General features: G+C 41.1%; 1 protein-coding gene and 1 non-coding gene across 2 annotated transcripts; one reads left to right on the top strand and one right to left on the bottom strand.

The window, feature by feature from the left end:
* Positions 1-11,138: 11,138 nt before the first annotated feature.
* Positions 11,139-11,245, bottom strand: LOC125925005 (U6 spliceosomal RNA). Its single transcript, XR_007458661.1, has one exon. It is a non-coding gene; the product is annotated as a U6 spliceosomal RNA (small nuclear RNA).
* A 17,341-nt stretch (positions 11,246-28,586) lies between these two features.
* On the top strand, positions 28,587-57,683 carry TNFRSF11B (TNF receptor superfamily member 11b). The gene is made up of 5 exons (XM_049632977.1): positions 28,587-28,750; positions 47,462-47,831; positions 51,524-51,715; positions 54,285-54,509; positions 56,742-57,683. Exons 1-5 carry the CDS (start codon positions 28,721-28,723, stop codon positions 57,128-57,130), a joined length of 1,206 nt encoding a protein of 401 aa, XP_049488934.1. The 5' UTR covers positions 28,587-28,720; the 3' UTR covers positions 57,131-57,683.
* The last annotated feature ends 14,406 nt before the right edge of the window (positions 57,684-72,089 follow it).

The following is a 72,089-nucleotide window of genomic DNA, read 5'->3' on the forward strand; positions in this document are numbered from 1 at the left end:
TTAGCTTAAATGTGCCAAGTTTGAGATGTTTGTTAGACATTTCCAAGTAGATGTTAAATCTAGAGTCAAAGGGAAGGCCCAGGGGCGCCTGGGTGGCGCAGTCGGTTAAGTGTCCGACTTCAGCCAGGTCACAATCTCGCGGTCTGTGGGTTCGAGCCCCGCGTCGGGCTCTGGGCTGATGGCTCGGAGCCTGGAGCCTGTTTCCGATTCTGTGTCTCCCTCTCTCTCTGCCCCTCCCCCGTTCATGCTCTGTCTCTGTCCCAAAAATAAATTAAAAAAAAAATTGTTTAAAAAAAAAAGGGAAGGCCCAGGTTGGGTACACAAATTCAGAAGTTATGCAACTCATTCTCACATTCTCCTTGGGAAATAGTAAAGAAGGAAAACCCTGGAAAGTAAAGAAGAAAGTAAAGCATGAAAATAGCTTTTTACTTAATTCCCTGAGGGTCATGGATTGAGTAAAACCAGGAGAAGCTACAGAGAAGGGCTCAGAATCCATTACTGAAAGTCTCTGGTTTCTTCCAGTTCATGAGTGGGCTGGGTGGGAAATGAAGATAAACAAATAAATGAAAGGTAAAGTCAAAAATTTAGTTATAAGCCCAACATAATTCTTTCCATTCAAGAAAATATGGCCACAAAGTAATAAATTAAAAGTTTCAAGTCTCCAATCAGGTGCCATTTTGTGAGGAGGGGTTAGGAAACAGACACACAAATAGTATTAACAAAAGAAGTGTGGGGTGCCTGGGTGGCTCTGTCAGTTAAGCCTCCAACTCTTGGTTTCGTCCCAGGTGATGATTTCACAGTTGGAGTGTGAGCCTTGTGTGGGGTTCTGCACTGACAGCATGTAGCCTGCTTGGGATTTTCTTTCTGCCCCCTATCCCCATCTCTCTATCTCTATCTCAAAACAAATAAATGAACTTAAAAAAACAAAACAAAACAAAACAAAACAAAAACAGGTGGTATCTGAGTTGCTAAGTTTCAGTAGAAACTGTACTTTAAATTTTGAATTGGGATCATTGCCCATTCCCCGGAGGGTACGAGCCTCTCTTGTGATACTGGGCAGGGACAGCAGGGTGCAGCCCCCAGTCAGCCACCTCATCATGAGGGTAAATAACCCCTCCACTGACAACCTATCTGTACGCATACGACCATTCTGCTTTTCACCTTCAGTACAGTATTTAATCAATGACATAAGATATTCGACACTGTATTATAAAATAGGCTTTGTGTTAGATGATTTTGCCCAACTGTAAGCATTGTAATGTAATGTAAGTAGTAGGAGCACATTTAAGGTTGGCTAGGCTAAGCAAGCTATGGTGTTCAGCAGGTTAGGTGTATCAAGCGCATTTTCAAGGGGTGCCTGACCGGCTGAGTCGTTAGGGCATGTGCCTCTTGATTTCAGGCTTGTGAGTTCAAGCCCCATGTTGCGCACAGAGCTTACTTTAAAAAATAAAAAGAAAGAAAAAGCATTTTCGACTTAACAGTATTTTCAACTTACTATGGCCTTTTGGGGATGTAACCCCATCATAAGTCAAGGAAGATTCATTCATTTAATTTGACCAGTTCTTGAGCTAATAAGGGGATGAGCTGGGAGTGGGGGTGGGAGGCAGTAAAGTAGGAACTCATCCTAAGATAAGAGAGGCTGGAAGTCTGGTTTCAGACGGCAGTGTGAGACAGAAGTATCTGAAAGCTGGTGACCGTCCCCTCTAGGAGTTTTTATCCTAACATGTGGGTGATACTCTGACATTACTGAATAAGGCACCAACAGCTTCCCTGGAACGTGTTATATTTCTCTGGCAGAAGTCACTAGGAGGTGGGGAACCTGGGTGGCTCAGTCAGTTAAGCATCTGACTTCAGCTCAGGTCACGATCTCATGGTTCGTGGGTTCCAGCCCCGCATTGGGCTCTGTGCTGACAGCTCGGAGCCTGGGGCCTGCTTCGGATTCCGTGTCTCCCTCCCTCTCTGCCCCTCCCCTGCTCACGCTCTCTTTCTGTCTCTCAAAAAATGAGTAAACATTAAAAAAAAAAAGAAAGAAGTCACTAGGAGGTGAGGCAAGGACACATACATATGAAATCATTCCAGGACAATTTGTGAAATGTGCTTTCTGTTTTGCGAAACAATATTGCACAATAATTAGCATATTAACAAGGTGTCTACAGTTTCCATGTCACTTTAAAGGAATGCTGCCTGGTCCTCTATCACTCAGAGCATTTCAATGTTTTTGTTTACTTTCACCCGTATTCCTGAGGCACCTCACATACAAACAACTTCAGGAATATCTAATGGGCATATACTAGTTCATTTAATTCTTATAATAACTCCACTAAGCAAGATCTATTTTTTAATAGATGAAATTGAGGTACAAAGAGGTTAAGTAAACTGGGATTAAACAATTAGCAAGTGCTACTACTGAAACGTTCAACCGAGGAGATCTGACTCCATTGTTCTCACTACAATATTGCAATGGACTGAATGTTTGGGTCCTCCCAAATCCCCATGTTGAAGCCTTCACCCCAAATGTCACGGTATTAGGAGATAAAGCCTTTGGGAGCTAACTGGTCTTTGATGAGATCATGGAGGTGGAGCTTCTAGGATTAGTGTCCCTTATAAGAAGGGGAAGAGACCCCAGAGCTTGCTGTCTCTGCCATGAGAGGACACAGCAAGAAAGTGACATCTGCAAACCAGGAAGGGAGCCCTTAGCAGAACTCAACCCTGATGGCACCAGCTTGGACTCCCAGTTTCCAGAACTGGGAGAAATAAATTCTTGTTAAGCCACCCAGTCTATGGCATTTTGTTACAGCACCCAAGCAGATGAAACCAATTATATTCTACTACTTCTGAAGGTCAGCTGGGCAGTTGTTTGAAATTAAGTTCTATCAAAAATTATTGTGTCCACAGCACCAGCTCCCAACACTTTTTTGTATATAGGAAAAGCCAAATGAAAATTACTACTTAGGATAGTCTTAAAAGAGAAAAACCATCCTAAATGGATACAGTGCAATTGAGGACTTTGGTTTGGTAATGGGCAAAGAAACTGATATTGACGGTCCTTATCTATAGAAGGTATATTTTTCTTATACTATTTGGAACTATCTATTGTGTCACTCAAGGTCCTATCAAGAAATTAGGCTAAATTGAGGGAGGTATAGTAAAGCATCATTTACCCTAATGTGCAGCACCCTGATATTTTTACCAGTCCTAGGCCTCCTAAAATGAGGAGATGGCATGACTAATGGAACTCAGAAGAGAGTTAGACCTTGTGAGAAGCTGTGACTTTCAGTAGAGAAACCCAACCATCCAGAGGGGAACCTGCAAGGAGGGGTGTACTCCATGCTGATCAGCATCCCCAGGATGGGGTTGGGGTTTGCAGGTGAGGGATGGGTAGATAGCAGACACATCTTTTTTTCCCCTTTAGTTTGCCTGTCAGAGGCCCTACCAAGTTTAAAATGTGTGTCCCAGTCCTACAGAATAAAGGGGCTACACTCAACCTAATACGTACACAACTCCCCCTTTCCCAGTGAAGGTTCAACATGTCTAGAGTTGACTTTAGGTCAAGATATTTCTAATGGCAGTGGAAGTAGGAAAAGTAGCAGGCAGAGACAGTGCTAACCTGGCTTGATCTTTGGCCACTACAGATTTCAGGCTCCATGCAAACCATGCAAATGTCAAAGAAGTAGTAAGGACTATGAAGAGAGGGGGTTCTAGGTCCAATGACTTGAGTGCAAGCCATCCCTGTGACAAGTATTATCTTTGTGATCACTGGTCAAGTTGCTTAATCTCTTTGTCAGTTTCTTTACCTATAAAATGAGCATAATTTTAGTACTTACTTATAAAATTATTGGGAGAATGAAAAAATATGTATGTGAAACAACATATGCAGAGAGCCACAGTGCTTTCTGATAAGCTCCCAGAGACATAAGAACAAAAGAACTTAGTTAAACCTGAATTAGAATTCCAGAAAAAGGAGGGGCACCTGCGTGGCCCAATGGGTTAAGCACCTGGCTCTCAGTTTCAGCTCAGGTCATGATCTCATGGTTTAGAGATGATCTCGCAGTTTTGTGAGTTCGAGCTCTGCATTGAGCTCTGTGCTAACAGTGCAGTGTCTGCTTGGGATTCTCTCCCCCCCCCCCTTTCCCTTTCTCTCTGCCCTCCTTTGCTCATTTTGTCTTTGTCTCTCTCACTTGATCTTAGCCAAAAGGCCAAGAAGTAATGTCTTTTTCTGTCCCAAAATAAATAAATAAATTTAAAAGAAAGAAGGAAAGAGAAAAAGGCACAAACATATATTGAGAGTCCGCTATGCTTCAAACATTACTAAATGTTTAACATATACTATCTCACTCAATTCTTTGAACACCAGCTATCAAATAGATGTTGATATTACTATTTTACAGTAAGAAAACTGAGGCTCAGAGACATCAAACAATTTGCTCTAGATCACACATCATATAAGTAGGAAGGTCAGGATTTATACTAAAGCAATATGAATCTCAATCCAATGTATTTTGTTTGTCTCCCCCCACCCCCACCACATCACCAATCCTGCCTAGTGCTGCATCAGGAGTACAGAAAAATCGCGTCTCTCATTTCAGAGTTCTCCTGGGCATGAAGAAGACGGCCACCACCTGCCTCTGTGTCTCTGTGTGGTACCAAGAAAAAACCCTGGAAGCCCCAGAGCCCTCTGCTAGGTAGCAGCCAGGGCTGTGGCATCTCTGCCCAAGCTTCTCCCTGCTGGATTCAATATGAAAGGGTGTTCTGTCTCGAGTTTCAAAGTCCAACACCACCAATACTCCTTCTCATGTGGCAGCAAAAGTACAACAGGGATCTCTGCCTTCCCACCTCAGTGCAATGAAGCCCCACACCGCAAAGCTTAGGAACCCATGGGAAACCCGTCATCACCATGCTTCACCAAATGCCATTTGTTTCCAGACAGGAAACGAAGTAAACAGCCCTTTGATTTGTTGCTTCTCAACTTCTAAAGAAATCTAGCCTGAGAATCTAGTTCAGCTGGGTCTAACACACCCAGAGTGGATGGGTGGTAGATCAGGAGGGTAAACATTTGGTTTTATTTTGGTTTGGTGAATGTGAGTTCCTCCAGATGAATGAGGCATGAGTTCTATAAAGGAGGGCCATTTTGCTAAGTGCAATAGTGACATGTTGTGTTAGGGAACTCAGAGCAGAAGCATCAGTCAATAATGGTGCTATTGGCTAGGCAGGATGGCACCTTTAGGCATGCCCAGAACCAATATCGAACAGGTTACATCCTTATACGCGTCAGATCTTAGTCAGGCATAACTATTATTTGCCCTTACGTCCATGTATGAAGAGTTTTGGCCAGCCCATTTTCGTAGCTTTTCCTCTCCCACAGGGATGTGAAATTTTCTGATTGTTTTCCTCAGTTTTCGAATGGTAGTGAGTGGGCTCAGCAAAATCGAGAAGCTCATGGATATAAGGACTCTATCTGGCCCTCACCATGGAATTCATCACGTGTGGCATAAAGGATATAATCAGTAAACTTTTGTTAAATGAGTAAGCTAATCACCCCTGTGACCTCGCTTCTCATCCAAACTGACAGGTTACTAAGGGCTTTACATTTGGTTCCAGACTAGCTTGTGTGGTAGATATAAATAGTCCCCAAACATATCAATGATTTAAAACAACAAAGGCTTATTTCAGATGAGCTGGGGGCTCAGCACCATACTACCCTCACTTAAGGACCTCAGTGAATGGGGAGGCTACCATCTGGAATGCTGATGTTACTTGGAAGCAGACAATGAGACTCGCAATGGCTCTTTTTTTAATAGATTTTTATTTTTTTAATGTTTACTTATTTTTGAGAGACAGAGACAGAGCATGAGCAGGGGAGGGGCAGAGAGAGAGAAAGAGAGAGACAGAATCTGAAGCAGGCTCCAGGTTCTGAGCTGTCAGCCCAGAGCCCAATGCAGGGCTTGAACTCACCAGCCACGAGATCATGACCTGAGCCGAAGTCGGACGCTTAACTGACTGAGCCACCCAGGTGCCCCAACAATGGCTCTTAAAGACTTCTCCCAGAAGCAACAAATGCCAGTTATGCTCATATTTCATTGGCTAAAGTCAGTCACTTGCACTCTAAAAGAGATGAGAAAGTTCAGTCTTACCTACAAGGAGAAGAGAATGACAATATTTATAATGTCTCTATGACTGTCATCTGAGTGTTAGTTCACTTAAACCTTTTCAGCCAGAATGCAGACACTATTTTTGTCCCACTCTAAGGATCCCACTGAGGATCTTGAGGCTTAGCATGATCAACTGAGCTGATCAAGGAAATCAGACAGTGGAGCCTGAACTCAACTTCAATCATTTAACCAACCTGTTGAATGTTACTATTATCTGGCAAGTTCTATATGGAATGACAGTGAAGTCACAAGGGTGTGAGTCTAGGACAGAGTCTGTGCTTGAAATCACTATGCAAGCCTCATAGATCTGTGCCCATGCAGGCGGTGCCTCTGCTCTCTGATTTATCCTCTCTCTTTACTGGAAGAACTTACTATTCCTTGAGCAGGGTGATAGCTGCTTATTTAAGGCGTCACATGCCGGCCATCATCTCGTCCATGGCTATTTTTAAAAGCTAACCAACAACAGCAAATTTCCTTATTTGCCGATGGTAGATAATACTCATGGAAATTATTATGAAATTCATATTTACAACAAAACTATTATTTCCATAACAAATTCTAGTAGCTCAGACATCAGAAGATTGAAAATTCAATCTGTGGCTCACATTTTTCTTTCCACATAGACAAAGAAAAATATTTCCCAAATGCTGAGATTAGGCTGTGGACTTAGCTTGTTGAGGATAAAACGTCAGTTGGCTAGTGACCTACAGACAGTTTCTGTGAAATAAAATGAGCTCACTAAAAATAAATCATTGGTCTAAAGCACCATCACAAAACTTGGACATGATCAGAGGACACTATCAAGTGACTCTTTAGGTAATTTAGCAGAGTGGGCATAATGGCCATAAAAACACTCTTGCCAGCTTGCGTAAATAAAGGAATTTATCATAAGGACCTGAGTGGCTCAAAAAATCAAAAGAAAAGCAAATTACCATACCTCTGGAAGGAATGGAAACAGCACAGCTCTGGGGATCGGGTGAACCACCATCAGAATTCATCAGTTCAGGGGTGCCTGGGTGGCTCAGTTAGTTAAGGGTCTGACTCTTGGTTTCGGCCTGAACTCATGGTTCGTGGGTTCGAGCCCCACATTGGGCTCTGGGCTGGCAGTGCGGAGCCTACTTAGGATTCTCTCTCTCTCCCTCTCTCTCTGCTCCTACCCCACTTGCACTGTCTCTGTCCCTCTCAAAATAAATAAACAAACTTAAAAATTAAAAAAAAAAAAAAAAAAGAGTTCATCAGTTCAAACATCCTTCTCCTGAAGGGTAGTCTCTGTCCTGCACATTCTGATTCCCAGGGTCCCGAAGAAAGCTTCAGAAAGGCATAGCACGGGTTATATGCTTACTGTTAACAGTGTCTGGCAGATGTTAGCAGCTCAATAAATTGTTGTTGAGTGAGTGAATAAATGAATGACCAAGTTCTCTGGGCCTGCAAGAAATAACACCATCCTTTTAATTATTTTTTCCTTGTTATAATTTTTTTTTTCAACGTTTTTTAATTTTTTTTTTTTTATTTTTAGGACAGAGAGAGACAGAGCATGAACGGGGGAGGGACAGAGAGAGAGGGAGACACAGAATCGGAAGCAGGCTCCAGGCTCCGAGCCATCAGCCCAGAGCCTGACGCGGGGCTCGAACTCACGGACCGCGAGATCGTGACCTGGCTGAAGTCGGACGCTTAACCGACTGCGCCACCCAGGCGCCCCGACACCATCCTTAATTATCCAACCCAGTAATTTCTAGATGTCATTTTATGGTAGCTTAGGGTTTTATTAGTGCCATTAAAAGGGACTCTGGCATTCTCAATGCTAAGATAATTACTTAATTAAAATATGGCCCCGACATTTGTAATACCATGGTTCCCAAACAAAATCCCGCTTTGTATCTCAGGTTCTTAATGTTCTATCTATCAAACAAAACACCTTTACTTACAATCATTCATGTTTTTTCATTTTTTAAAATCAGACATACTATTTAACTTCAAGTCTGAGCCTCTGAGCAGCCTGAAATAATAGCTGGCACTGTTTGAACAAATACTTTATGCTAGTCTATCAGCAAATACTTTTTTTTTTTTAATTTTTTTTTCAACGTTTTTTATTTATTGTTGGGACAGAGAGAGACAGAGCATGAACGGGGGAGGGGCAGAGAGAGAGGGAGACACAGAATCGGAAACAGGCTCCAGGCTCCGAGCCATCAGCCCAGAGCCTGACGCGGGGCTCGAACTCACGGACCGCGAGATCGTGACCTGGCTGAAGTCGCACGCTTAACCGACTGCGCCACCCAGGCGCCCCTATCAGCAAATACTTTATCAGTTTTAGTCTTGTATGTAATATATGATTTAACCCCCAAATGACTGCAAGTATTATTGTTATATTCATTGTAAAATGAGTCAACTAAGGCATAGAGTGGCTACTTAATTTGATGCAGGTCACACAGCAGAGCAGAAATTTGAATCCAGGGAGTTGATCTCTTAGCCCTTATCCCATGCCAATTCCCAGGACTGCCACTCCGGTTAGGTGTCATGGGAGTCAGATGCAAGAAAGTGGCTATGCAAGTTTCGCTTTCCTTTCTATTTCTTTTCGTTTTTTTTTTTCTTTTGGTTTCTTTTGCTTTTTTTTTTTTTTCCTTTGAGGATAAATTCGATTTGAAGGGACTAATAATTCAAACCAGACCTGTACATCAGAATAATTCAAAGAAGTATTTCCAGGTATGTTCGCCAAGTCTAGCCCTAGAGATTCTGATTTGCTGTGCCAGGGCAAGTAGACACCTGTGTGTACGTAAAAGCTGCTTATGTAACTCGACACAGACTCCTGAGGAACAGCCACTGCACCAGGGTTCGTTAGATGCCCAAAGAAGTGCAGAAATGACATCGTTACCTCCAACGACCTGGAGGAATCTAGGAAATCTAAGTGATGTTAGAAAGTTGATAAACAGGGGCACCTGGGTGGCTTAGTCGGTTAAGTGTCTCTTGATTTCGGCTCAGCATGATCTCATGGTTCCTGGGATCGAGCCCCTCGGTGCTGTTGGGATTCTCTCTCTCCCTCTCTCTCTGCTCCTCCTCTCTCTCTCTCTCTCTCTCTCTCTCTCAAAGTAAATAAACTTAAAAAAAAGTTGACTAACAAAAAGCATACCACAACTCCAAAAACGATTGTGAATCCAGTCTAGGTGGGAAGAAAACTTTACAGCAGAAATGTGGTACAGCACACTATGGTATACAGCATACCGCTATGAAATTAGAAGCGTTTATAGAGGAGGCAACTGCCAATGGTCCTGTGTGGCCCCTTTTCCCGTGTTAGGGCATGCCTTTGTATTCATGAGAGGATAGGGTGGAGTGGAGCAAAATAATAAAACTCCAGATGAAAAAAACACTGAAAGTATATTGTGGTTAGAGTCAAATAGCCTCAGTCATTTAAAAATGGAGCCATCTCCTCCAAGAAAGAGCAGTGGGAAATAACTCCATACCTTTTATTCATTTCTAATGCTTTGCAGTCTCCAGGCAAGCTCTCGCTCTTCTGCAGAAGGGTTTAACGGACTTAAAAAGAAATGCGAGGAGTCATTTCAAAGGATCAGTGTGCTACAACGTGCTCATACTAATTTTGAAGTCTCTCTGCATTACTTCATATGAATTATTTAAAATAATCCACCCCCCTTTAACACGATGACTCATGTCTCTGTCAGTCTCTATGTGGTATTCTTTTTTGTTGTTGCTATAGTCAGAAGACAACTTTGTGGCTTTCTGCTTTGTTTGTACTTGTGAGAAAGGCAAAGGAAGTTTTTCAAACATGTTAATGGCTGCTTGTTTACATAGTCAATTTTTTCAAATAGACTAATTTCATGCCCTCTTCCTTGTTGTGAGTTTCCATGTGTAATCAACAGACACTAAGTACTTTATTAGGATGTACCGAATTTTTTCCATAGCCCTGGGGCCATCTTACACTCTGTTTTTTTCATTAGAACTTCACACATGGTGTTTTCCATAAACTCTTACTTCCTAGGATCTGGTCTTTTTCCATTTAACTCAGGTTTGTCCCTGATTTGCTTTTAGATTATATAACTGTTGCCAAATAAGACATGGTTTTGTAAAACCATCACCACCTCTCCTGATGTTGAATTAATATTTTAGTTTACCCACCCAGGAGAAATATCAACAGTTACCCATTTGAGTGACAAAATTAAAAATTTTTTCATCCAGTCTTGGACTGGAAAGAATAACCTATTTTACTATTCACTTGCCTGACCTGACATTGATTTTCCATTCCCATGACAATGATCCTACAATCAACAAATATCAGTTGAATGCCTATAATTCAGAAAGCAAAGGATTGTGCCAGAGCCTGACTATGAGATCCATTAATAACTCCCCACACCTTCTTTTCCTGTTTTGAAGATGATGTTGAAGGCTGACCCAGCAACCACACCCTTTATCACCTCCCTGCTTCACACATACACCTCCTCCTAGCGGACAGAATCTGCCATGTCATATGGAGACTGCAAATGACAGGTATATATATTATATATATATATATGTATATAGGTATATATATTATATATGTATGTATATATAATATATGTAATATATTTAAATTATACAAATATATACTTATATTTATATACAGGTAGATATAGATATAGATATAGATATAGATTTTTTTTTTTTTTTTTTTTTTTTTTTTTTACCCCCAGCTTTCCTTGCATTTGGAGCACGAACATGCAGCCCGCCATGACCACTGGGATCCGAAGGGAACTCTACTGAGACAGGGGTGAGAAATGGAGGAAGCAAGGCAAGAAGAGCATAGTTCTTCTCTTTAATAAAAAGGATTTGGAGAACAGTTGTCCCTTTCAGCCTTTTTATGTACAATTGCTTAAAATACTATGCCAAATGACTTGGCTGCCATCTTGCAATCACGAGGGCAAAAAGCTTAAGAACAAAACCCAATATTCTGAAGAAGATGGAACAGAAGGTAGAAGATCTTGAGACTTCAATGATTTTTTTTTTTTAAATATGGAAGGCTTCATGAATTTGTGTGTCATCCTTGTACAGGGGCCATGCTAATCTTCTCTGTATCATTCAAATTTTGATATCTGTGCTGCTGAAGCAAGCACTCCAATGACATTTTAAGCCATTGAACTAAACCCTTGCCTCTGTATTTTATATTATGTGGAACAACTATTGTACTTCTTATCAAATCCATCTTTAATTGGGTAGTCTATTTTGCAACTGAAGGCTAATATGTAAGGTAATTAGCCAACTAATAGACCTCCTTATTATTCTTCCTTCAAAACTCAACTGAGACATTAATGCCCTCCAAAACTTCCCTCAAAAGCATCTTTGACAACCGCCCCCCCCCCCCCCCCCCCCCCCCCCCCATCCTCTTCCAAGTGGAACAAAGCAAATTTTAGCTTCGATTCCCGTTACCCTGGCATACAGACACTTATTTTCCTACAAACAACTTAGGTTCTCAAAGCCACCTCTCATCTAATAGCCCTCAAATCCAATGCAATAGTGTCTAGTTGATATGACCACTTGCCCCAACTGTGGGTGGCAGGCGAGTTAAGTTCCTTTACTAAGAGGGGGACTTTGCTCACACCTGGAGGGGCAATAATAGTAGTTTAAAGTTCAGAAACAGAGGAAATTCTATGCTGCATTATATTTAAGTCATCAGTGTCCCAGTCTCTTCCTCAAGGTCCTAAATATCTTAAATGAATGTATTGTGCCTTTTTTCTTTCTTTCATCTCAATTCCTCCAGTGCCCTGCAGATAGGTTAGGAGCCTAGCACAATAGCTCCTCAATAACTCTGTTAAAACGGACCAATAATTAAAGAACTTAAATGTTAAAGCTCAGTAACACTTTAGATATCCTCTAATGTAAACTCTTAATTTTACAGGTACTGAGATCTGGAGAGTTTACACAACTTCTCCAGTATGTAAAGTAAGAGCAAAGCCAGAACTACCACCTAGGCCTACAGTCTCTTAATCCAGCGCTCTTTCTATTCTACCAGAAGCTGGATACATTTGTAATCTAAATGAACAGAAAGGATACCTGCGAAAATGTAACTACAAGTGCGTACAGAGACAGTAAGTGCCATCCATTGTTTCAAGAGGGGAAAAAATATTTTGGACTCTGATGGTCAAGATTGGCTATTATATATGTCAGGTAGCACAGTAGTCTGGATTCTTGAATTTATTGCCTTCACTCTTCTGACATCAGCTCGGAGAGGGCCTCTCTGGCTTCCCAGTCTAAATTTGGAAAGCACCCCATATTTTCTCTCCAAGCACCTTTAACATTTTCACTTCTCTCAACTCCCCACTTCCCATTTATTTATGTCTTTGTTTGTTTCTTTCACTTGAATCTCCTCCAGAAGGGTAAAGGCCATGTCTACTTTATTCCCCACTGTATATTCAGTGCCTCACACGGCTACTGATACATAAAGACACTCGCTATCTAATTGGTCATTAATTTATTCAACAACATTCCATGAGATGGGAGTACAAAGATGAACAAGGCAGACAAAAGTCCTGCCCTCTTAGAGCTTATATTCTGCTGGAGGAAGATAGAAAATAAGCAATATAACACAAGCACAATACTGCATATGACATCAACTTGATGCACTGTCATTTTTATGTCTAAACAAAGGAAAAGACATTACAAACTTTGCCATGCTATTGACGTTTCAATGAATAACTTTAAAGATACAAGAACATGAATAAAGGGGAATCTTAGAAATGATGAATATAGTATATTATATATTATATGAAGACAAATGTGACAGTGAAAATTAAAAGCAGGCATGGTGTGTCGAGAGAGTTCCCTGAAGCGATGAGTGAATTAGATGGGAATGAGATAGAGAGATAGTGGGATATCAAAGGAGCAGGTAGTCGTAGAGAATTGATACATGAATTAGGAACCAACCTTGTATTTACATGGTATGTAGTACCTTTGTGGCAGCTATATCTTAACCCCAGTCCTTCCAATCATTTGTTGTAAGGGCTTGAGCAAGTTTTTGAGCCAAGGTTTCCTAATTTGGAAAATGGGTATTATAAAATGTGATATTTGAGATGAAGTATGTAAAAGACATTGAATTTAAGGGATACTTAAGTTGTAGTGTTTATTACTTTTATCATTTTATTCAGTAACTCCTGAATGGAATTCTAGTTGATATCCTGCTTGTTATTTGTTTGTTTATTTGTTTGCTTGTTTGAACTGTTAGACCCTCTCCTAGACTTGCAGTGCTGGGCTATTTTCCCCCTCAATTAACACTGTGTTTGTATTTTGCACCTTCTCTTTCAACTTGTCACTTATCTGTCTTCCCTACTAGATTATAAATTCCTTGAACGTGTGAACCCTGATCTACTCATATCTGTGATATTTGGAGTACAGTGCTTGGCACCTAGAAGGTCCTTATAATGTTTCTTGACTGAATGTAAGAACAAATGTGTTGGGTAATGGGCCTTCCAGGCAAAGGGAAAGTTTTCAATAAAGCCCTGGTGATGAATGCACTGGGCATCCATCCATCGCTCAACAAAACTTCTTTTGAGTGTTAACTGGCAATAGTTTCAGAGAATACTGCTCTTTGGAACACATAGGAATATCCCATGGAACGAATAGGTCAGTACCCCATCAGAATAGGGCTTTACCCATCACGCTAGTTAATCTCAGTTACTCCTTTCAGCTTGATTTAGATGACCCATTCTAGCAGTATCTTCTCATGGTAAGCTGTTAACTTCATAAGGTTCTAAAGAGATTGCAAATGTTTCTCAACATTTTTGTATGGGTGCCAGGATTTACACCCGCCCCGTGGGAGGGTTGCCTTTTCGATATTGCAAAACAACAGGGCAATGACTGGTTTCCCTGTGTCGTTTAGACAAGTATGCCCTGGACAGCATGAGCTCAGCTGTAGGCCCATAAGCTGACATGTCAACCTGCAAAGCCACTTCTTTGAAAATGATTTAACTTTTTCATTTCTTAAGAACTGAGTAGGGCTTTAGAAAATGTCCAAAACCAAACTCCCCGTTGAAATTTTGAGGTCTCTAAGCAAAAATAACCTCCTTCTGGCTTCACAGGTCAAGAAACCATCAGAAAGAAACCATCTCAGCTGCCTGAGGATGGTCTTAAGTCCAGCCACCCAGGCGCCAAAGCCAACACCACTTTGACGCAGATGGGTATTGAGCCAGAAGAGGTACAGCTCCAGTGTCAGACTCTCTCTGCTTCTCCAGCCTAGGAGTGAAGGGAGTGCATGATGGGAAGAGAGGAATGCGGGCCAAAGACTCAACAAAGTGCAACATGTCTCATAGCCAACTCAACTGGCAGAGTCCCTTAATGCTACTAACCAGTTTGGGCACCATGCGGAGAGCCAGCTCCTGTATCAGATGAGCCATTTGTAGTCTTCCATATTGGCACCTGCCCACAGGCCTCAAATAATTAGGAAAGGAAGAATTCTAATAACAGTTGAAAATAACCTTTAGTCTACAGAAGTTTACTGTCAAATGATGGAATTGAATTAAGTAGAAATAGCTAGCAAAAGAATGTAATGTATATAAATATCAAATCATTATGTTGTACACCTGAAATGAATACAGTATTGTACATATCAATCATTCTTCAATAAAAATAACAAAAATATGATGGAGCATGAAAGCTTTGAAATAATCGAGAGTTCAAGCTCTTTATTTAATTTTTAGCCCATTACTTGCTAACTGTGCCATCTTGGACTGGCCACTGGTCCTCGGAGTGTAACTTTCCTCACCATAGAAATACAAAGCATGTTTTAACCAATCTACCTGTCGGTTATTGGGAAGGTCAAATGATTAAATGATCTGATATTTTGCTGACTTAAGAACACAGTGCACATGTTTGATTTTGTCTTATGGCTTAAATGATAAAATGATGGGTATATTTAAAAGTACTGTGACAATATAGATATACTTTATGAATAAGAACATCATTCCTATTTAAACATTTGACCCAGTTCGAAACAAAGGCAGATTCTGTTTCCAGACAAGTAACTTTGCAAAGTGGTCCACAGGTGGTCCACGTCATCCAGTCCCTTTCCTCCTAATCCTTATCTGGGTGTGAACAGGACAATATCTTGCTTTTTGGCTTTATTTGCAACGTGGGTGACATGGCTGGGCAGATGTGCGACAAATAATGGCTGCTTTCCTATTGCACTGTCTCACTCTAAGCACTAAAAGAACTGAAGTATTTAAAGTACTTTAAAAAGAATAAAGTAGTTGGGGCGCCTGGGAGGCTCCATCGGTTGAGCGTTCAACTTCCAGGTCACGATCTCATGGTTCGTGCGTTTGAGCCCCGGGTCAGGGTCTGTGCCCACAGCTCAGGGCCTGGAGCCTGCTTCGGATTCTGTGTCTCCCCCTCTCTCTGCCCTCGCCTGCTCACACTCTCTTTCTTTCTTTCTCTCTCAAAAATAAATAAAGCATTAAAAAAAAAGAATAAAGTGGTTTATAAACGGTGCCTTAAGGGGTATCTCAAAAATCTTCTGAGCCTCCACTGTTCATAAAGCAATAGCAGCACCTGGCATTCAAAATCATCCCTATTTTTTCCTTCAGCCCCTCTCTTCCCTGCAGTTTCAGCCCCAATGACAAGGTGCTGTCCCACCTGCGCTGCTCACCTTCTCTCTGCTGGGGCCATGCATCCCGCAGCACCAGCTCAGCCACCACCACCACTCCGACTACCACACACACAACACCCCTGCCTGTCCCTGGGTCTTCAGTAGCCTCGTGTTTCCTGCCGGGAACCATTTCCTTCTCATATCTGTCTCTCCAAAGCCTGCTAATCTTTCAGAGCCCCTCTCTTTCAGGAAGCCTTTCCGGGTGCCTCCAATCCCATTTCAAATGCATCCTTCATGCCCCCTAAACCACTAAAGACTTCATACCACGTTCACATCACTATGGCGTCTGACCTTGTGCAGCACTTCCTTCCTGTAATTTTTTACAAAGCATGTGTAACCGCATAAGCCAAGTTCTGATTAAGAGACCAAGTAATAAATTCCCAGAAGACAAGGAAGACACATGGACATCGGTGTTTGGTCAGTTTCCACGGTGCTCGGTGCAGGGCTGAACACACTGTAGGCGCTCTCGGACACGTGTTCCAGCTGATTTCACTGCCACGGTTGCCAGATTTTCTAATTTGAATGTCTAGTTTATACTTTTAAACGGGTGGCACAGTTTCTGGAACTATAAAGTCTCTCCATTCAATGGCCTGGACAACCACATCACACAGCCCAAGGTACAATCATTCTCAAGTAAGACGCCAATGAATTTGATTATAGATAACCGCTGAGGTTTGTGGAGAGCTTACTGCTTGCTAGGCATTGCTCTAAGCGACTTGCATATATTTGCCCATTTAATGCTCAGAAAAATTCTAACAGGTAAATAATATTATTAGCTTCTCCATTGTACAGATGGAGAAACTGAGACGCAGACAAATGAAAGGGTGTAGAGCAAGGCAGCAAGGTTTCAAATCCTAGCAGTGCAGTTTCAGAGCCAGGGCTGAACTCTTGTTTTTCATCTAAAAGGGTCCCACATGACTTGGCCATATTCGCTACTAAACTGCCAGATCTTCATTCTTTGCTATCTGAACTTTATCTTCCATGGCGTTTTGAAGTTTTTTTATTTTAGAGAGCGTGAGCAGGGGAGAGGGGAAGAGAGAGAGACATGGAGAGAGAGAATCTTAGGCAGGCTCCATGCTTAGCGTGGAGTCTGATGCAGGGTTTGATCCCACTACCCTGGGATCATGACCTGCATGGAAACAAGAATCGGACGCTCAACTGACTGAGCCACCCAGGTGCACCTCATGGGTTGTTTTTGTTTTTTGTTTTTTAAGGTGACCAAAACCCCTTCTTTCACTCTTTTCACTGTGCATGCCCCTTGTGACTTATGCTTTTGTATTCCTTTCACCTCCCCTACTTCCAACAACCACTAAAGGAGGAGCAGAGTCTCCTTCAGATGTAAACTGTGGTAAGTACCAGGTTGTTAGGAAACCCAGGAGCTACTGAATCAGTCACTGTTTGCTGCTCCCTCTAACAAATATCTCTTTGAGATTCTAGAATGACTCAATCACACATCCCACACCTGCCAAATAGAATCAGCTACCCTGAGATCTGAGCTGTTCTGAGTGTACACAATTTCAAAGGGCAAGCCCATTTATAGTCTAGGTCAATAAAATGATGCACTAGGGAGGAGAAAACAACTCTCATCTATTAAACATCGAAAATTCAGGACAGGTATCTTAGACAAAAACCCAGGAAATATAAATATTGAAATATGACAAATGATAATACAACGATATTATTCTTAACCAAGGTACATCTCTTTAAAACTGAGCAGAAAAAAGTTTCATCACATTCCAAATCAATCTCCCTCCTGGAGTCAGAAGCCAGGAAGCTTCTAAAATTCAATGCAAAACATAGGTGAGCCCATGTACATATTTTTGGCCAGAAGTCCCACAGCCTTTGTGAATTTGAAAGTCCCAGCTGTGAGGCTTGCTCTTGACAAGAAAGCATCCCTGCTGCACTATTGACTGGAGTTAGAACCACTAAGTCGCCATTTCTAGGTCCAGCCTTTGCTTCCACTGTGCAAACTCCTGCCAAGTGGCCAGGTTTCGAAGTTCAAGAGTGCTTTTACCTCTACTGGAACTCCTTCCAGCAGAAGCAACATGTCTTTTGAGAGAAGAAATCAAAGCACAGATAATGTCCTTCTTACTGGGACCCAAAAGGTGACCTTAACTGTTTTTGGTTTTCATTGCTCCCACCTGCCTAATTCTCAGTGACTGCCATGTGGCGCCCACGGAAATATGAACCTTCAAAGGCCATTTCACATACATGAGGAGAAACGGTAGTGACAGAATTTGGGTTGTTTTTCGTTCACACGTTGTTTATATTCTTCCAGAGCCAAACTCCATCCTTTTTCTCCCGTATTCTGAGCTACTTCCTGCACACAACTCTTTCCCCTGTCCACTCCCTTGCTCTGGGTTCTTGTTATATGTCTGTAATTTATTTTAGAATATTTCAGCACAGTGTGATGTTATATACACATGAGTCAGGTGAATCTACCCTCTACAGGTAGACAGTTGACTTAACTAGGATTCCTACATTCTGAGAGGTGAGTTAGCATTTCAAGAGAAGGTCCACATTCCAGCAATTCAGCTCTATCCATCTCCTGGCACCACCAGACTGTGTTACTTAGCATGATGGTGGTAAAATGGGTTCTTATTTGGTGAAATCGTGGATATTCAAGGCCCTGGATTGGCTAAAACATGCATTCTTAGTGGGAGCAATATATCCCACAAGCAGACAAAATTTGTTAGGGGGGTGGCCTGAAAAAATTCTGAGATTTTGCAAGGATTTTATGTTTCTTTGGAGAAACATAGGCACAACCCTACCTGAAAAAAAATCTTTTACCTTGGTATTTAATTTCTTTCTTTAAATTAAGTTAAAGTTTTCTCCTTTGGGGGCAATAATGAAAAAATAAGTGGGGAAACACTGGGCTAAAGTATTTTGGCCCCCTCTATACCCTTGTAGGAAGATAGAATGTAGCCAGTTCTTTGCTCTTTCTTTTTAGAATTGGTGAATATGATAGCCGTGGGTTTGTCTGTATATGGCCTTTACTATATTGAGATACTTCCATTCTATACCTAATTTGTTGAGAGTTTTTATCATGAAAAGATGCAGAATTGTGTCAAATGCTTTTTCTATAGCTATTGCAATTATCAAGTGGTTTTTATCTTTCTTTGTATTAATGTGGTTTATTAATTTGCATTAGTCAAAACATTCTGGCATCCCAGGGATAAATCCCACTTGATCATGGTGTAAGATCCTTTTAATATGCTGTTGAATTCAGTTTGCTAATATTCTGTTGAGGATTTTTGCATCAATTTTTATTAGGGTTATTGGCCTATACTTTTCTTGCAGTGTCCTTGTCTGACTTTGATATCAGGGTAATGCTATATAATATAATAAGTTTGGAAGAGTTCCTTTCTTTTCAATTTTTTTTTCAAGAATTTGAGAAGGATTGGTATTAATTCTTCTTTAAATGCTTGGTATAATTACCTGTAAAGCCATCTAGTTCTGGGCTTGTATTTTTTATTACTGATTTGATCTCCTTACTAGTGATTGGTCTGTTTAGATTTTCTATTTCTTCTTGATTTGGCCTTAGCGGTTGTTTGCTTCTAAGAATTTTTCCATTTTTTTCTAGGTTGTCCAGTTTATTGGCATATAGTTGTCCAGCATAGACTCTTATAATCCTTTGTATTTCTTTGGTATAAGTTGTCATCCTCAATAGTTCAACTTTTCTTTAGGATCAGGAACAAGACAAAGATGCCCAATCTCACCACTCCTTGTCAACATAGGACTGGATGTTCTAGCATCAACAATTAAGAAAAAGAAATAAATAGGATATAAACTGGAAAGGAAGAAGTAAAATAATCTCTGTTTGCAGATGATATGATCTTATATGTAGAAACCCCTACAGAGTCCACCAAAAATCTGTGAGAACTAACAAATAAATTCAGTAAAGTTGCAAGATACAAAATAAATAGACAAAAATCAATTTCATTTTATACCCAAGCAATGAACTGTCTGAAAAAGAAATTACAAAAGCAATCTCCTTTTCAATAGCACCAAAAACAATAAAATATTTAGGAATAAAATATTTTTAGATCCGTGCCCTAGGTTTGATCCCTGAGCAGTGCTGTATCCTTGTGGCTGCATCCTCCCACTGAATATTGTCACATTTGCTTCAGGTCAACCTATAATACAAATTGTGCTTAGAAGATCAAATATTTGATGAGATCTGAGCCTTCATTAAAGTATAAATTTATGGGGCACCTGGGTGGCTCAGTTCATTAAGCAACCGACTTTGGCCCAGGTCATGATCTCTTGGTTCATGGATTTGAGCCCCCTGTGGGTCTCTGTGCTGACAGCTCAGAGCCTGGAGCCTGCTTCAGACTCCATGCCTCCCTCTCTGCCCCTCCCTCACTCATGCTCTATCTTTCTCTCTCTCAAAAATAAATAAACATTAAAAAAATTGTTTTTATAGTATAAATTCATATTACGTGACCATTGAGGGTCTTCTTGCTTATAAATATCTGTATATAGCAGATTCTGATCTAAGAAGAAAAGAAAACCCTCATCTACTCTTAACTGTTGGCTGTTACTGATACACCAAATACCTAATTTTTCTGCAGAACAAAATTTACTTCTACCTTTAGAAAATCCTCAAATTTATTATAAGCAGCAGAGCTAGTAGTTAAGAGCACAGGCTCTAGAATTAGACAATCTGGACTCAAATCCATTCATTAGCTGTTGATCTTGTGCAAGTTTTTTAAACTCTCAGAGCCTTAGCCCTCTTTTTAGTAAAATAGGAAGAATAATAGTGTCTGTATCATGGAAGTTAATAAATAGAAGACACTTAGCACAGTATCTTAAAAATTGTAGACACTAAAAAAATGCTGCCATTATTATTATTATTATCATTATTATTTATATTACCATTACTTTGGGGAACAATTAAACCTCAAGTATCTAGAAAAACATGTAGAAACTTGAACAAATGTGAAAGTTTAGGTACTCAGCATAAATGCTTCTTTTTGCATATTTGCTTCTTTTGCCATTTAGTTCTCTTGTTTCCTTCTTACATCTTAGTCACTTACTCCAAACATAGGACACAAGGAAATGTCCTTTATTAGTAGTATTGGAAATTTACATAGCACTTTAACACTAATGAGCTCTTCCACATATGTTATCTGATTCTCCTGGTATCCTTAGGAAGTACGTATAGATACAGTAGGTAACTAGAATATTCATTTTACGGACTATGAAATCAGAGGCTCAGAGAAACTAAATGACGTCACTGAAGACAGCTGGTTATAAATGATGAAGCTAAGGAGTTATGTCCCCTCCTCGGGCTGCTGAGAACAACAGACACTCTGTTATCGTCTGTTGAGATTTTTGTTCCTTTTTCCCAACTTCCCCACCCAGAAATATCAGAAATTTGGCACAACCTTTGACAGACATTGCAACAAGGAAATTGTGATGTGTGTTGTAAGCTCAGAAAGCCTTGACATATGTTTTCCTCTGCTCAAGTGGGCAGGGTATACTTTTTAATGTAATTGAGCTCTTTTCCTAAGGGTTTGATGATGATTGTCCTGGTGACAACTACGTTCCCACTTCCTGTGGTCCTCTTGCTTCCGTTCTAGCGCATTACCACCACCAAAAACAATCCTTTTGCATATATGTCAAATCACTTCACTCACATCTTGAGATAGGCCAGTGGCTTCCCTGCCCTTCAACTGAAGTGCTCAATCCTCACTGGGTATTTTATGAAAGCGATGAATCATGGGAATCTACCCTCGAAACCAAGAGCACACTGTATAACACTGTATGTTAGCTAACTTGACAATAAATTGTATTTAAAAAAATAAAAATTAAAAAAAAATAAAGTGCTCAGTCCTTACTCTGATCCTTTTGACACTGCATGGTGTGGCCCTGCCCACCTCTCTGGCCACATAGGGTTTAAATCTCCCTCTTCTTCCCTTAGCTCTAGCCCACTGACGTTTCTCATCTGGGGTACCCCACTTATCCTTCTCTTGATCCGGAAGACTTTCACCCCACCTCATGGAATAGACCTCATCATTCCACTATCTGATCAGAAGTTGCTTCTTCAGAGGGTTCTTCCCTAAGGAGAACTCGGTGAAAGCAGCCCCTTCTTAGCTAAGCACCATTGTACCAACTTACATTATGGGCTTCAACCCTCTTACCACTCTCTGCAATTGGCTCATCCACCATCCAAAGAATTTATTTCCAGGTTTACTTCATTACTCTCTCACCCTAACTTCACAGGAAACTTCAAATGTGTGGGAACTATTTTTGTCTTTATCAGGGGTACAATGTCTGGCAGCTACTAGGTACTAAGTAAATATTTGTTGTATAAATGAAGATAAGTTACTTTATTTGTACTGAAATAGATTTCCTTTCTCGGTTTTCTCAATGGTATCCCTTCAGCTGAATATTAAATAATTACCTTCTGCCCTTTAGATTGTATTCACCTAAAGAGACTCCTTTAGGCTAAACGTTTCATAGGCAAACTCTGGTTTCAGGAAGCATTTCTCTCTTGCAGGCTAGTTTCTCTGAAGACTATCTCACCAAAAGCTTTATTTCTAAAGGTTTGTTTTAGTTAAAGGAGGGGAGTTTCCCAGGTAGAAGCACCTAATTGACTATTAAGAGAATAGTTCTAAGAGTTCTTATCTATCATATTTGTATGAGCCAGGTGCAGAAAAATTACAGGGAGGTTGGGGAAGGGGGAAAATCTTTGCATTGACGCTAGAGGTGACCAAATTTCCTGAAGAATTTTTGAAGAGGAACTCTGAGTGCGTATGCAGTATTCCCTAACCCTCTTCAGATATAAACATTTATTTGTTCAGCCTCCCAGTGAGTAGTTGTTTGGGATATGCATCCCTGTTTAATTAGGAACCAATTTCTTGGGAATGAGTAGGCACTGGATGTATATCTGAGTTTCAGGAAACCCTAGTTGAAGTGACTAGAACAACTGGCAGATAAGGTCAAAGTATTTATAAACAGGAGTTATGTCCCTTCCTTGGACTGCTGAGAACAACAGATACTCTGTTATAGTCTGTTGAGATTTTTTGTTCCTTTTTCCCAACTTCCCCACCCAGAGATATTAGGAATTTGGCACAACCTTTGACAGAAATTTCAATGAGGAAATTGTGATTTGTGTTGTATGTGCAGAAAGGCTTGACATATGTTTTCCTCTGCTCAAGTGGGCAGGGTACAGTCTTTAGTGTAATTGAGTTCTTCTATTAAAAACCTTTATCAAAGAGTGCTCAAGATTTCCTCCCAGCTAGCGGCTTCCTGACCTCATACAGTCAGAGAAACCAGAATCCATAAATGGGTGATGATGTGTTTTATAAGATGATGTAGGCATAACTTGGAGCTGCCAGAACTATGGAGGCTATTTCATTAGATGGAAGAGGGGGAGAGTCCAGAGAAGGAGGAAAAAAGAAATGTAAGAGAGAGAAAAAGATTGACCTTACAGTTATATATCTATAACAGTAATTGAGACTTGTGGCAAAAGTCGAACTTCCCTGGAAACTTAAGCATGGGGTTGTGTCAAGAAAGAGGAAGGTAGACCTATGTGGCTAAGGACTGAATTGCATTTCCCCCAATTCATAGTTTGGAGTTCCAACCACCAACGTAGCTGCATTTGGACATAGGACTTTTAGGAGGTAATTAAGATTAAATGAGGTCCTGAGAGTGGAACTCTAGTCCAATGTGATTGGTGGCCTTTTAAGAAGAAGAAGAGAGATAGCTCTCTGAACAGGCACCAAGAAGAGGTTATACGAGCACACAGTGAGATGGTGGGCCACATACAAGCCAGGAAAGAGGACTCAACAGAAGCTGGCACCTTGATCTTGGACTTTCAGGCTCCAAAACTATAAGAAAATAAATGCCTGTTTAAGCCATCCAGTCTATGGCATTTTTATATGACAGCCCGAGCGGACTAAGACACGTTTCTACCCTCCACTTCTTGATGTGCTGATAGCAGTTGCTGAGCACTGAATTGTGAATGAGGCAGCTCTCCTTATAGATCTCATTTTGAAAGACCCAGTTTCCCGCTCAAAATGTGCAGGGCTCCTTCCAATGCCAGGGATAGGGGGTACAGGCAATAGTATTAACTGGTTTTACCGATCCCCCCCAAAAGTGGTAAGATTAATATTAAGAATAGTGACGTATTCGGGACACAATTTGGCAGCAGCTTTTGTAAAGGAGTGGGGGTGGTCTGAGGTAAAATGGAGATTTACCCTCCATTCTAGATGTGTCCATACTATTTGAATTTTTACCACCCGCAGGGATTTAAAAGGTTGAAACCTAGTTAAATTGATACAAATACTTGTGCACGTGGGCTGTGATTTTTCGTGTCAGAGGACTTTTTCTTGAGTGTCTATGTTTGGACCTAGAACCCTAAGAAGTTGGTAGGGTGAAGTTCAAAGAATTTCACCTCATGGCAACTGTATTGATCATGTCACTTTCATACCTAAAAGCCCTCTGTGCTTGCCACGGTCCTTTGGAAAAATGCAAGAATCGATGACACTTTGCAGCCTGACCACTGTCCACTCACCTCTTCAATCTCACCCAGTCCACACGATGCTTTGCCTTCTTCTATGTGTCAGCCATACTGGGCCGCTTCAGGTTCTTTTAAATCACACCCTGTTTCCTCCCGTCTCCAGGTCAGCTGGCCCCTGGCCTCCCTGCTCAAATGCTCTCCTTCCTACACCACCTTCTTAGCACTGATTAATACACATTTTGTTTAAAATCATACTGGGTCAGGTGCTCCTGCTCTAACTTATTTCTTTCCATGTAGCACACCGTCCTATTTATATTTATGCATTCGTGTGATTCTTTGCCAGTTTTCATCGAAAGGGTGATTACAATCGAATGAGTGACAATGCTGGTGTCACACCACTGAGTAGGGGGTGTGACAGTAATGGCTACTGACACCGGGTCTGACACTGCCAAGCAGACCCTTAAGTAACTGATGACTTACTCAGAAAGTGCTTTTGGTCCTCAACCTTGCTTTTCCATACATTATTTATTGCAAAGCAAATACACATTCTCTTCTGTACATAGTTTATAACACCTTAAAAGTCAAATAGCTTTTGTCTAGAATATTAACATTCTTAAAATCATGTGTGTTAGTGAAGAAATTGGCAAACATTAATAAGACAAAAGAAAATCAATAGGCAGGCTAGCTGCATCGTATTTCTCCTCCTTTCCTTCTGTTCTTTCTCCTGTGAAATCAGAAAGGGCTTCATTTTAATAGCAATGAAATAACAAGGAATATGTTTCTCTTCTCCAAGTTAATAACCTTTCATTTACATAACTCAGAACTAGTCTTTCCAATTTTCAGATGAGGGAACTTAGGCACAAGATGATCTAGACACTTGATTAGTCACTTCAGAGCCCACGGCATTCCTGGTCTCCCAGATGACCTAAATCAATTCCCGTCCTGAGTTTCAGGCATTTCCATTATGATGATGGTTAAAGTGGCCTTCTGTAGCAGGTGCTTTGATGCTGTGCTAAAGAGATGAAGTGTTTTCCTCACGGGAGCTCCCAGTATGCGGGCGCTGTTTCCTAGGAGTGGCAGAAATGAAGGCAGGGGCAATCAGAGAAATAGAGGCAGTGAAGGGGCGCCTGGGTGGCTCAGTCAGTTAAGCATTTGACTTCAGTTCAGGTCATGATCTCACGGTTCATGGGTTCGGGCCCCACATTGCGCTCTGTGTTGACAGCTCAGAGCCTGGAGACTGCCTCAGATTCTGTGTCTCCCTCTCTCTCTGTCCCTCCCCCCCTCACACTCTGTCTCTCAAAAATAAATGTTTAAAAAAAAAAAAAGAAAATACAGGCAGTGAAAATGTGTGCAACATGGGGCCTAAGTCAAAAGGGTTCAGTCAAGAGAAGATGAGAGTTATCTGAAGAGGTGTCACCTAGAAAGTCAGCATCAGACATAATCTGGTGACCAAAAACAGAAGGTTAAATTTACGGGACACTCCATTCAATGTCACCAATGGCCTCTGCCAATGAGGGATCCATCACAGGAAGATGAATGTAGTCTGCCAAGTTACTGTTCGTTCAAACGTCCCCCCTTGGGTTCAGACCCAACTCCCTGGGTCCATTCCAACTCAAGCTTCAGATGAACTCTGGCTTCAGAGTGTTCAGGGCCTGCTGCCCATAGCAGTGGGTCACATGGGATCAGCCAGATTGCTCCGGGAATATAACAAATGAGATGACCAATAACTCAGAGTGTCTGTTTCCTGTCAGTCAGTGATTAATAAATGATCCGGAGTCAGGCCCTGAAATATGCGGACAACAGGCAACACACGGTCGATTTTGTGATTCTAACCAAATGGTGCCCCAACTTTTCTCAAGATTACAGGTAGTTATACCTCCCCCCACACCAGCTGCCACCATCACTATTCCCGTTACTATTATTTATAGTAATTCCCCATAGTTATAGGGAGCCAGACGTTGAGCTAAAAGCTTCAAGGAATATCACAAGAAGATACATGATTTCGGCTGTCAGGAGTTTATAATCTTAACTCACACTGTGCTCATATAAATGTACCAATGAGAACCTCAGATAAGAAGAATAATAATAGCTGGCAGGTAATGAGCACTTCCTCTGTGCCAGGCACCATTTTGAATGCTTTACATGTTTTATCCAATTTAATCCTCATTAACAACCTTTGTAATCCTCCGAAGTAAGTGAGATTTTTATCCTCATTGTACAGATACAGGAACAAAACAGAAACACAAATAGGTTAGGGAAAACTTGCCTGAGACCACAGAACTGGGATGTAGTAGATCTGGGGTTCAAGGTGAGGTGTCTGGCTCCAAAGATCAGTTCTTAGATGTTGCTAGAAAAATCATTGCTGTAATTTAGTAAATATTTCCTACAAGTCAGGCATTTTGCTAAGTTATCTTACATGCATTACTCTATGGGATGCTCACCACGAGTGAGTAACCTCCTTTATGTAAGACCTGGTGCATGCTTTCATTTGTTCCCTCTTACATTTCTGTAATATCAGTATCATTTTTATCCTACAGATGAGCTTAGAGAGACCTGGAACTTCCCCACAGTTAACACTGCAGGACTCAATCCTTGATCAGTTTTCTCTAAGGTTTGGCTCCTGCATATTGGCATTATATTTCAAGAAAAATGCCTTAAAGGGGCGCCTGGGTGGTTCAGTCGGTTAAACGTATGACTTCAGTTCAGGTCATGATCTCCTGGTTCTGAGATCGAGCCGCACATCAGGCTCTCTCTCTGCTGTCAGTGTGCAGAACCAACTTCGAATCTTCTGTCTCTGCCCCTCCCCAGCTCGAGGTCTCTCTCTCTCTCTCTCAAAACATAAATCAACTTAAAAAAATGCCTTCAAATAATAGCCTAGACAAACATCACCTTAATAAATACAATAATATTGTCATTTATAGAGTGCCTTCCTACTGACATTTGAATGTATTTGAGTCCCACGGTAAGTCTGTGTTAGTTGCACAGGCTGTAGACGTCAAAACCGAAGTTCCAAAGTTGAGATCTGAGATCATAGGACTTTGTCCTCACTCACTGACCTTCATTTATTCATAGTTCACTTAAGAAACCATCATGATGTTATGCTCCAGCACTGGGGAGACAAAGCTGAACAAGACAAGACCCTCTGCCCTCTGTCTTTTGATTCACAGACCAGAAGAGTTGCCATTTTCATCCTCTATGTTCTACTCTGTGGATCCTCTTTGAACTTCTGGTAGAAGCGCCTCCATTTGAAGGGGCAGATGCTCTGATCCCTGTGGGCAGTATTTACCCCTAGGGGGCTCCTTTTGTGAGTCATCCCCTTCCATCCTGGAACTCTGGCAGAGTAGAATTTGCCCATTTCACGAAAGCTATCAGGGAACACTTGGTCCTGATGGGGAAGCCGGCTCTGAAGTGATGTTTTCAGCACCTGGTGAAAACCTGGGAATCCGTGAACTGCAGGACCCCTCAGGACCGGACTAACTTTCAGACTAGCAGCTTGTGGGAGTCAGTGAGGAAGACAAGAGCCCTTTACGCAAGCACCGAACTTCTTTCAACAGCTTGGGGGTAGTGGAACGACCTTGGAGAATTCCAAGTACTTAGGATACTAAGGCAGCAAGAGCCCTTTGATGATGACGGTGTAGATGAGGAAAACAGTGGCCAAGGTATCCCACAGCCTGCCAAGCTTTTTCCTGTCTTAGGCGGGAAGTTTTTCCTCTGCTGATTCTCTCTGGCCCGAACTACCCCAGACAGCAAGAAGTGCATGGGAGGAAGGCCCCAGCTCTAGAACCAGACAGAAGTTAGAGACGGTCCTTCCGCATGGTCTGTGCAACCTTGGAGATTCAGGACCGCTCCCAACAGGGCCCTGAGAGTGCGGTGCGTAGAGCAGAGGCCTTGTTACCGGAGCTTTCAGAACCCGCAGAGAAAGGGCCCGGACGGGAGGGGATCAAGTGTGGGGGACGCACGCCTGGCTGCGCCCCGATCTCGGCTGGGGCGGCCGTGCAGGGCGGACGAGAAGGGTACCGCGGCCCCCGGCGTGCGCCCGGCCCTCCCGCGGCCGGTGGCTGCTGCCAGGAGGCCGCCAGCTGGCGGGAAGCGGCCAGGAAACCTCAGGGCCGCGCGGAGACAGCGGCCTCCTTGTTTCGCAGCCTGGTGGCTTCTTCTTCTTTTTTTTTTTTCCTCCTGGGAGGGCCAGACATCCCCGCCCCACCCCCAGCCCCCACCCCTCCCGGCGGTTCTCCGCCCTGGCTCTGAAAGCGTTAACCCCGGAGCTCTGCGCACACCCCACGGCTCCCGCCCAAGTTCCTAAAAAAGAAAGGTGCAGAGTTGGGTCCAGATAGAGAATGGATGATCAAAGCCAAGCCGGTACTTCCTGTCGCCCGGACGCTATATATAACGTGATGAGTGCACGGGCTGCAGAGACGCACAGGAGCGCTCGCCCAGCCGCCGCCGCCGCCGCCGCCCAGAGCCTGAGGTTTCCCGGGGACCGCAATGAACCGGCTGCTGTGCTGCGCCCTCGTGGTAAGTTCCCGCCCGGGACGCGGGCGCCTGGGAGCCCGCCCGCCCGCTGCTCTCCGACCTCCCCGCGGCCCGACGGGCCCCCCAGCTCAACGCCTCCCGGTCCCAGGAAAAGTCTGGGCTCAGGTTGGAAAGGGGGACCTTTCTGGAGAGCTCATCGCATGGCTCCTAGGGTGTCCCTTTGCCCTGGAAAGTTCCTGCTGGGTTTATGGAAAGGAGAGAAGAGTTCTAGACCTCTTTCTTTTGAATGATCTGTGTCATTGTATTTACTTTCTTCATTGCAGCTTATTTGACGCCCTCAAGGCGTTCATACCATCTTTGCTTAGTTATTGGATATTATTATCATTATCGTTAGTATTAAAGTAGCCCCTTAGTAGCAGAGTAAGGAGATGGCAGTCCTTTTAAAACTATTATAACTAAAATAATATTTGGATGCAGTGAACACAATAGGGTACATGATCAGGCTCATTCCCTACTTAAGCAAATGTTATGGGAAATTTTGCATAAGTGGCACCAGAGGAAAGATCATACATACATATGTATGCACACATACACACACACATTTCATAACTATGCGATTTAACATTCTAATAAAATTTTATTTTTAAAATGGTTCACTTCAGTTCTCAGTTCAATATAATGTGGTGGGCTAATGTTAATTATGTTCTAAAATTTAAATAATTGAAGGTCAGCACTAAATACAGCGACAAGTTATTTTTTTTAATTTTTTTTTAATGTTTATTTATTTCTGAGACAGAGAGAGACAGAGCATGAGCGGGGGAGGGGCAGAGAGAGAGGGAGACACAGAATCAGAAGCAGGCTCCAGGCTCCAAGCTGTCAGCACAGAGCCTGACGCAGGGCTTGAACTCACAAACCATGAGATCATGACCTGAGCTGAAGTCGGTCCCTCAACCGACTGAGCCACCCAGGCGCCCAAACAAGTTATTTTTAATGTAGTGTTTAGAAAGAGTCTTTGTGACTTCACTTGGCTTTTTTTTTTTTTAATTTAGATTTTTGACCAATCAAGTTAATAAGATTTGTATGTAGATCATTCTACACTATTGACCATTTCCTTTATGTCACTAAGGTGTAGAATACATTAAGATATGAATTGGACATTCACAAAGGCATAGGAAAACCCATATTTAAGTCACATGTGTGTTTTGAGCGTGTTCGAGTAAATGCTTGAATTTCAACATCTAACCCATGAATAGTGAGCAGTAGGCTAGGAAGTCTTCCAATTAGTTCCCAGGATACACAAGCATAAATAAGTAGATAAACAGCAAAGTCACTAAAGAAAATGTAGGTGAGACAGGAGTGCACCAAGAAGTATCTTATCTACCACTACATGTGTAAGATGCAATATAAAAACTGATCCACCAATATTGGTACCATGGAGAACTTTTGAAAAAATAGACTTCATTAAAACATAACACACATAGGGAATTGCACAACTCATAAGTGCCTAATAAAGTTTCTCAAAGTGAACACTTGTGATCTAGCACCCAGATCAAGAAATATGGCATTACCAGCAACCCAGAAGTTCCCTGGGCTCCCTCCCTATCACTACTATGTCTAATGCCAGAGTAATCAATATTCTGACTTCTAACATCAAATTTGGACTTTATATAAATGGACTTTATTACTTTTCTGTTTCTGGTCACTTTTACTTAAGTTCCATTATGAGATCATTTTGACTGTTGGATGTATAATAATTTATTTTCATTGGATGGTATTCCATTGTATGGATGTACCACAATTAATGTAATCATTCTAGTGTTTGGCTAGTTTACATAATTCTGCTCTTAATATGGGGACATTTTATTCTTCCTTGCCCTTTGTATTCTGTCAGAGATTTAATTAATAACAAACATATTACCAATGGCTTTTAAATTTCAGAATTTCCACTAGATGATAATGTATGTACCTAATAAGTGTTCCTAAACAGTACGTAGGTGAAAGTTTTGATATGTAGTCTATCTAGGGAGATAGATGTGTGCCTAGCTAATACTAATTGTAGATGATGCAGAATTATCAAAAGAGAAGACTTCATATGTTGTTGGAACATAGTACATACTTTCAATGGGAAACATTCTTGTTTCCCTTTCTGTAGTTTCTGAGATTGACTTTATTTGCTAAATGATCGGAAACGAACACTTGGAACTTACACACAAGGGGTCCAGATGCCCTTTTGCAGGCACCGAGGAGCAGCTGTAAGAAGTAGAAGCGTTATAGGAATTTGTCCTTTGTAGCAGGCGTGCCCCTCGGCACCAGGGACAGAATGGAAAGGAAGATGGACACCATTCCTGTCCCCGTGAACCTCCCAGTCTAATGGAGAAGGCAGACACTGGACTATTAATTCTGTGTCTAATGAGAGTACCGAAAGGGGAAGTGCTCGGTGACCTGGGAGTATAAAAGATTCTGCTCTCCAGGTTCTTCTAAAGGAAGCCGCAGTACACATGAGTTATCAGTTGGACCAAACTTCAAATCCCGTAGCACCACTACTTGATCAATGACTGTGGGCAAGTTACATCTTTCCTGAGTTTTAGTTTTCTCCTCAGTAAAATAGAGCCAATGATATGTACACATGCAAGATACCACATACATTTCCTGCTTCATGTTAGCATGAAGCTTCTAGCTTCTAGCATTTTGCTCACAGACAACTGTAGCTAAATCTAGACCCAAGTGAATCATGGAAAAGAAATGCTGAGGATGCTCAGTGGAGAGAGAAGGCTTGAAGAAGGAGTGGAATGTTTTCATTGTTGCAGATAAAATCCACGTGTCCTGAACCGAAGAAGTGAGAGAAAGGAAAATCGTGTAGCAAACTGGAATTCTAGATTCTTTTGGGGATAGCAGAGGATATACTGGTAGGCAAGCAATGTGGGGGTGTGGCCATGAAGGCCAATGCCAAAGTTCCCTCATAGGCTCTCCGGGATGCTCACCAATGTGTCAAGCAAGGGCCTGCACTGCAAAGTGAGGTAAGCATATCAGCAGGCCGTTCCGTTCATGGTTGCTCAAGGGCCGTCTGAGACCCTGGGAACATCCTGGCCTAGGCCTAGATTTTAACTGGTGGCTGAAGCTTCCCATTGTGTAGTGCCCAACCATCCCCTGGCCTTCTCAAAGCTAAGCTCCTAATTAATGTCATGGTGATAAGACTTGGGGTGGAGTGTGCGGATGATGGGTTTGGGGGAAAGCAGATGATGGCTTCTCGGGACTACCGCCTGGTTGGCCTGTACTTTAGGATAATGCCTTTTCCGGTTTGTTTTGTTGTTGTTTATTTTGGTTTCCTTCCCCTCGCCCGGTGATTGAGGGTGTGTATTTGTCTAGCCTTTATTTGTTGGCTTATCTACTTATTTTAAGAAAATGATCACTCTGAAGTTTCTAGGAGAATCTGACATATATTCAGTCCAAAACAGTTCTGATCCCTGTCCCTAGCAACCTTCCTGACCTTTGTCACCTAGCAACCTTCAACACAATTCCCTAATTTATTAAAGTGAATCTTTAATTTTACTTCTAAGGCTTAAACCACAGTTGTCAGATTCAACTGGTTGGGGAATAAAGCATTCTGTGCCAGATGTTTTATCCACTTAGTTCTAGAAGGAGAGCTATGGCCGTGTCTATCAAAGGGGCACTAAACACACACCCAACTATTCTTGCTCTCATATCCACTAACTTGCCTGCTGGGTTTTGCAACCCTTAGGCCCCCTGCCTGCATGTTCCCTATTCTGAAAGCTTCTTGTGAAAAGCATTATTTCCTTCAGCATCTCATTAACCAATAGCATTTGCTTTAGCCTGAGTTTCTCCTTTGCAGCTGAAAAAACTGGACTGGGAAATAGATTGCAGAGAAAGAGTAATTGTATAAAAATTTATGTTCGTGTTACTCACGGCCTTGACTAATGATGCCTGGCTGCCTATGATGGAGCTATGAAGGAGCAAAAATGCCCACATTATCAGTGTATTTGTATGTTTTGCCCTGTAGGGCAGTAATTCTCAATGCTATCACTTCTTCCATGCACTTTGAAAATAAATCCTTTGTAACAACTCTCTTGCTCTCCTGAAATGAAATTTAGAGTACATATATTTTACCTACATCCATAATTTTTAAAGTCAATATACTGGCATAACTATAAAGGAGAAATAAAAGGAAAGTAGCTAATAATAAAATAAGCTTCACTGTAAGAGATAATGAAGCGGTGATATGTTAGCATCTTGATGTGATGCCATGAACAGGCCACTAGGAGCAAAGGCTGAAGCCCATGTGATACACTGGGGTTTGAAACCATGATCAATATTGGCTTTGGTGCTGTGCTTTTCTGAAATGGTGACCAAACCTTGCTAAAATTTTAAACAAAGCAAAGTACAACCTTCAAACCAATTTTATGTTGTTAAATCCTATAAAATTTAGTATGTGTAAAAATCATGCAAACACCACTTTGTGTATATATAAAATGTAATCGGAATCTAGGTCAGGATAATGATAAATAGGTTTTTTGTTTAGATCACTTAAAAAAATTTTTTTTAAGTTTACTTATTTATTTTGAGAGAGAGAAAAGCAGAGAGAGTGAGTGAGTGCAAGTGGAGGAAGGGCAGAAAGAGAGGGAGAGAGAGAATCCCAAGCACACTCCGCACCATCAACACGGAGCCCTACGTGGGGCTTGAACTCATGAACTGTAAGATCATGATCTGAGCTGAACCGAGTGGGACACTTAACCTATTGAGCCACCCAGGTGCCCTTAGATCACTTATATCAGTTGTCAATAGGACATTTTAAAGTGTGTGAGACATGGGATTATTCTTGATTGTCCAGGACATTTAGCAGTCTATAGTGATTGTGACAAAGAAATCCCCTAGAATTTTCCAGAACTGAAAGGGAGTAACATCACCACTTTCTGGGAAACAAAGTATAAGCTCTTTGCAAACGCAGATTTCCATTTTCTTCATAACTGTACCCTCCCCAGGTCTCCACAGTGTATGATACTAAACGTGTGTTTGTGGAATCAAAGGAACTATAGTGAGATTTGGTGGGGTGTTATATAATCTACCGACAGTTTCCATGAGTGTCCCAACAGAATTTAGCTTACTGCCAGAGATTTAACATTCTAATGTTGGCTTTGATCTCTTTCAAAATATAAACATGACATCCTATCCACTTGGCCAATATTTTAGATATTCTTTTGCACATTTCTACTATGAAAATACCTTAGTGAAGACCCATTCTTCTTTTTTATTTTTAATGTTTATTTTTGAGAGAGAAAGAGAGAGAGCAGGGGGAGGGCAGAAAGAGAGGGAGGGGCAGAGACAGAGGGAGACAGAGGATCCCAAATGAAGCCGGTTCTGTGATGACAGCAGAGAGCCTGATGTGAGGCTGGAACTCACAAACTGCAAGATCATGACCTGAGCCAAAGGTGGACGCTTAACCAGCTGAGCCACCCAGGCGCCCCGAAGACCCATCCTTAAGTAAGCAACGGAAATGAACTAGATCCATGTAGTGACCCCTGGAGGTGCTACCTAAACTCAGTCGAACCCACTTTCTGACCTACCCATATGGTTGGTTTGGACATCAAGTATTTGTTTTTTGGTTGATCAGTTTTACATGTTTGTAAAATGTGCCAATGCAGATGTCAAGTAGACATTTGGATTCAAAATGTCAGAGCACAGGAGAAGCCTGGGCCGAAGGTAAAAAAAATCTGGTCATGGGCATACAGTGGGTGTCTAAAGCTGTAGATGTGGGAAGGGTGATTTCACATGGCGAGAGAGGAGTGGGGGAAGCAGCCTCAGCATGCGTTTCTGATACTGATAGTCCAGTAAACAAAATGCAAATATGAACAATAATAGCAGCCATGTTTAGAAAAGAAAACAAAAATCAAAATAAAACTGAGCAACCCACAATAGCAGGAACTAGTGAATCGGAAATCCTAGCAACATCTGTAAACTATCTGTGCAAGAAGAAAGACTGAGGTATGGCCAACTTGAAATAGATACAAGGACGGTATTTTTATGTGACATGTAATTAGTTTTTGGAACTCACTACCACAGAATATTTTGGGGTGACTAGCATAGAAAGTCTAAAAAAAGAATTCTTTTAAATGGTTGTAAGGGATAAGAATAGTGTGACAACACATTAGGTACGAAGCTGTGTGGTACCCACTCCCTCTCACATTTACCTGGCTTCTCTAAATTAACCTTCCGAAGGCCAGAACAGTCTTCAGACACACTAAAATGGTTTCTCCCAACTACAAGGTGACATGACTTCCCTGCCTGGGTAGATTGTTTTCACCCCAATTTCTGAGAAGCACCTGAATCAGCCAGACCATTATAGGTAGAGGATGCAGGAGGAAATGAAATCTCGTTCCTAAAAAAGTAATGTGCTCCTAATGGCCTTGATTTATTACTTTCTTATTTTGATTTTTTAAAAAATTTGCCTCTCTAAAATTATGTTTTAGTACTGTGAAGACATTGTTTAGTTTCCTTGAAGCATCTTGTATAAAAATAAAAAGAATAGCCTTAGGATTTTTACTTCAATTTAGTCTGTACCTTGGAAGCATTTTCTGTAAGAGTTTCTTAAATAATCAACTATAAAATAGGGAAATGGGTGTCAGGATGAATTTAGATTTAAAACAAGACAGTAATTCATCTAAACTTTCTGACTGCCTTTAGTCAATTCAATTTTCTTCTGTGGTCTTTGATTCAGAAACTTCAATTCCCTTCCCCATGTAATGTTGCTTTCTTGTTCAAAAAAGTGATTTTTTTTTTTTTTATTCTTTGAAGATACGGATATCAGGAACCTATTCTTTAAAAAAGTTCCCCCCCCCCCCACCATCAATTTGCAGTAACAGCACCACCACCACCAACAACAACAAAAATGTAATTTAGGAACTCATTTGGACATAGTGACAGTAAGATCGCTGCAGTGGCAGACAGGAGGCAAAGGCTCTAATTTCTCAGTTGTGCCTTAGTCTGAGGTCCGGTTGGTGATTCCAGCACTGTGAGTCTTGGCTTTACCCATCTCTAAAAATTGTTGCATCATTATATTGTATGCCCGAAACTAATACAACCCTGCGTGTTAATTACACTTGGATAAAAAAAATCATAGTAATATACATAAATAAATAAAATAAAATAGGGGTATTGGACCAGGTGATATGTGGGAAGACTGCTTTAGTTTTAAGCTTTTGTCATTAAAAAATAATAGTAACAAATTGATGATATACTACTCGACACTCCAAACACGCAAAAGTCAAAAGGACTTATTTATCTATAAAAAAATTACCTTTAAGGCATGGGCTTTTTTTTTTTTTTAATCTATTTTGTTGCCGTTGTCTGTTTCTTCCACCCAGCTGGTTTCACACATAAGAAATTCTGTTGAAGTCCATGAGATCCCAGAGGACTTACTAAAGAGGTATAATTTTGGTTGCTAGCAATCTCCTTAGACTCACTGGGAAGAATTTTCTTTGCAATTGTCTTCACAAGGAAGTACTTGTCAACTGCACATGGCTTTTTGAAATAAATGTCAAACCTGCGGGCAGAATAAGCATGATAATGGGCTAAATACTACCCTTGAGAACTACACCAGGCTGATAGACAGAAATCCTGCTCCCACAATTTCTGTTTTCTGTCCCTTCTTTTAATATTCAGTAAAAAGAAGAGAAAATTACCTAGATTGTGCTAAAATAAAGGTCCACGAGAAAGTATGAGTGATGTTTATTGAGCAATGATGTAGTTGTTAGTGCTATTTGTAAATTGTTCTCAGTCCTCCCTTCCGGAAACTTGTTAAGACTGTGCTTTCCAGCCTCCTGGTGAGGGTTGGGGGTTGGGAGAGGACACGAATAGTTCTGGCCAATGACTTGTGAATTAAAAGGGTATGCCACTTCCAAATTAGAATACTTAACTGTGGACATATGACCCCTTCCCTCGGCTTTTTTTTCTTCTCTTTCTCTCCTCCACAGCCAACCAGCCATGTTCTAGACATTAGTTGCTTTATCATCCTAGGTCCTGGACAAAGGACAATGTCAGTCGGCTTCAGTGGACTCACTAGGAATATAGCATGAATGAGAAATCAACCTTTGTTATTTTAAAAAAAAAATTTAAATGTTTTTATTTATTTTTGAGAGCAAGCAGGAGAGGGGCAGAGAGAAAAGGAGACACAGAATGGGGAGCAGGCTACAGGCTCTGAGCTGTCAGCACAGAGCCCACTCTGGGGCTCGAACTTGTGAACCTCAAGATCATGACCTGAGTCGAAGTCGGGCACTCCACCAACTCAGCCACTCAGGCACCCCAAACCTTTGTTATTTTTAAGCCACTGAAAATTTGAAGTTGTTTATTAGCACAGCATAAAACCCAGCCAGTCCTAACTGACACATTAGCCAAACCCCAGGTCTGTCTGATCACTGACAGGCAGGAACTTTATGGAGCACGTAAAATCACACAAATGCTTAAACTTATGATTTAAATGCTTAAATTCCTTCTTCGTCAAAGATATTAGAAGTGTTTATGAGGAAGGACCTTTTCTTTCTTCTGATGCTGCGCGTTCAAAATTTAGTCAACTAAAATTACACAAAAGCTTAGCCAGGCTGCAAAAGGGAAAGGTGCACAGATACTTAACAATAGACTCTAAATGAGACACCCTATTATGCAAGACGAAGTGAGCAGGGATCATGTTTTTTCCTCTTTATCACTTCCAACTGATCCTTCCTTCATAGAAGTTCCCAGTCATCTTTCATCAGGGTAACTTCCACCCATTTCAGCTGAGTAAAAGAAGGAAATCATAAACTACAAAGACACTAATGATTCTTAGAACGTGTTAGTATATGGAAGTCACGCATAATATTTCACTTAATTTTCATAAAAATGCAATAATGTGGAGATTAGTGTCTACTTTACAGATGAAGAAACTGAGGTTCAGAGAGTTTAAATAAATTTCCTTAAAGTTACCTAGCTGAGTTTTTTTGCCCTATAGGAATTTATATCTAGTAGCTGAGTCCAGTGGGGGAGAACATATCCATTAAGTCAGAGCCAAGTTTCTATGGGTGCCTTCAAACCCAGAGATCTCCTCTCTGCTGAGGTTAAGAAAGCCCCAGATGGGGCTCAGGAGGGTCAAATCTTTGGACAAAGTGATTCTGATGTATTCATTTTTCATCCTTTTTCAGCTCCTCCCTCAGCTCCTGGGGGTCACCATGCTTGTTTTCTTTTGAAATTAAATGTCCTGATCTCCTTATTGGACATGAGTTCTAAGTCCAGATGCTTTAGGAAACACAACATGAGGCAAACACTTATGTTTTAGTACCTTACTAGAAAGTGCAATCTTAGGGAAAGAGGAATGCATAAAAGAAGACTAAGGCAGAAAAGGAAGGAGAGCAAAGTCAAGAGGGTGCATTACCAAGAAGCTACTACTTAGCATAAAGTACTGCTGAATGTCACAGAACCATCCTGCAGAGAGGCTGCGTGAGTTACTGCATTTCACGATAAGAGAGGGAGAAGAAATTATTCAACAGGATAGATAGATGTCTGAATGGACAGATAAACAAGGCGGACAGATAGATAAGATGGATAGATAAAAGATAGATCTTATCCAACTTTATATTGTGTTGTAGTTGATTATTTAAATGCCTGTCTCTTTCATCAGACTGCAAGTTCCTAGAGGGAAGAATCATTTGTTAAAGGCTGAGATTCAGAGAGGATTGGCTTGGATCCCAGCTCAAACGTGTGTTGGCTCTGTGACTTTTGACAAGTCACTAAACTTCTCTGACACTCTGTGTCTTCATCTATGAAATGGGGGTAATCCTGACTCCTCAATGCTGGTGGAGGGGGTGGGTGATAATAGCATGGAAACAAAGAGCCCAGTATGTAATAATATAACGTACTGTGCTGTTATCATTTCCATGTCCCCGACTTCTAGAATTTCACATGTTGTAGGCACACAGTAAATGCCTCCAGGTTTAACTCACATCCTATTTGGTTCCATTTTGATTTGTGGTTTCTGTTCCATTCGATAACCACCGTGGCTTTTCATTTCTTTTTCTCACCAGCTACCTTTAACCATATGGTGATTGGACCCCAATCCATATCATTAACAACCAAAAGAGACTAATAAAATGATGGGAGTGATATATTATCGTCAAAGAAAAGCACTGTAAAAATAAAATGGAATTTAAAAATTGATGTTCAAAAATATCAGCGTACCAAATGTATTGCCAATTCTGAGCCCCAATGCCAGGAACCATCGCTGGAATCCTCTGAAGTAATGCTTATCAAGTGGGCCTGAATGGACATAATTATAGAGAAAACTGCAGCCAGCCCTGCTGTTGAGCTGAAGTTTTCAGAATTAATGTTCAATCTCAAATCTGGTGATTAACAGAAGCCCAAGAGAAGAAATGTTAAGATCCTGGGGGCCAAAATATGTGAGATCTCTACATAGCTTTCTTGGAAAGTTTTAAGTGTACCTGTATTACTTTTTTTCTCAGAGATTTTTTCTCCTTTTTATTTTTTAATCCATCAAACTCAATTGTCTGTAAAACTCCTCTGAAGCACCAAAAGCCTCCTCAGCAAATCTGTCCTGACAATTCTAGTTGATTCGAAACATAAACAAGGTACTGCTAATTAACTTTAAATGCTTCAAACAGCTAAAGGAAAGATCTGAAGGGAACGCAAAATCACATTTAAAGTTAAAGTTTACTTGAGACAGTTCTTCAGCCCCAAGGGAAGCAAAATAGTGTAGAAATTGGCTCAGCGATTCATCTAATAAATCATAATTGCTGTGTTTCCTTTCCCGATCGCCTGGCGTTAGCTGTTGGCAGCAAATGAGTTCTGTAGAGATGAACAGATTTAATTCATTCGCGCTTACTTCTTAGAGACCTAATTCTCAACCAAACAACTGGCTATTGTGAAAATTATTATGCAGTGGGAGAGAGACCCTTAGGTGTGGACCTGGCAGCAGCAGATAAACGTCTCTGATGAACTACCTACTTTTTTTCTATATTCGCCTTTAAAATGGAAACTAAATGCAAATAGAACAGTACCTACAAAACGCCATATAAGATGAAAGGTGCTTTAAACATTTTTTTCCTTCAAGGGTGCCTAGGTGGCTCAGTCGGTTGAGCATCCAACTCTTGATTGTAGATCAGGTGGTGATCCAAGGATTGTGGGCTCGAGCCCCAGGTCAGGCTCCGTGCTGAGCGTGGAGCCTGCTTAAGAGTCTCTCTCTCTCCCTCTGCCCCTTTCCCCTGATTGCACGCTCTCTCTTACTTTCTAAAATTAAAAAATAAAAAAAAAAAAGTTTTCCTTTAGGCAAATTCTGTCGTCAGTATTATTTTACAGATGAGAAAATTGCAAATTTGCTCTTGCAAATTTACTCTTTATATATTGGATATTTGTCTGCATGCATATATCATCACCAGTAATCCTAATTACACATAGTAAGCATTCAATGTATCTATTGAATTGCATAAAATTAAATTAGATATATTGAATACCCGATATGTGTAAGATACCATGTTAAGCTTGTGAGGAGTATGGAGACAAATACTTTTCTATCTGGGCCCTCTAAGCAAACCCATGAAACTGCCTTGAAATATTTGATATGGAACAAGAAAATGATATCAGATGGGCAGATACTGAAACTAATTTTAAAAAAAGTCAGGGGCGCCTGGATGGCTCAGTCGGTTGAGCGTCCAGCTTTGGCTCAAGTCATGATCTCACGGCTCGTGAGTTCGAGCCCCGCGTCGGGCTCTGTGCTGACAGCTCAGAGCCTGGAGCCTGCTTCAGATTCTGTGTCTCCCTCTCTCTCTGCCCCTCCCCCGCTCACGCTCTGTCTCTCTCTCTCTCTCAAAAATAAAACATTAAAAAAATTTTTTAAAAAATCAGAGACACTTTTTCTAGAGACAAGAATAAGGTAGAGAATCAACTTATGGCACATCATAGGTGTGTTACTTCCTACTGAACAAAAAACTTCAACATGTCTTCAGAAAGAAGTCTGGTTCAACATGTCTCCCATTTCCTCCCTCCTATGTAATTAGTATATGTAATAATGCCTCCTACGTGTCTGGAAGCATATTTACCAAGTGTATTTGTGTCCCTCCTTTTATTCATTTGAAATACAACAGTTGTACAGGGATAGTTAAAATAAGGAGTATCCTCGTCTTAGATGTAAGATAGTGGCTCAAGGTTACTAAACCTGGTGGTCGAACTGAGCTTGGAACCCCAGTATTTATATTCTAAATGCAAATCCCCAGCTGAAAGTGCTCTTCGTAATTAACATTGATCTAATGGCCAAGCTGTATACTTTTTAGAACTTATTAATTATCCATTTGGCATTCTTTTTGAAACACTGTGATATCCCTATCTTTTTCATCTTCTGTTTTCATCTCATCTTGCATATGTTTATAAGTTCAAGGGTTAACTTTTTGTTCTTTTATGCTTATATGTAATATCCCTGGGTAATGCCATCTGATCTCTCTGCTTCTAGAGCCATTTGTGTGCTCTTAACATTGAAACCTATGTCTTTAGCTGCCTTTCTGTCCTAAGTTCCCAATACATATATCCACTTATCTAGTAGACATTACTTGAGTCTCATAGATGGAAGATGTTCCAAACCAAATTCATTTTCTTTCTCCATAACTGTCTCCTCCTATTGCTGTCAGCAATTAACGACAGTACTACGTACCTAATAGTTAAAATTCATGGGCTTGTTCGTCAATTGGTTTCTCTAGGACATCCCCCTATGCAGTCAGCCAACATATCATATCTATCCTTTCCTCTCCTCTATCACCAGTGTCTAACTTAAGCCCCTCATAATTTCTGACCTGTTGCTCTGCTGAGTCTTTTCTTGATCCCTTATCTCCTCTCTTCTGTTTCTAATTGTTTTTCACTGATTTATGAGTATTTTACATCAGGCTGGGCTTTTAGTTGAATGTTCCCATGAAACAGGAACATTAACTTATTCAACTTCATTTAGCAGTATTTCCAGAGCATAGTAATTGTTTTGTGTTTGCTGAATGAATATATAAATGAATTATTTAAGGAATAGAGGAAAAAGGGAATGGACTACTACACTATAAAACTATAGAAAATCCAATACACTAAACTTCATGGGAAAATAGTTTTTTTAAAAATAAGCTTTATAGTTTATACTACGAGAGATCTTTCGGAAACTGAACGACTGTGTCCCTTCTTGGCTAAGTTGGACTGTAAAATGGCATGCTTTCCAAACTACCAGAGGTTTAGCTAACTCTGCATAGTCCTCAAATATTTCTCTGTGGCAAAGATCATGACAAGAGATCACAAAAGGAACTCCCAAACCAAGTAGTTATTTCAAGCTGTGCGTGGGCTCCTTTTAATGAATTTTCCATAAATGGAAACCCACTAGGTCACTCATGGTTCTGTATACCAGGGAGCAAGCCCAGTAGTATGGAATTGGCTGTACTGCATAATGCAAAAATAAATTTGCTGGAGGAAGTATATTCTTCTTTCGTCCTTTAGGACGAAGCATACACCAGTAAAGTGCTCTAGTCAAATCACCATCTGAGAAATTTCTATCTCGGTAGCTTTGGATGAGTAAGAGCTAGTCTCTGTACAAAAAAAAAAAAAAAGTCAGCATCAGTTCATCTGGACTTCGGAAAGGCTTCGTTGATGTTTTGTGTTCTCCTAACTCTATGCCCTTGAGTCTAAATGAAATATTAGTGTGTTAGGTCTCAATTTTAGACTATAGCATAAATGAGAACATTTGATAAATGTTAAAAGGTTTGACAAAAAACCCCAGTATTCTATGGAACATGCTCTGGGTTTGAATTGTGCTTCCACTAGTTAGCGTGACGTAGGACAGTTACTTTTTCATTCTAAGACTCATTCTTGTAGCTGGTAGAAACTTAATAATAATAATAAAACATCCTAATGTAGATGCAAACCAAATATCCTAAAGATTGTTTTTTGTTCTACTGCCTATCACAGAGTGGAGATTTCATGCATACATGTTAGAATGGAACAGACGAACCAGAATTCCATCTTCATTTCGTCCGTTTTTTGTTGCCTGCACATACCATTACCATACCACTCGACTTCCTAACTATTGGGAATTCTTTTTTTTTTTTTTTTTTTTTTTTTTTTTTTTATTTTTGGGACAGAGAGAGACAGAGCATGAACAGGGGAGGGGCAGAGAGAGAGGGAGGCACAGAATCGGAAACAGGCTCCAGGCTCCGAGCCATCAGCCCAGAGCCTGATGCGGGGCTCGAACTCACAGACCGCGAGATCGTGACCTGGCTGAAGTCGGACGCTCAACCGACTGCGCCACCCAGGCGCCCCTAACTATTGGGAATTCTAATTAGAAATTTTGTATATTTGGGACTAAGAGTTAGATGATTAATAGATAAATCAATTAAAACCTTTAACAATTAAAATTGTGCACATATATCATAAACTAAAACATTTAAATAAACATTTATTCACCTGTGTTTTGAGATTTGGCCAAGGCTTTTCCTGGAATCTGTTTGCTAACTGAAATCCTACGTTGTCTTTCTTACAGAACCCTGATCTATGATGTATTGCCCAACCATTTCAACTCTGGTACTTAAAGACCAGTTTATGAAACAAACTGATTACTCTAGATATTCCCCCCATTTTGTTATTATAATTGTCTCAGCTACTCCAAAGTCTATAGTAGATTTTTGTTTTTGCTTCTTTGTGGTTCCTCTTTATCAAGTTATTCCCAAATCTTTTTCATAGAAAAATAATTTTTTCACACCCATGTTCGTTGATTTACATAACATTTAATTGAATTACCTAAGGATAATTACAACTAGAGCATATACAGATATATATGTACAACTGGCATAAACAGATTCAGCAACAAACGTACAACTGACTTTGGTGAGGTACCAACTCCATGGTAAAAGCAGATGAAAGATGGTGTGTTAGAGAAGTACCTGAGAATTCAGGGTACTGGGGCATCAGTTGGTTCTACAGAGGGAGTAGAAGGCATGCGTGAGTGTAAGAAGTGCAGACTGGAAAAGAGGATTCTCCTGTAAAAAAGTGGTTTCACAAATAAACTGGTGCAAGAAGTAGGAAGGGAGTTAAAGCAAGACACTTGTTGCTAAGTCCATTAGCTAATTAAGTGCTATCAAAGCACAGAATCTTACAATGGTAGAGCTCAAAAAGGCTTTGGAGAGCAACTAATTCAAACCACTCTCCACCATCCTCCACTAACATTTGATAAATGAGGAAAGATGTTTGGGTTGAGATAGAAAATTCTTTTAACCACTGTCCACCAGTGGCTTCAGATCAGAGCAGGGTAGGGGAGGAAGCACGAGATTGGAGGCCTCTCAGACTCCCTTCAAGCACAGGTGCTCTACACCAAAGGATGGATGGATAGAGAATGGGAGGAGGAAGAAAGAAAAAATAGAGAAAAATCCCATTTACCTTTTCTTTAAAAGTCAAACATAAAACACCAAAACCAGAAAACAGAAAACCCTTCTACAGAAAGCACTTTGTGCTTCTGCAGACACACCTATGCACCTTTCCTAGCTTTTGCAGATGTTCATCAGTGGTTATGCATTTTACACAGAAATTTATTTTTGAACTCCTATATTTAAGTGCCACCAACTGACAAAGGAGATGGAACCAATGTTAAGATGATGTGTTCTCCTCTGGCATGTTTTTCATTGCTTTTCCAGGAAGTGCTGAAGAAACTAAGAGACAGGACTGAGATGAAGAGCCCTATTGATCTTGCCCATCCTCTGTCCAGTAACTAGTTCCAGAAATTCTGTGCGGGAATTGGGGCTAACCAGAGATTGAGACTTAACCATCCAGTTTTGGCCACACAGTTCTGTCTTTTTACCAAAGTGGAAAAGCTTCAAATAAAACACAGAGGCCCAATAGAAAGTTGCTAAAAACAAGTTATTTTGTAGTTCCTCAAGGCTTTCTGATTTTTAAAAATATATATGATAATCCCATGTGGTAGCCTTGGAGAAATGACCTTCACTAATATAATTGCCCTCTAATCCTTAAGTCAACCTTATTTATTCATTTCTCTGTGGATTCCTTTTACCTCAACTTCCCTGTATTTTGAAGAAATGGCAACCAATTTCCAAAGCATGGTTTCAGGAAACCAACAGTGTCACGTCCAGTTGCCTAGAAAAATATAAATTGCATCAGTGTTCTTGGTCAGATCTTCTATTTGTGTGGCTCCTTCTAGTGAGGAACACAGGCAGCATGTGGGGGGTTTCCCATCCCATACTCGTCACATCTTGGTCAGGGAGAAAAGAGTCAGCTCGTGAGTAAATGGGCGCAAGTCAACCATGCTGAAGTGAGAAAGGGGGAATGCTGGGGAGTCAGGCTGGAGGATGGTCTTTCAGGAAATCAAACGTGAACAGCAAGAGAGAAAAGCATTTCTTCTTGCTTCCGTGTGTCTGCAAATCGCATCAGGAAAACTTCATTCCCTAGCATTGAAGATTTTAGAAATATTTAAGCCAAATCTACACACGTAGCATAATACATTCAAATGACCAGGTAGCCACAAAGCTTTTTCTTCTTGCCTTGTTTCCTTCAAAACGTTGAGCGCTATTTGTAATTATTTATGTCTTCGCTTCTTGCCATCTGCCCCCTCGCTAGACTGTAAACCCTTGAAGGCAAGGACCATCTTTGTTTTGTGCACCATTATATGCTGAGTATGCTGAGTTATGCCTGGTACACAGCTGGTGCTCAACAAATGTGTGTTGAATGAAGAAATGGATTCCGTATTTCTGAAAGTCTCAGAGCAAACCAGAATTTCCACCCACTACTGGCTCATTTTTTCTGTCTCCTAATGTCAGTGTATTTTGTTTGCGTCAATAGAAAGCCCCAGGGAAATTCAAGAAGTATTTTCCCCAGAAACCCTCAGGTCATGAGGGTATCTTGAGAAGGCCCCTGGAGCAGCCCTGATTTTGCCCTGTATTCTACTTTTTGTTGGTTAGGAGTCCTTTATGTCACAGAACTCTGAAAATTACTCTTGGTTCAAAGGTCCATGGCCCAAGGTGAGATATTTTGTTCTTTTCTTCTGGTTTATTAGCTCACGTTGGATTCAGTCAGCCCTGACGCCTGTCATGTTCCAGTAAGAAGTGAATTATGTTAATTAGATTAAAATGCCCAAATGCTTATGAAAAGGGCCATTCTTCACCTTTGTCACTCCTACTTCAAAAGGGAGTGCTGTTTCCCTAGCTTGGCATGCTTTTCCCAGGTCAAGGGGCTCGCTTCTGTGAGATTTTCTGTGTTCTGCAAAGAAGAGGAGTTTGGAAAAAATTATTGTGTTTGGTCTGCCACCTCCCCAAAGCCTGAAAATAGTCAGTGTCGATCCCTGTACCGTAAACAAACAATAAAAACCAAATAAACCACCCCCTACACACAGACAACACTGTTTCTTCTGAGCGTGTGCTTTCTGTAGTTAGTGCGAAGAACTACTCCAATGTTCCCTTGAAGACATTTTCAGATATAGAATACAAGACAGAACACCCGTGGGAGCTGCCCTCCCAAGCGGCACTCTCACCCACAAAATTGTCTCTCTCCTGCTGCACTAGACCTCTTCCTGACATTATGTATGGAAACTTCCAGAACCCTGGCTAGTCCCTGAGGTTTTTCCCAGTCAACATGAAGAGAAGTGGTCATTTAATTTTCGAGACATTATTTACCTAGGAGAGTCCAGAGTAGGCCATATGATGTTCTGGAGGAAATATGAATCTTAAAATTCTAGGAATCTTTCCAGTGAATTGCAGTCTCCATGAGGACAAGAGTTAGGTCTTACTTATCATCACATTCTTGGTATATTCCTGGTAGGCATTCAGAGCCTAGCTGCTGCATGAATGAATGAATGAATGAATGATCAGGATGACTGTTGATGTAATCATGCAGTCTTCACACATCACCAACTCTTTATTTCACTATACATTCAGAATCAAGTCTCGGAATGGGAAAACTAAAAGAGAGATAGCATTTAGTCCTAAATACAGCTACTGTGACCTCCCATTTAAATGTCATTAATCACCCACCTTCCCTTCCATGTTTCTAGTCTCTTTGCCTTGCTTGTTTTTTGTGTTTTTTTTAACAACACTTACCTTCTAGCACATAATTTATCCGTAATTTGTTATTTATTCTTTTGCCCACCCCCCCAAGAGCAGGGATTCCTGAATGTTTTACTTACTGCTGCATTCTGATTGCCCAGCACAGAGTTTGGCACATATTAATGGCTCTGTAACTATTTATGAAGTGGATAAATGAAAGAATCATTACTGAGGATGGACTCCACTCATCGGAGTCACTGCAGGAATATTTTTAAGCCCCCTGATCTCACCTTCACACCCGTGGAATCTGAATGGGCAGTAGAAGTATGAGTGCCAAGAGTTTGCATTTTATCGGGGAGTCTAGGAGATTCTGGCATAGCTGTTTTGAGAACCACTAATCCATCCAACTCACTAATCGAGACATAATCCTGAAGGCCAGGGAGATAAAGCCTCCTGTCACCCATGAGCCTGGGTTTGCTTACTATAATGTGTGTTGCCTGCCCCATCTTGGCCTTTGAGAGTAAGCTACTGGAGGCAAAAATCATGGCTTCTGAACTTACTTTGTGTGGCGCAGCCCTGCAGGCAGGAAGATAATGAGGCTTCATGTAGTAAAGGACTTTTGGAGTCTGACGGCGCCTTTGCCCCGAAGAGCCACCCTGTCTCCGTGCTAATGTGCCGCCGTTTCCCTCTCTCCTAGTTCCTGGACATCTCCATTAAATGGACCACCCAGGAAACCTTTCCTCCAAAGTATCTTCACTATGACCCAGAAACCTCGCGTCAGCTGATGTGTGACAAATGTCCTCCCGGCACCTTCCTAAAACAGCACTGTACGGCCAGGCAGAAGACCGTGTGTGCGCCTTGTCCCAACCACTACTACACAGACAAGTGGCACACCAGTGACGAGTGTCTGTACTGCACGACGGTGTGCAAGGAGCTGCAGTACGTCAAGCAGGAGTGCAGTCGCACCCACAACCGCGTGTGCGAGTGCGAGGAAGGGCGCTACCTCGAGGTTGAGTTCTGCCTGAAGCACAGAAGCTGCCCCCCCGGGTTTGGAGTGCTCCACGCTGGTACGCATTGGCTTTCAGCGCGCAGCAAAATTAACGAGATCGCACAAAGTCAGGTAGTAGCGAAGGTTTAAAGGAACACTTCTGCCCCGATGATATTATAGGATAGCAAATTGCAAAGGTAATGGAACCTGCTCGGTACGTGCTATGTGTCTGGATTGCTGCCAGAGGACCATTTCTCGGAGGAACACTTTGCCACGCTGGGGCAATCTGGTGACAAATCTCAAGTGTGGCAAACTGCCCTCTAATGAGATGCGTGATGGATTGCACTTTTTTAAAGGGGACACACTGTGAGTTGCACTGTTTATAGCTGATACATGATACCCCTATGTTTCCCTTCAGCATGGACAGCTTCAGACTGCTGTGCTTTTTGACAAACATCAGAAATGATAATTGATACCAAGAGAGTAATTAGACTGATATTAATGAGGCTCTGGAGTGCTAACAATGAGCAGTTACAATTAATTATGTAAAAAATGAGAATGGTTAGGGGAAATGCATTTCATCATCAAAAATGAAGCTAGTTCTTCCCTTGGTGTGGGAGTCGAGTGTCTGTGAGGGTAAAGACCAGCAGCATCTCTAAAATGAGCTTATTCTTTATCTGAGACAAAACAGATTGTCAAGCCAAAAGTGCTTGTCTACAAACAAAGTACTTTCTCGTTTTGCATTTTGAACAGCGTAGGTTAAGACCAGCGTGCATTGAATCTTTTAAAGCTGCAACCTACATTTTTCCCTATCACATTCATGAAGCTTCCGATGTAGTGTGTATTCTCGAGTGACTTGGGAAAATTAAGAATATTCCCTTACTTTAGCAGTATCCCTGGTCTCTACCCACTAGGTGCCAATAGCACTCTTCCCCCAGTTGTGATGACCAAAAATGTCTCCAGACATTGCCAGTTGTCTCCTGGATGCCAAAACTGCCCGAGGTTGAGGACCACTGGTTTAGAGGATGCTAATTATTTGTAACTATATTAACGTTCAGAAGTTGTGATACACACAGCCTAAATTACTGGCTGGCAAATACTTTCGGTTTAAAGGCATACATAGGAAACATGCATAAACTGAAATCTGTTTCGTTTCCTAAGTTGTGAATCGTAAACAAACAGTTGCAGGAGGTGCACACTGAATGAGTGTCCCTTAAAATGTCTCCAGCGTGACTATTGGAGGGAGAAATTGGTGACACTTCCTAGCTTTTATCAGATGATTCTTTCGAATTCAAAAGCTAAGCCAAATTGTAGGGGGTAAAACTCACCCAACAAAAACAAATCCATTTAAATCAATTCAGTAAGTTGCATGCATATGCAGGAAAATTAATTAAGCAGGGACCATGCAGCTTGGAAACTAGAAAAGTTTGGGAAATAATGGCAATATAAGGAAATTTTCCCACGTAAGCGTGAAAATGTGTTTGTGGAATGAAGTCAGCAGTCAGTCAGAAGAGTCAGACACAGATACCCATTTTATTTTGTGGCACCACCATGGGGTTTATTTACCTGTCCCTCCCTGAAAACCCACGGAGCAGTTCCTCAGGGAATATAAGAGGTTTCCAGCCCAAAGGGAAGGAAGGACTATGTGGTGTTATTCCAAAGAGTATTAGCCATTCCGTGCTGTTGTTGCTTTGAAGTCAGATCATCTCCTCTCCACGTTTTACTGACTTTATTCTGTCTGTGAGTCCTGTAATTCCTGTGCCATTCCTTATGGCTGGAATGGTGACATCCTTAACTGGAAAGCAGAACTCCTCTCCCCATTATGGTATCTCATATTTTGCCTGTCAGATTATACCTTTTATATTTCCACTGATATTAATAAGGCAAAATCATTTACTTAGATAAATCTTTATTTTTCCATAAAGCTCTAACAATGGTAGAAGAAGGAAGTCCTGCTCAGGAAGGCCATTACATAAGGCCTCCAAATGTATTAAGAAACATTTACTTCCATTAGTCTTGGATTCTGTTTGTTAAAGAACTTTACAGGCGACATCACCTTAAAGAATGTCTTATATCTTTGACTTTCTCATCGGGAGGCATGGCAAGACCCAAGCCCTCAACACGTATCTGAAGAATGACAAGATTCTTCTTCGTGCAGTTTGCTTTCCAGAACATGTGGCAGTTGGCAGAGGGAGACTTGGATCCAGATGGCCAAGTCCACTGATTCCCAGTGTGTTAGCAGTGAAAGAATACTATGGAATTCTCGCCCAAACACCTCTGCTTATGATTTTGTAGGAACTGGTGTGGAGCTGGATCCCACTTAAGGGGAGAGGTGTAGTAAGAAAGTACTTAAAAAATTAGACCTCTGTGTAAGTTTTTTTCCTAACACGTTGTCACTGCAAAGATGGAAATGGCATGTGAAAGTTTTGGGCTTGTAGTTTGACCCTTCCTCTTTTTTTCCTGCCAGCCCTTTGTCATTTTTACTGGTCAATGCATCATCATCAATCCCATTAGAAGAGGCAGGAGCTAAAACTAGAGTGAAATCATTTTGCTCTTTTCTTTCTTTCTTTCTTTCTTTCTTTCTTTCTTTCTTTCTTTCCTCTTTCTTTCTTTCTTTCTTTCTTTCCTTCTCTTTCTTCCTTCCTTCCTTCCTTCCTTCCTTCCTTCTCTTTCTTCTTTCTTTCTCTCTCTCCTTCCCTCCCTTCCTTTCTCTCTCTTTCTCTCTTCTGGTTTTGATACAATGAAGTGGGAGGTTTGCATTTTTAATAAATGAAGTTTATTAACTTTCTGTAGCTTTCATGGTGTCTCTTTTGTATTTGTTATCTCCCCTGAGCCAGAATTGGCCTGGAAAAGCTACATTTGAATATTGAAGTCTGAATCTGTTCAACTAGCTTACACTAGATGGAGGTATTTTCATATGCAAATACCCTATAATGTATAATCTAGCCACGCATAATAGAGCCAAGGGTTTGAAGGTATTTATCTTTAGTTGTTGACTGGTTGAAATTTTTCTAATCAGTGAGTTCTCCAAACTTATCAAGTATCTTTCCACCATGAAATAAAATGCCCTTGCAGTCACCCTTCCCTGAAATTTTAACGACTGTGCTCTTTTAAAACTCAATAGTTTAAGCAAACGGTATATCATCTCCCATTTACCGTGTAGTTTAACTGCAGTCTTAAGCTTTGGAGTCACTGACCAACTTTATTGCCACCTTCAAAAGTTTATTATAATGTTGTAAATTTTTACTTCTCAAGGTTAGCATACTTATGCGTTGCTTCACAATTAGGATTCAGGAAAGACAACTTCAGTGGGCACCGCTTGGAATTTAACGACATGGCATTCAGTGGGTACTGATCTCAAAGAATGACATTACCGCAGGTACACAGCAGTTATCTTCATGATTTTCCAGCAGAAATGTGTGAAGAATTATGGTTGACAACAAGACCTTACCAATGCTTCGCACAGGCAGGACAGATGAACACCCCTATTCTTTCCTTTCCTCTTGTTTCCTGTTTTGTAGGTAACAGCAAAACACATTTGTGTTTGGATGACAGGGATGGGAGGGGCTGTAGCCTGAGGGGCTACTAACTGCAGAAGTTTTGTTCTCTCTGTCTAATGAAGGGAAAAATCGAAATGCCTCAAGTCTGTGCAACATAATAGTAGCAGTAAAAACCAAGTGAAAAGTCTTTCCAAGACTGTCTTTATTTAGAGAATGTCTGCTGCAAAAGGGTTTGGGAAGAGGGTGCTAAATTGCTTGGTATTTTCTGTAGGAACCCCGGAGCGAAATACAGTTTGCAAGAGATGTCCAGATGGGTTCTTCTCGAATGAGACGTCATCTAAAGCACCCTGTAGAAAACACACAAACTGCAGTGCATTTGGTCTCCTTCTAACTCAAAAAGGAAATGCAACTCACGACAACGTGTGTTCTGGAAACAGTGAATCGCCTCAAAAATGTGGAATAGGTAATTATATTTCAAAATGTCAGCCTTGTTGTACCGCTTCTGAATTGAATACAAGACCCTCTGGCTCCCTTCTTAGCGAAACTCCTGTTTTCCCATTCTTGAATGTTAACCAGAGAAGATTGTTCTCTGTTCTCTATGCGTGGCTGCTAACACCCTAAGTCAAAATCTCTCCAGAGGTTTCCCCATGTCATGATCGCACTCCCAAACTTGACTTTCTGCCTTTCACACTTGAATCAAACCTTACCCATGGGGAAAGGGGTGGTGTAAAGATTATGTCCAAGACCAAACTAGCAGTCCAAATTGTAGAGGTTTTTGGTAAGTTCTGCATTTTCATCACTTTAAAAAAAAATTTTTTTTAACGTTTATTTTTCAGAGACAGAGATAGTGAGCGGGGGAGGGGCAGAGAGAGGGAGACACAGAATCCCAAGCAGGCTCCAGGCTCCGAGCTGTCAGCAGAGAGCCCGATGAGGGGCTTGAACTCAGGAACCGTGAGACCATGACCTGAGCCGATGTCGGATGCTTAACCGACTGAGCCACCCAAGCGCCACATGCATTTTTATCACTTTTAAGAATAAAAATTGACAGCTAAGAGGCACCATGACATAAATCGGTAACAAATCAGAAAATGCAAAATCGGCTTTGTCGTGTATGGTGTTATGGCATACTGCCATATGGCACAGAGAGATTCTAAGTTCCTCTGGTTGTCCTAAACTCTGTATTCATGAAAGGTCACTAACTCCAATGTCATGTGAATGCATCCCATGTTGGTGAGGACGCTCATCAGGATGGTGTCCTCACCTTGTCATTCTTACCACTAGACTAATGTCAGACCTTCCATGGAGGGTGCGGCACACTGACGATGACTTGCCTTTCGGCATTTAACCAGCTCGACTCTCCCCCAACATCTTTTTATCTGACACAGAAGAATACGGAACATGGGAATGGGGCTGAGACATTTAAGATTCCAACCCCGTTCCAGCATTTTTTCCCCACGGAGTCAGAACCTTAGATCATTCAGTCGTTCTGCTTTCTTAGTCAAACAGTGGAACGAGGGAAGGGGGGACAAGAGGAGTGACTTCTAACTTTTACATTCTCTTTTCTTTATTTCATTCATTTCTCATTTTATTGTTTTAAATCTTTTTTTTTTTTTTTTGAGAGAGAGAGTGTGCACACGTGTGCACACATGAGCAGGGGAGGGGCAGAGGGGGAGAGAGAGAGAATCTCAAGCAGACTCCATGCTCAGTGCAGAGCCTGATGTGGGGCTTAATTCCATGACCATGAAATCAACACCCAAGCTGAAATCAAAAGTCGGACACTTAACTGACTGAGCCACCCAGGCACCCCTAATTTTTAGTTTTATCATTCATTGAGCACTTAGTATGTGCCGGGTTCCTTTGCTACATGAGCTTTAAACTTTACAAAAACATGGTGAAGTTTGCTCAGGTTCAATATTGGTGGTGAAGAGCCAGAGTCAGAATTCAGGCCCACGTCTGACGAATCCAAAGACAAACGCTTAATCCCTGGGATAAACAGATTCTACCCCCTCAGGCCATTGTACCTCTTTTCTTTAAAAAAAATTTTTTTTAAATTTTTTTAACGTTTATTCATTTTTGATAGAGACAGTGAACGGGAGAGGGGCAGAGAAAGAGGGAGACACAGAATCCAAAGCAGGCTCTAGGCTCTGGGCCATTAGCAGAGAGCCCGATGCGGGGCTCAAACTCACAAACTGTGAGATCATGACCCGAGCAGAAGTCAGATGCTTAATCGACTGAGCCACCCAGGTGCCCCCATTGTACCTCTTTTCTAAACAACATATTTTTTGTGTTTTCTTATTTTCCCACGGAATATATGCTTATACATCTATATCCCTCCTTATTCTTAAAGGTAAACTATGTGTTTATGTGTGTGTAGAAAACAAAATACTACTCCAGGTTGCTTTTCCAGGTCCCGTAAAGACAGTAATTATATTTGTTTTGACAATGATCAAAACATTGATCACTGTGGATGCTAACTAAACCTTTAATAGGATATTTAAGATCTACATTAAAATATGTTAATATGGGGCACCTGGGTGGCTCAGTCAGTTAAGCGTCTGACTTCAGCTCAGGTCACGGTCTCACGGTTCCTGAGTTCTAGCGCTTGTCGGGCTCTGTGCTGACAGCTCGGAGCCTGGAGCCTGCTTCAGATTCTGTGTCTCCCTCTCTCTCTGCTCCTCCCCTGCTTGTGCTCTGTCTCTCTCTTTCTCTCCAGAATAAATAAAAAACACTAAAAAAATTTTTTTTAAATGTTAATGTGTACATTAGAATGTTTGCTACAATTCATTCATAGCAATATTTTTATTAGACATTTGTTTAAACTATCCCCCACAAATGCCCTAAGGACATAAGCCCATTTGGGGTGACATTCAGCTACCAAGACCAGCCAACAGAGGGTTGGTTTTATTCAAATTTCACATTTTAACATACTGTACTTTGAAAAACCTTATGGTGCTGGCTTATTTATTTATTTATTGTCCACTAGACTTCCAAGAATCCAGTTGTTAAGTAAATCTTGGTTTTCCCACCTTCAGATGTCACCCTGTGCGAGGAGGCATTCTTCAGGTTTGCTGTTCCTACAAAATTCACCCCTAACTGGCTTAGCATCCTGGCAGACAATTTGCCTGGCACCAGGGTAAATGCGGAGAGTGTGGAAAAGATAAAACGGCAACACAGTTCACAAGAACAAGCTTTCCAGCTACTGAAGTTATGGAAACATCAAAACAAAGATCAAGATATGGTCAAGAAGATCTTCCAAGGTAGGGTAGCCTGAAATAAGCAGATTGATCAGAAATCAAAGACACTCATTTATCATAAACAAGAAGAAGACAATGTACCTGTTTAGTCGTGTGGATGGTGTTTGCCTTTTGGAATTATTCTTGGATTAAAGATGTTTTCACTAAGTGATCATGTAGAAGCTATCCCTAAAACAGTCCTGCATTCTCACCTCCTCAACACCCCAACTTTTTTTGTTTTGAAGCTTATTTATTTTGAGAGAGCCAGAGCGAGTGAGAACAGGGAAGAGGTAGAAAGAGAGGAAGAGAGAGAGAATCCCAAGAGGATCTTTTCTCACTGGCAGCGCAGAGCCCCACGTGGGGCTCAAACTCACAAACTGCGAGATGGTGACCTGAACCCAAATCAAGACTTGGATGCTTATCCGACTGATCCACCCAGGCACCCCTCTTTTTTCATACCCCAACTTCTTTTTTAAGTGTATGAACACTCTAAAGTGAGAGACAGTTCATGTCAAATACTGGACCTCAGGAATTGCACCTCCACATCCCTTAGCAGTTTTATCAGCATCCCCTCTGTCCTACCTGGATGTCCTTTAGACACGTTGGATTTTCTCTTTCATTTCCACCAAGAAGCTATGCTGTATTTATTTGTTAATTCTCTCCGGAGAGCCTCCAAGTGTCTTACAGATGTCCTCTCATTAATCCTCACAACATAGCCTATTTTAAAATTACCATTTTAATAGCATATGTTGTGAGGATTAATGAGATGAGGTCTGTAAAATGTTCGGGCTTCTTAGAGAAAAGGGCTGGTGAACACCAAGTGCTCTCATGTTTTAAAGTTTTATAAAGAATCTTCTTTAGAAACTGTGTGGGCACCTGGGTGGCTCCGTCAGTTAAGCGTCCAACTTAGGCTTGGGTCATGATCTCACAGTTCATGTGTTCGAGCCGCACGTCAGGCTCTGCGCTGATGGTGCAAAGCCTGCTTGGGATTCTCTCTTTCTCCCTCTCTCTGCCCCTTCCGCACACACACTCTCTCTTTCAAAATAAATGAATAAAAAAAAAAAAAAAAAGAAAGAAAATAAAAGAAATTGCATGGGGTGTGTGTGTGTGTGTGTGTGTGTGTGTGTGTGTGTGTGGACAGAATCCAAAGGGGAAAAGGAAGCTGCATCCAGTGTGGACTATAGCTTTAGGATACACAGTGGAAAGAGTTCTGATGTCAGTTAGCATTGGGAAGGCATGCCTGAAAGAAGGAAGGTTTCATGATGCAGACGATGTCAGTGAGAAACCCATCTGCTCTTTACCTGTCACTAGTTAGATGACCGTGGAGTCCTACACTTCCTGAAAAGCTTCCACCATCTGAAACTGAGGCAGCAGATTTTAGGACACTGAGATCTTTGACAGCTGAATGCTTTCACTTGAGCAAAGAGTAAAGTTTTCTTTTGTTTTTGGCAAACAAAATGTATTCTTTGAAAGTATAATTAGCCCCGAAGCAGGAAAAAAAGGGGGGAGGCGGTGAGCGGGTGGGATACAGAATCAGAGACTGTTAGAATTGGAAGGGGCCACATTCTCTGTTTCATAAATAAGGACATTTCATCCCCAAAAGATGAACTGACTTGCCTTAGGGCTTACAGACAGTAAATGACTCGTGTCATTAATGGAAATGTTAGATACTCCCTCTTAGGTTTATGTCCTAGCTCGTTACCAAATTATTCTCTAGGCCATATGGATCCTACCATTCTTTGTCCTCATATTAGTGGGTTTTCAGATCTTCTCTGTAGTAATCCTCAGGTGCTATTTATTTTAAAGACCATTTGTCACACCTAACTCTTCACATGGGGTATATATCAAATATCAACTAGTGAAAGTTTATATTACAAAATTGCTAACTTGAATACTTATATTTCTACTTTTCTGAAATGTTATGGTTTTAATTTTTCTTAGAAAACAGAGAGTGATGCGTTTATAGTATTTTACTGTTCATTTCCAAAATAGGGCTTTTCACAAAGCTTTGTCGGATGCCTAGAATACATAAAGCATATTATCATTTATAACAAGAAATAATATTTAACTCATTTCTCACCAATAACTAGCATTACTTAACCTTCCTTCGCCACCATAAAAAGGAAGGAGAAGGTTATCCTTAAAGTAAGTTTATGAAATTCTGGGAGAACCTTCTTTTGCCTCACAGTAGTTTTGTGGTGGTGGCCTTGGAGTATGCATTATGTGAACGTCTCTTTGGGCTTTGGCTTTCTACAGATATTGAGCTATGTGAAAACAGCGTCCAGCGGCACCTCGGACACACAAACCTCACCTTCGAGCAGCTTCGCAGCTTGATGGAAAGCTTGCCGGGGAAGAAAGTCACCACAGAAGACATTGAGAAGACAGTGAAGACATGCAAATCAAGTGAGCAGATTCTAAAGCTGCTCAGCCTGTGGAGAATAAAAAATGGTGACCAAGACACCCTGAAGGCCCTGATGCATGCCCTGAAGCACTTGAAAACGTACCACTTCCCCAAAACGGTCACTCAGAGCCTGAAGAAGACCATCAGGTTCCTTCACAGCTTCACCATGTACAGATTATATCAGAAGCTATTTTTAGAAATGATAGGGAACCAGGTCCAATCAGTAAAAATAAGCTGCTTATAACCGGAAATGGTCACCGGGCTATTTCCTCACAATAGACCAGATCCAAGGAATGAGTAAACTGTTTCTCAGGCACTTGACGGGGGTGCAATGATTTCTTTCTCATCACCAAGGACTAGATTTGGCCACAGGGCACAAAAAGAAACAATGGTGTGGAGAAAGAACTAACATCTCCCCCAAAAGTTCAGTAAACCCCAAATGGTTTATCCAACTGATAGATCTGGTCCACTATCTACTGACTATATTTTCCCTTATTACTGCTCGCAGTAATTCAACTGGAAATAAGAAACTAGATTCCATTGTGCCTTACTAAATATGGGAATGTCTAACTTAAATAGCTTTGAGATTTCAGCTGTGCTAGAGGCTTTTATTAGAAAGCCATATTTTTTTTCTGTAAAAGTTACTAATATATCTGTAACACTATTACAGTATTTCTATTTATATTCATTCAGATATAAGGTTTGTACATACTATCATCCTAAGGGGAAACTGTGTAAGACAATTTTAGAAAGGAAAATATATATTCTGTTTATAATTATGACAAATGAGAGATAAAATATATTTTTTAATGGAAAGTTTATAGCATTTCTTAATAAGTACTGCCATCCTTCCTGTGTGGAGTATTTTTGTAATGTACTTTTACTTATATAAGTTGTAATATCATTTTTTAGAAAATGCATTACTTAGTCAATTGTTTAATGTTGGAAAGTATATGAAATATAAATTATCTGAATATTAGATGCTCTGAGAAATTGAATGTACCTTATTTAAAAGATTTTATGTTTTTACTATATAAGCAATATCATTAAAGTTTTCAAGTTATTTTTCATTGCTTTTCCTTTTGCTTTTATTTGAATTGGATGTTAAAGGGTCTGAGCCTTCGTAATTTTTCCTGTTCTTTTCTCATTGGACCACCTGAGAATTGTTAAAATGCAGATTCCTGGACCAATTTATTGAGAAACTGGGGTGGGAGGCAGAAACTTGCACTTTCAGTAAGTTCCAAGGTAACACTTAGTACATTGAAATTGCAGAATTTCTGAAGTCAAGCTTAGTATACAGGTGGTACAAACCACTTACAACTGCCATGGCTAGCATCGAGAGACCCTAAACTAATTTTTTTTTTTTTTTTTGGTTGCAAGTGATGGAAACGGGCACTGCTTAGTTTGCGGAAGTAATTGGAAGGGTGGGGTATTGGGTTCAATGATGGTAACCCCCCCAAAATACATTCACATCAGAACCCCCAGAACCTGTGAATGTGACTTTATTTAGAAAAAGGGTCTTTGTTGAGGTAATTAAGTTAAGGATCTTGAGATGAGGAAATAATCCTGGTGGGCCCTAAATCCAATGGCAAGTGTCTCTATAAGACACACATAAAGGGGGAAAGACACAGGAGAAGATGATGTGCAGACACAGGCAGAGACGGGAGTGATGGAGCCATAAACCAAGGAACCTAGGGAAGGCAAGGAAGAAATTCTCCCCTAGAGCCTCCATAGGGAGTATAATACTGCTGACAACTTGATTTTGGACTTCTGGCCTCCAGAACTATGAGAGAAGTATTATTAATGTCTATTAAGGAACGAATTCATGTTTTTTAGCCACTCAGTGTGTACTAATTTGCCACAACAGCTACAGAAAACTAATATAGGCTGTATCCAAACCACAGAGAAATAACAGAATTAAAATAACTCTGGGACCTTTAGGGGCAGAAGTTCCTACACTTTCTACTAGTCTTTCATTTCTGTATCTTTCAGCTCAAAATTTCAAACTCTTTGGAATAGACACTCTGGTTGTCCTAGATTGGCACTGGTGTAGAGACATGGCCAGTGAGGGTCTGTCTTCTCAGTTGCAATTCCCAAGAAGGGAACATCGCTGTGAACAGGGTCTATTCCATTCCATCATTTTGCAGGCTGCAAACGTATGACTATGACTTAGAGCGTGACGTTGGCGCTGATCAGCCCTACCTTTGTGAGATCACATCCGTTATGGCCACTTTGACAGAAGGGCAGATCCATGTGAATGCCACACAAACTCATAAATCTGGGGAAATGAAAAGCAGAGGCAAAGTCAAGAGACTCAAAACCTGGAGAATCAGAACCCCATCACTGCAATACTTGAAGTGGAAAAAAATCGTGGGAATTAAGTGCTGAAGGTTTAAGCAGCAGAACATGAGTTAGCAAGGAGCTTGCATTTCCCCTTCAGAAGCTCCAGTTCTTCCATCAGAGTTCCTATTTACAGAAAATGAAATGGCCCGCTGGCACCAGCTAGGTTTAGGAAACATTGGAAAGTTAATGGCATCAAGTATAAATCACTGAAATGCTAATTTGATGGGCTTCCCTGGTTGCTACTTTGGGTTCACTCTACCTCAGCCTTATCCTCAAAGGGAGATATGGTGTATGACTTCACGTCTGCTTCTCTTTATTTCTTAACTTTCAATTTTAAAACAACTTTAGAGTTACAGAACCACTGAAAGGATGATGTAGAGTATCCCTAGTGAGCTGTTTTGTAAACTCTATCTCAATATAGGTCTTTCTGATATTTTCTCACGAATAGATCAATGTTACGGATCTGGGGGAAGAATATCGCGTAGTTAATGGCCCTTTTCCATCGTATCAGGGGCCAGTGATATTAGCATGACTAATTACTATTAACATTTACCTTTATAACTGGGTTAGTTTCTATACAGGATGTGAGATATGTATTGAAGCCCTCCCACCCACCTTGTTTACGTACGGTTTGGGTTGTTTCAACATGATTTGTTGAAAAGATGAGTGTTTCTGCATTTAATTACCTTTGCATCTTTGCTAAAAGTCAGTTGATTATTTTGTGTGGGTCTATTTCTGGATTCTCTATTCTGTTCCATTTATCTGTAAATCTGTCCTTTCACCAATACCACTCTGTCTTAGTTACTTGCAATTTATAGTAAAGCTGAAAATTATTTCTGATGATTACTCTGTCACGTGGTAGTATACTGGCTTTTTCTTGCCTTTTTGTATGTCTCATTTTTTTTTTTTTTTTTATTAAAAGCCAAATGTGTTGAGTAGGCCAGGGGAAATCAGGGTAAATAGTTTATATACCTGGATATGGGCATGCCTTTCCTTCTTCTAGAATTGTAATGGAAGGCTTTGCATTAATTGAGTTAGTAATTCACCAATTTTGTCCAATTCTTTTTCTTTCTCTTCCTTCCCTTCCCTTCCCTGCCCTTTCCTTCTCTTTCTTTTTTTCTTTTTGCAATGGTGATACTCAGTGCATCAGAGCTTTCAAATTCCTATAGATAGTTTGTTTCTAAGGTGGTGGATGTGTATCAGGGCAATGCTTGTTTGAGTTTTAGATCTTCCTCTTGAGCTGCTCCTCAAAAATCTTCTGTCTGAAAACAAACAAACAAACAAACAAACAAAACACGGCGCTTGGGTGGCTCAGTCAGTTGAGCATAGGACTTCGGCTCAGGTCATAATCTCATGGTTTGTGGGTTCCAGCCCCACGATGGGCCTGCTGCTGTGAGTTTGGAGCCCGCTTTGGATCTTCTGTCCCATTCTCTCTGCCCCTCCCCCACTCACACTATCTCTCTCAAAAATAAACATTAAAAAAAATGCTCTGTCTGCACATTCTTATTCCTTTCCCATCCCTTGCCCAGCAGCATTTTGCTGTTACTTGTCATTTGACGTTCACTGATTGTGGGCTGCACTTAATTCTGCCCCTTGTCCCAAGAATAGACTTTCCTCACATCCTGCTCCCTTTCCTCAGCTATAATGAGTGGGCAGGACCAACATACCAGAACCAGCCAGTTTTCCCTTTCCCCTGCTACATTGATGTTTTCATTCGTCTGTCTGGGGGGTCTTACTTCTCCCTACAGGGCTACTGCCCCTCCCTTCAAGATCTTTGGGGGATTCTGATCTATTCTGTGAGTGCTCAGTGGAGTTCATGGAGAAAGAGCCTGCAAAAGTGCTGAAGGAGGTCATCAAGTGGCTGTGATCACTGGTTGACCTGAGAGCTGAACAGAAGGCAACTGGAGACTCCTCACCTAGTCCCCTGTCCTTGGAACATACGTTCTTCCCACCATTCCCGCACTAGGAGCCATTTCTAGGGTAGCCCAGGAGAGCAATGGGTTATTGGGACCATCTGGACTGAATGCACGACAGATCCCCCATTAAGGCCTCTATATAAACGTTAAGAATCTGGCGGGCAGGTGCAGAGATCTACTCATCTTACAACTACCCAAGACAAGCCTTGTATGTAATTCTCTTACTAATTAAGACTGACACCTACCACCTAGAGTGGTCTGTGTCTTTCTTCAGTCTCCCCTTGCTCTCCATGTATGGGGACCAATTTCTGATTTCACCTGAGAAGCTCCCAAGGTTGCAAAGCAACAAAAAGGGTGCAGACCCCTTCAGTTTCTGCAGCACCCAGTTCCACTCTATTCCACCAGCCCACACATAGCCTTAACCAACTTCTGAGCTATCCTAGCTGAGCTCTTCCGATTCATGTTCAGTTGCATCTACCCCCCAGAGAAGCACATATTTGTGTGCCCTCTCTCCCTGGAATCACTATCTCTTTTTAGATTTGGGGCCATATTTGTTCTGTGACCTCAGGTCTCTCATGAGTGGTTGGCTTGTTTGTTTGTTTTAAGTTAAGACTATTTTTTAAGAGAAGTTTTGGGTTCACAGAAGAATTGAGAGGAAGGTACAGAGATTTCCCACATCCTTCCTGGGCCTGCACATGCACAGCCTCCCTTACTATCAACTTGCCCACCACACTCATGTGTTTGTTGCAACTGATGAACCTACACTAACACATCATTATCACCCAAAGTGCACAGTTTACATTAGGGTTCACTCTTGGTGTTGTAGAGCCAATGGTTTTTTTTTTTTTTTAAGTCATGAAAGTGAATTTAGTTTGTTTTTTTTTGTCATAAATTTGAGAACAACACTAATTCCATGTCTCTACATTCTTTCCAGGAAGAAGCTAGAACTGGTCAATTCTGTTGTTTAAAAATTTGATATGACAGTTTGGGTGGGAGTTTAAACTATCCTCATGAGTACAAATGCACTGTGTCCCCTTGTTCATCCAGAAACCTACACCAGTTGTGAAGTATTTTTGATGGATTAGTATTGTGGACTAAAGAATATAGACTGAGAAATAATTTTGAAATCCTTATTCTAGACTGGTCATGTAAAATATTCTATGAAGTTTTTACTTATGAACCAGGATTTTCTATTCTACTTATTTTATTAAGTATCTTATTCAATAGACTATCCAGTATTTTATTCATATGTTGAAAATCTAATTTGTTAATTCATTGAAAATAATATTTTTGAGTGCCAAATTGTAGTACTCAATACAGTGTACTTTATACCCAGTTCTTTTTTTTTTTTTTTTTTTTAACATTTATTTATTATTGAGAGACAGAGAGAGAGCATGAGCATGGGAGGGGCAGAGGGAGGAGGAGACAAAGAATCCAAAGCAGGGTCCAGGCTCTGAGCTGTCAGCACAGAGCCCGACACGGGGCTTGAACTCACAAACCGTGAGATCATGACCTGAGCTTACCCAGGAAGTTGGACTGAAGTCGGATGCTTATCCAACTGAGCTAACCAGGTGTGCCAACTTTATACCCAGTTCTAAGCAAGAGATAAAGTGGCAAGCCATCATTACTCCCAGGAGCATAGTTTTGGGTTGTTTTAATTTGCTATTGGTGAAACCATCCCTGTCAAACACAAAAGTGTTTATGCTTGGGTGTAGAAATCGGTGTAAGAGAAAGGGAGAGCTTTGAGAACAGAAAACTCTATGCTTTTCTTTGCCAATGGGGAGACTGATAGCCCTGGAAGTAGCTTCTTTTCAAAATACTTTGTGCCTTTGGAGATGTTTCCTAACTGATACCCAAACTCAATCTAAGGGATAAACTTTTATTATTATCTTCCCTTGATCAAAGCTCAAAACAGAGGCTGACGCCAGTTCAATTACTGTATGATTGTTGATATTGAATACAACTATACTCTCTAATTCTTTGACTTTCTTGCTGTTATTTTCCAAATTTCTCTTTCCTCAAACCTAGGAAACTATAAAACAGGAATTTAATAGTAATAATAACCAGAAGCAATTATTTCTGCAGCTGAGTTTAAACACATCTGTCCTGAAGATGGTTCTAAGAGAGTTGGAGAGACAGGATATACACGTGGCAGAGTAATTGCTAATGCCAGATGATATATACTTAGTACCAATTGAATTGCATAAACATGGCACATTCATCAAATGTCATCTCTGAAGCCCAGGGCAGGCCAAGAAGCAGTAACTTCAGCTAGGTCTTGTGGTCACATCTAGGCAGAGAGAAGGAAGTGGGATGTAGACATAAGGAATTGTACTGGAAAAGCCATAGTGGCTAAAATGTACATAACATGTTGAGGAAACATTGTCTAGACTCATGTAGTTTATATAAAAATTCAAAGAGTAGAATAAAATAGCTCAAAGAAGTTTATTATAGCACACTGTGGGTTGTAAAACTAACTGCTTTATCTACCCAGAACTCTTTGGTTTAGTCTGGTCAGCACCACCTTCTTTTAGGGAATTGCTCTCTCCCACCCCCACCCCCAACTCAACCACATAGTTCCAATGGGGTCTGACAATAACAGCCTCTGTTTCTGTGCACCCAACTCTTCCCATTGTTACACCAGGGCATTCAGTGAGAGACCTTCCTTAGGATGTCTGCATTTGGAATTAAAGGCAATTTTTTTTCTGTACAATGAAAATCTATAAAAGTGTGATCCTAAAGTTGCCAGAGGCCACAGAGAAAGGGAGCTATCAGAGAGAACTAGGAAAAAGAGACAAGCAAAGAAGCCTGATGATGTTCAAGCCCCTGGTTCCAGCCACATCTTTTCTTCCTGTTAGTTTCATGAACCATTGACCTTCCCTTCTCACCCAAGCCAGATTCTGTAATTCATAAACAAGAGTCCTGATTAATATATAGAGTAAATAAGCTGTCCTTGATTGCCAGACAAAGGTATTTGGATTTGGGGAGCTAACTGCAATGACTGTGAGGTTCTATCCTTCTGATAATCTTCAATTTCATAATATTTACTTATAAACACAGTAGGAACCATTGAAGTTTTAAGAAAGGTATTGATGTCTGCAAAGCAGAATTTCAAGATTATTGTGGCAGGAGCGTATAGAATGGATTGGAGTGGGGATAGGCTAGAGACTATTAAACCAGAAGAGCTGACCATTCAAACAGTTCAGCCACGAGGTAAATAGGCAACTCAGACTGCAGGTGGGAGCCCAGAGTGGAAAGGAAAGGTCACAGTAAAGAATCATTAATCTTTCCAGGATAGTCATCAGAGGCGAAGCACCATCACTGGGCATTTGGTTATGACTAACGGATTGAGATTCCTGTCTTTTTCCAAATATTTAATACAAAATAAGTCTCCCATTTCCTTGGGTTTTCTTGAGTCTTTTCCCAGGGAAATCCACCTCATCTTCTGAGACACAAAAGCTTAAGTCATATTTCCACAAAAATCCTTCTAAGTAAAACAAAGACGTTCTTCCAAATTGACATTTCAATAGCAATTTTGGTTTTTCATGACTCACTGACTTCAGACAAGAGGAGGTAAACAGGACAGATCATGCATAAAACCTGTGTCGTTCTCATGGAATCACAGGTTTCTGAAAGACAACACGAGGTCATCTGTTTATCCCTCCTGCCTTGTCCAGCCATTCCTAAACCCTCCTGGAGAGTGATGACCTCTGATTTAAGCACTTTTAAAGCATCTTATTGCTATAGTGATTCCCCCCAACACACATGCACACATGTACACACATGCACACCACACATGCATGTGCACACACACACACACACACACACAGCCAATGGAACCTAATTTCAGGACTTAACAGCTCTCATTCTGACGTTGAGATTGGGTAAAAATGGTGTCTTTAATAGAAACTCCTACTTTCTTGGGGTTTTAGAGTAGGTGGCCTTTATAGATTGTTCCATCCTAGTGTTTATCAACCTGACCTAATCAAAGGCATCACTTGGGATGTTTGTTCAAAATGTACATTCCCTAGCATCCACCCAGGATGAATTTTGAGTCACGGGTCAGGACTGGAGTGCTAGAGCTCTTATTGGGAAATTTTGGGGAATACTGTATGTAATCCTTGAGGATCCAAATGAGGCTGCAAGAAATTAAATTGCACAGCTGCTGTCAGAACTCAGAGCTCCTCAGTCCTATCAAGATTCTTGTTTAACTTTGTGCTTCTCATAACGAAAATGGGGAACCACCAGTTTTCTCTCTTGGAGTGGGTTTAATCCCACTGTGCATGTAACTATCATTGTACTTCACACCTGACAGTTTAACTGTCTCCCTTGATGCTGATGTCATGGAAATAATAACAGCAATAATAATACTCTCTACAATTTACGAAATGCTTTCCTATTAGATCTGAATCCATTTAGGTTTTGAGAAACAATGTTCTATAAAGGCAAAAGCTAGGAAGTCACTGATTCAGCTGATTTGCCCTTGTTTCTACATTGACCGTGGTACTCACAGGAAGGGCCCTTTATTGAGAACTTGTGAGGAACAGAGCCCTACACTTAAGACCATTACAGATATCATCTCATTAAATCCCAATAACCCAGTTATCATATCATCATCATTTTCCTAAAAGCCTACTTCAGCTGAATTCCCCTGACATCCACCATTCTTTTACTGGGACCTCTATTATTGTCTATTTCTTGGGCTGGGTGTAATATTTGCCTGACCTAGTCATAGCTATCTCAAGTCTTATACATCCTTCCAATGGTCTATCTCGATTACATCTTTGGATTTAAGCTTGAGATACCAAACATTACTCCTGAGACAGAGGGACAGCAAGAGTCAAGAAGGAAAAAAAAAAACCCACAATTTTGAAAAACAGAAATCCACTAGCCAGGAACCCAAGAGTAATGGTTTTGCATGGAAAACTCCATCTGTTTTTTGTGGGATCTGGATCGTATTTTTCCCTCCAGCCACGGGAATATGCCACTCAAAAGGATCTGCCTTGGATGGTGACAAGATGTACTCTGCCATTAAGCACTCGTGGCAAGGAAAGCATCCAGGATTTGCTTACTAAGAGGCGATGGCAAAAGAAGTAAGCTGTGCTAAAGCCTCCAGAATAAATTTCTGTTTAAATCCAAGCCATGGATTTGAGACTGGGTATAAAAAAACTTAAAGCCAACAGACTGGCACTTGGGTGTAGCTGGCACTGTATGTTCTCCTAATTATTTGAAAATATGCTCTGTTGACTAAGCCACACTTAAAGAATAGGGAATGTCATCATAAAGGTTCTAGAAAAAATAAAATCTGATCAGGTCTTGGAATAAAAGAAAAATAAGAGCAAATTCTACCTCCAGATAAGTAGTTGTCTTTCTCAGAAGCAGGCCCACGTGGGTTAATGAACCTTCAGTAAAGGAAAAAGGGTTTGGAAGTGAGACGCACCTAATTTTAAATCCTGTCTCTTCTCCTAAATAGTGTAATTGCTTTGGGGCTCAGCCTCCCTGTCTGCACAACTGATAGAATAAAACCACAGAAGCTTATCCGGTCACCCCACGGAAGTTACTATCACAGCACTTGGCATAGTAGGCAAGTGTTTTTTAAAACCTATTCCTTCGCAAGAGAGAAATTCACATGAGGGATGGCACCCAACCATTTTGTGTGATCATTTGAGGGAAATGAAACACGGGCGTTCCTCCAGGAAACGATGCTGGTTATTTGGTTCAGAGCTGAAACCACTTTACCACAAAATGGAAGAGAGGCGAGATCGGAGGAGGCAGCTGAAGGGACATGGAGGCCTGGCTTTCATTCTGGGCCCCAGACATGCTGGTCCTCCCTGGACAAGTCACCGAAACTTATGGTGTGCCGATGGCAATGGTGCTGTTCAGAGCATCCACACAGCGCACCTGCAGCCGGGATGAGTTTGGACAAATGTGGCACCAGGCCATTGCAAGCATCGCAGAGACCGCAGATACAGGCGCTGTAGGGATGTTCTTTCTCCCTTCTGACGCGTAGCAGAGATGGTGAATTTTTCAATTACAGTAAGACCCTCTTAAACACAAAACTCTCTAACAGCCACTGACATTTGAGAGGTTGAGTCAGCATATCCCCCCAAAGTCCGATAGTTCGCTGAGTGTTCAGTGAAGCCACATCAATCACTTTGACTTCCTTTTGATAAACTGGATAGAAGGAAATCTCGCTCAGAAAGAACCATTCCAATTGGAAATAATCTTAAAGGACAGCTGAAAATAACAATCACTGAACATCTCTCATATGCCAAGATCTTACCGTTTTATGTGCATTCTCTTAGCAGTTTTCCAAATTAGGGCTTAATATTCCCATTTTAAAGATAAAGGGCTATAGCCCAAAGAGAATAAGTTACATGCCCACCATTTCACAGCAAGTGAGTAACAGAAACTCCATTTGCACTGCATTTTGTCTTTAAGACACCCTCATATCTCATTCCATCACGCTGGCTCAAGGACATTGGGGAAGTCAGAATGGACAATTAAGAAGTACGATGTGAGTACTTTAATGTTGTATTCAATGTTCTCTGCATTTTCTTTTGGCCTTAGTGTTGAGGGGGAAACTAGTTTCACATACTTCTGAGTTTTGCCCATGGATATTTATGTCATGTAGTATCTCCCAAGAAGGTGAGGAGGAATTCAATTCTGACACTAACTAGCCGGAGGCAGCATAGACCTCGCAGGTTAAGGGCAAAGTCCTCCACCAGACTACCTCCATTTCAGAGGTTAGCCACCAGCCGCAAGTCTCAGGGATCTTCAGGCCACAGAAACTTCAGACAGACTGGCTACAAAAGAAAGGGGTGCCCCATGCCCCCAGATTCAATGATTTGCTAGAATGACTCTCAGAACTCAGGAAAGCACTATACTTATGATTATACTTTTTACAAAGGATCCCCCTAGAGGTTAAGATCTGGGAAGGTCCTAGACCTGGAGCTTCTGTGCCCTTTCCCAGGGGAATCACAGGCATCACCTCCCCCCTTCCCCAAACACACACACACACATCACAGCAATAATGTGTATACTAACCAAGAAGCTCCACTGTCTAGTTTTTACTGGGGTTTCATTCCATGAGCATGATTGATTGGGCTCAATTTCTAGCCCTCCTCCATGCCACAGATGTCAAGGAAGCTCAAAGTCCCAACTCACTAATCGACATGGTGGGTCTTTCTTGTGACCAGCCCCTATGCTACAATTAAGTAGGGGCCTACTGGGAGCCATTTCATTAACATAAAAATGATACTCTTCATCACTTGGGATAGTCCATAGATTAGAGTCTCCTTCCCAGTCAAATTCTTTATTGTAATGCCATCACCCTGTGCCATCCCAGTCCCCAGATTTGTTCTGTTTTCTAGCACCTTCAATTCTATCAGAGATACTACCCACCACCCTTTAAGCCTGCCACAGCTGAACATCTGTAGATTTCTTTGGCTCTGTCTTTCCTTTGTCCTTCTCAAGTAGCCTAATTTCCCCTGGGCTGATTTTCATCTCTAGGTTTCCTAGATTCATCCTCTCCTCTCCACTTCTACTACCACCATTACCACTGCCATTTAGAATCCAAACCGTCAGGATCCTAAGTTGTTGTGGAACTTCCTGAGGAAAAGTACACAGTATGGTAATTGGAAGGAGTGCTGATTCTAGAGTCTTGAGTGTGAAGTCGAGCTCAACTGCAGGCTACAGATACATCGTAGAGTCACTGCATAGGGCAGAGATGTGAAGGGTGCAGCACATAGATACTTATACACAGAAAGTCAGATCTGCAGTTAAATGGGTATTTTTCACACTCAACACACATTTCTCTAAACCCATCCTTTTTAAGGCACTGTATTAATTTCTTATTACCGCTGAAACAAATTAGCATGAACAGGGGTTTAAACAATATGAATTCATTTTCTTATAGTTTTAGAGGTCAGAAGTCCAAAATGAGTTTCACTAGGCTAGACTGAAGGTGTTGGCAAGGCTGTGTTCATCCTGGATGCTCTGGGGTAGCACCTGTTTCCTTGTCTTTTCCAGCTAGAGGCCACCTGCATTCCTTGAGTCTTTTCTCCATCTTCAAAGCCAGCTGAATTGGGCCAAGTCCTTCTCATGCTACCATCTCTCTGGTTCTCCCTCCTCTGCCTGTTTCTTCCACAGTTAAGGGCCCATGTGATTACATTGGGTCCACCTGAATAATCCAAGCTAACTCCTCATTTTAACATCAGCTAGTTAACAACCTTAACATCTCTGCACCCTTACTTCCCCTTGGCCATATAAGGTAACAGAAATTATTCCCAGAGATTAGGAAATGGACATCTTTGGCGGGGGAGGGCATTACTCTGTCTCATGCCAAGTTCAGGTGAAATATTACCTATGAAGCTTATCCTGATGACTCTCATTTATATTGCTCTCTTCCCTCTAATTCAGTAGTTTCCAATTTTGTCAGCTGCAACACTTCAAAAAATATTGATGTTTGGGTTCCGTTCTTGAGTCTGGGGGATTAAATTGGTCCAAGGTGTGACCTGAGCAAAGGACATTTTTACAAAACTCCCTTAATCATTCTAATTTGCAGCCAAGATTGAGAACCACTGCTCCAGTAAATGTCTGTGTTTTCATCTTATCTGTCAATGCAGAGAGGAGGTATCATGTGATAATTAAAAGGAAGACTGCACAATGCCTGCATTCATATCTCTTGGCTCCACTTCTAACTAGTGGTCAGACCTTGAGCTGTTTAAGCAATCCCTCAGTGCCTGTGCTTCTTCACTTGTAAACTGGAAGGAAAAATAAGGCCCCCTAGAGTTGTTGAGAAGGTTGAATAATTCAATGTATATAAAAGTGTTTAGTAGCCTTATCTTTGAAACTCACCTAAAAGCTTTGCCTGGGCATAACCAGCCACTCTTTCTGTGGTTCTCAAAAAATACTTGTTATTTGATGGATAGAAAACAAGCAAGTGTGGCCAAACCACATGATTGCAGTTCTTTGAGCCATAAATCTTATTTTAGTTTATTTTTAGAATAGTTCTGTCATATCTTTTCTCTCCAAATATCTTCAACCAGTGTAAGCTGAATGCACATTAGAATCTTTTTGGAAGCTTTTTAAAAGTAGTAGGCCTAGGATCCCCCTCCTCCCTGAGATATTAGCTCAACTGGAGCCCAGGCATCAGTATCTTTTAGCTCTCTAGGTAATTACAATACAGAGCAAAGGATTAGAATCTCAGACCTGGACTAGATGCCCACAACTGTTGTACTCTGAGTACATGTAACAAAGGTAATGACTTATGCCTGGGAATGACTAGGAAAGAGTGTAATAAAAGGGAAGTAGGAAAGGGAAAGGACTTAAAAAGAGAAAAAGGAAGGGAAAGAGGGAAAGGGAGAAATAGAGGGGAGAGAGAGAGACACACACGGAGACACACACACACACACACACACACACACACACAGAGAGAGAGAGAGAGAGAGAGAGAGAGAGAGAGGCCAGAAACAGAGAAAGTAAGGAAAGAAAGATGGTCAAGTACACCTAAAAGGTATGTCTTGATGACTTCTTCATACTCATGCTATGTGTTAACTATGTTCTCCCATCCCAACTGGGTCTTAAGGAGAGATGGGTATCCATGAACAGAATCTCAATAGAGAAGTGGAAATTCTATGCCCTTCCAGAGTATGTACTGAAAATATATTTCAGCAAACATGAATCCAACAGCAGCACAGATTTGTTCTGTGGCTATTCAGGTAAGTAGTTCTAGAAGTTGTGTTAAAAAAAGACTAAGCTGAAAGTTTGGGGCTATCCCTTAATTCCAGAGAAGAAATTCCTTGCTCATCCTGAGTAGCACACAGGTCACTCTGGGGATCGCAAGGAACATGAGTCAGAGGAGACAATTACTCAAGAAAGTTACCCAATCTCCTAACATCCGGTGGTGGAGAGAGGCTTTGAGTAACCTCAAGGTGACTCCCAGGCAGGTGGCCACAGCACAAAGACATTTCCTATCGGCTGCAAAAGGATCTATACCAAAAATCATGTCATCACTTGAATTTACTTACCTGTTATGATTTAGAAAATCTTTTCCCGCTTATGATCTTACCTGATTTTTTTTTTTCAGGGGCAAAATAACCTTTGTAAGACACATGGGTTAAATATTATCCCCATACTGGTGATGAAGACTCAAGTCTTAGGCAATGAGTGACTGAATGATAGAGATAATCCTCTCTCTTTTCAGAATGCACCCTTCCTTAAGAAAAGCATAATTAATCATGGTATAGATGATTATAAAATAAACAGTAAGAATTCAGCACCAGGAGGGCACCGGTGAGGGTCCATCTAAGAAAACTCCCTAAAGAAAGGTGAGCCTGGGGAGGGGTTTTGATACAGCAAGTTCCACTGGGAAATGGAAACTTAATATAGACAGTATATTTAGCCAGCAAAAGATTATATATAAGATACCACTACATATATATTTCTGGAGTGAACATGAAATCTCACTTACCAAATGTTACCATGTTAAAAGTCAGTCACTTTATTAATACTAGTGACTGATTACTAAATATCTGAGTAGCAGAATAGGACAAGATTCTTGACATGCACTAACAGTCCAACTCTAACAACTGCCCTACGATATGGGTCTTTATTAAATTATTGTCTATTCATGTACAAGGAGACTGAGACCCACCAGGCCAGGGCCCCACAGCTGGTGGACGGCAGGGCCATGATTCAGACCCAGGTCGCTCTGACTCCCGGCTCATGCTTTTTCCGCTGCTCTACGCCATCTCCTCAAAGCCCATAATTAAGCAAAATAATATGCTCTTCACAAATGAAAAGATCTCATGCACGAAAGTGACGAGACGACTCGTTTGGTTGATGGGCTTCCAAATATGCGGCGGATCCTTTTTCTGGAAACCGCATTTGGCATAAGGGGGCCTAAAGTCCAGACGGTTTTCATGACGTAACTTAAGGTCT

Source organism: Panthera uncia, chromosome F2, assembly GCF_023721935.1.
Source record: "Panthera uncia isolate 11264 chromosome F2, Puncia_PCG_1.0, whole genome shotgun sequence".
Lineage (NCBI taxonomy): Eukaryota > Metazoa > Chordata > Mammalia > Carnivora > Felidae > Panthera > Panthera uncia.

What these genes read in the sequence shown, in the direction of transcription:
- TNFRSF11B (XM_049632977.1), top strand. Translation starts at nt 28,721, where the DNA reads ATGAACCGGCTGCTGTGCTGCGCCCTCGTG. An exon ending in GCCTCAAAAATGTGGAATAG is followed by an intron (nt 51,716 to 54,284) that starts GTAATTATATTT and finishes TCCCACCTTCAG; the next exon opens with ATGTCACCCTGTGCGAGGAG. An exon ending in GGTCAAGAAGATCTTCCAAG is followed by an intron (nt 54,510 to 56,741) that starts GTAGGGTAGCCT and finishes GGCTTTCTACAG; the next exon opens with ATATTGAGCTATGTGAAAAC.